This window comes from Bos indicus, chromosome 8, assembly GCF_029378745.1.
Source record: "Bos indicus isolate NIAB-ARS_2022 breed Sahiwal x Tharparkar chromosome 8, NIAB-ARS_B.indTharparkar_mat_pri_1.0, whole genome shotgun sequence".
Taxonomy (NCBI): Eukaryota; Metazoa; Chordata; class Mammalia; order Artiodactyla; family Bovidae; genus Bos; species Bos indicus.
This window is the reverse complement of record NC_091767.1, coordinates 86,858,922-86,925,202: the sequence shown is the minus strand read 5'-3', so window position 1 is coordinate 86,925,202 and position 66,281 is coordinate 86,858,922. Positions and strand designations below refer to the sequence as shown.

The window sequence follows — 66,281 nt, the reverse complement described above, 5'->3', positions numbered from 1 at the left end:
TGACCACTGGGACAACCAGCACGCACAGGGCTTTAAAATCGATTTTTAAAAAATCAAGCAAAGTATGAATGCCCAGAACATCGCTCACACACACCTGGTTCAGCTTGCTTTGGTAGACTAGCAAATGTGTGTGGTGTCATTTTTGAGCACTCTGTAATAGAAGCTTCATTTGCATAATGTAGCTTGCAAAGCCTTTTGAGGTACATCTTCTATTTTTAGTCTAAAAACAATCAACTTTTGAGATGATTATGATCACTGATTCCTCATTTTACAAATGGGAAGTTCCTGACTCAGAAAAGAGCTGCCCAAAAGAGGCCAACCCAGATGTCTTCATCCAATACCACTGGGTCCTAGGCCTGACTGCACAGTAGAGTCAGCTGGAACCTTAAAAATGCTGGTGTCCAGGCTGCATTCTCTACAGCGTTCCCACAGCAATACTCCACTCATCTGGAGTGGAGCTTCAGGGGCCAAGGCATGGATAATACTTAACAGAGCAACCCATCCCCTTTGTGTGGCCCATCACTGGTGCTCCTCTGTATCAGGGCTCTAACTTGGGCGACTTGGAACCATTTGGCGCCCTGGGACAGGAAGTTCAAGTCAGAGCCCCACCTGAGTTCCAGGAGGTTGGGCTTCTTCAATGAAGGCCAAGTGGCATTGACCAACGTTCTCTATGATGGGTCATTGAACACCCACCAGGACAGTTCTCTAAGGGGCCCCGGCAATTGCAAAGCATCTCATTGAAAAGCGAAGGTCTTGAATTCCCTTGACTGATAGAAATCTGACTTGGTGGTTTTGACTGTTAAACCTCATCACTTCCCTGTGATTTGGGTTCCAACTTTTCACAAAAGAACTGAGAAATCTGTGGCATGAAGAAGTAAGTGTCATGATCAGCTTGTCGGTGTTGGCCAGCAAATTGGCAAACAGCCTAGGAACTGAACTGCCTCCTTCACTGCCTCTCTGTCTGCAGAGTCTCACAAATAGGACGATAGGGTGTCAGGGGGCCTGAGAAGGTGTCAGGAGCTGTCATCAATCAGCAGAGGGTGACTTGGAGGAAACTGTGAGGTTCAGGCCTCATCCAGGAAAAGAATCTGGGGACCTCACCCTCAAAAGCACAGGCAGCACCTGTGTCCCAGATGAGTTGCAGGATGCCCAGCAATGAGCAAAATCCATGGTGATGTCAGTCTGAGCCATTCCCGTACACACATCCTGGTGGAGACCCGCAACCTGGAAGGCTTGGCTGAATAACTCCCTCAAACAGGGGGACTAAATATCTTTTATGTTTATCCTGGAGGGTGTAGATGGTGTAAGTGGGGGTGGATGGACAGTGCCTGAAAAGAGGAGAGAAGTCACCTTCCAGGACCACACTCTGAGTTCTGCCTGGATGCTTACCACCTGCTCTGCACCCCCAACCTGGGTCCCCTGGAGCTCAGCCCTTTCGGGACATCATCAGGGTCCCCCTGGCCCCCACATTCTCTGCTTCCTTTTCCCAAGATCACACCATCTGTGGATGAAACCAAGGCTAGATTCATAAAGAAGATGGAAACGTCCTGATCCCCGGCATCTGTGAATGCCCCCACCTTACTGCTGAGCATCCTGGGATCTCACGTGTAGCTCCAACAGACTTTGTGATCCCTGGCAGGGCAGCCTGCCCTGAATCCAAATCCCTGAAACCAAGGCCCAGCAGGACTGTTCCTGGCCCATGTCTCACGGGACAAGAACAAAGTCAGGTTCTTCAGACTATGCCTGCTGCATCTGCCTGCACACCTAGGTGTATGTCTGGAGCTGCGTGTGGCCATCAGGCCCTTCCCCAAAAAGCATGTTTTACATGCTCTTCCCTGTGCCCAACCATTGTCTGAAGCCAGCAGCTTAGAGTCCTCCCCAGGTCAGCATCCCTGGGTGCGGCAGTGTCCCAGAGCTGCCATAACAAAGCACCAAACACAGGGCAACTTATATAGCAGACATCTCTCGCCTCACAGTCCTAGAGGCTGGAAGGTCAAGGTCAAGGCATCAGCAGGGTTGGTTTCTCCTGAGGCCTCTCTCTTTGGCTTGCAGACAGCTGTTTTCTCCCTGAAAAACGTGTTAGTCCTTCTGTGAACATCTGTCTTTGAGACCAAATTTTCCCTTCTTTAGGATTTTAACATGGATTTGGGGAACATGACTCAGCCTATAACACTGTGCAGATGGACTCTTCTGTCACTGTGCTCACTGGTTCATCTCAAGAGCCTGGAAATAGCTGGGTCCCCACTGGAGTCCAACCAGAACCTCACTCCCAGCACAGAGAGATTCTAGTTGACTGACCCCATAGTTCAGAGATGGGCCCCAAGCCCATGCCGTGTCTTTCTGAAGATGACAGGGGCAGCCGAAGCCAGGCTGGGCCTTCTAAGGGACTTGCTGTGTTTCCTTTGGCTGAGGGTGGCTCTAGCCAGTTAGGAGGAGGCTGCAGCACCGACCTCGCCCTGAGACACTCTTGGAAAGATGTGGTTGAGCTGTGTCCCCAACAAGATGCTGAAATACTAGCCCAGTACCTGTGAGCACAATCTTACTGACAGATGAGGGTCTTTGCACATGATTTAGGTAAGATGCAGCTTTCCTGGTGGCTCAGACAGTAAAGAATCCACCTGCAATGCAGAATACCAGAGATCGATTCCTGGGTCAGGAAGACCCTCCAGAGAAGAGAATGGCTTACTCCAGTATTCTTGCTTGGAGAATCCCATGGAACAGAGGAGCCTGGCGGGCTCTCTGAGTCAAAGAGTCAGACACAACTGAGCAACTTTCACTTTACTTTCCACTTTCAGGTAAGATGAGGTCATGTGGGTGGGCCCTGGTCCAACATTACTTTGTCCTTATAAAACAGGAAATTGGACAGAGAGACATGCACACCAGGAGATGACTTGTGAACCTGAAGACAGTCTTTTCCAGGCCAAGGAGAGAGGCCTGGAGCAGATCCTTCCCTCACAGTCTTAGAATGAACCATCCCGGCCCATGGTTTGATCTTGAACTTCCAGCCACCAGGGCTGTGAGGCAGTATGTTTCTGTTGTTTAAGGTGCTCAGTCCGCAGTGCTTTGTACAACGGTTCCAGGAAACGACCACGAGCATCCTCAAGGAAACCCAGGGTCCGGCGGCCCTGCCCGCACTAGGCGCCCTGTCTCTCTGTGGAGCGGAATGAGTGCCAGGGAGACCCGAGAGGGGACCAAATGGCTCCCAGTCACCCTTCTCAGTGCCTTCCCGGGCTCATGGATCACACAGATCTGGTTGAAAAGCAGATTCTGAAGCAATGGGACTGGGAAAGCACACTTCATGCCTCCCAGCTCCCAGGTGAGGCTCATGGGGCCCCATGCAGAGTAACAAGGGGCCCGGGCTCTGGTGGTTGACTTGCTGCCCTCCAGACTTGCCTGCAGGGGTATGCGGTGCTCGTCTCCTTGGGTCTGGGCTGTGGCCTGGGTGTTGACAATGTTTAAAGGCCGGTGGGTAAGTCTGATGTGTGGTCTCCAGGAGGAACAGGCTCCCAAGGTGTTTGGGGCGGGGCGGGGGGAGCAGAAGCACTTCTAGTTCTGTGGGGCCTGAATCCGGTGCAGCCTGGGAACCGCTTGTAAGAATAGACAAGTATGGATACACTGGGAAGGCCCAGAAGGGAGACCACAGTCTCAGGCACTGGGGTCAAATTGTGTCACTTTCACTTCCCCGGTGGCTCAGACAGTAAAGAATCTGCCCGCAATGCGGGAGACCCAGCTTCAATCCCTGGATTGGGAAGATCCCCTGGAGAAGGAAATGGCAACCCATCTCAGTACTCTTGCCTGGAGAATTCCATGGACAGAGGAGCCTGGTGACCTATAGTCCATGGGGTCGCAGAGAGTCGGACATGACTGAGCGACTGACATGTTCACTTTCACTTCACTAGAACACAGGGTTACATGAGCAAGTCATTGAGGTGCCTCCCTGTCCTAGGGGGGCAGAGAGCGAGGCCCATCCTGACCATTTTCAGCTGTACAGTGACCCCCTCTCTGGTCACAAGTGGAGCCACAGGGAGGAGCTCCCAGGACTGAGCCTGAAGCTGTCCCAGAGGGAAGCCCAGGGCCTGGAGGTATATCTTGGGTTTCCAGGAGCCCCATTTCAGCCAGAGGGTCCACAAAGCTTCCTAGCACAGGCGGACATCCTGAGGGACGAGGGACATCACCTCGTCCAGGTGGGCTGTCCAGGTCTGTGCAGGTCTGGTGTCTGGCCCTCCTGGGACAGCTCTGCTGGGCCACACGAGCCCCGTGGGAAGGCGGCTGTGGCCCTACCTCTCTCCACTTCTGGTGTGGAACCCACGCTCTAGCTGATAAACACTTGCACTGACGTTTCCTTAGAGTCGGCTTCTCGGAGGACCACCTGCTTCCAGACTCTTTCCAAATAACCCAGTGCCCCCAGGACTCCGGTCCTGCGTGTCCTGTGCTGCCATGCGTGTGAACTGCTGGGGGTCAGAGGGCGCTGCACTTCACATGCTGACAGCTGTGGCCCGACTGTCTCCAGGACTCCACCACTTTCTCTGTGAGGGTACTTGGCCTGACCCCTTCTGCTCCCTGCAGCACTAGGCAGGTTCCTGATCCCTGAGCCAGAGGAGACCGGACTCTGTTCCCACAGAGTCCACAAGTCTGCAGGGGTCGGGGAAAGGGTCACAGGCAGGAGGGCAGTACCAGTCTACCAGGTCCTGCTCACCCTGGGTCCCAGCACCCAGACCAGCACAGGGTCAGAACACAGTGCTGTGTAACTGAGAACATCTGTGGGCAGGTAGCTGACCAGGACTGGTTGTCCCTGCCCTGAGGCTCTCCCTCTTTCTGTAACATGGGCTTGCCCACCTGCAACAGACCAGCCTCTGGCCATGTCACCCCAGCAAAAGCGCAGGGCCCTGAGAGTCCTTTGAGAAGCCAGCTGCCATCGCTGTGTACCCATGTGTCTGCTCCTGTGTCCCTGCAAGGCCCATGGGCTCAGAAATGCTGACCTTAGAGGAATATTCTCACTCAGAGAATCTGTGATCCAGCTGACTCGTGGCCCAGATAGCAAAGAGTTTGCCTGCAATGTGGGAGACCCAGGTTTGATCCCAGGGTCAGGAAGATCCCTTGGAGGAGGGCACAGCACCCCACTCCAGTATTCTTGCCTGGAGAATCCCATGGACAGAGAAGCCTGGCAGGCCGGAACCCATGGGGATAGCAAAGAGTTGGGCACGACTAAACTAACACTTTGTTTCAGACATGATTATATTTGCATAAAGAAATACTTTTACCACGGGTCCATGCCTCCAATAGCCTGGCTGGGCACTGCTACCCCCAACCTAGGCCCCCCCTGCTTCCAGATCAGGCAGAGAAATGGGAACCATCTGAGGCACCCCACTATGATCTCTGAACGGCTGTGTTTAACAGCCTAGAGACTTCACCCATGTTCATGGCCACAGATTCTTTCTCTGGCCCCAGCCTTCACCCCAATTCTGGCCAGTCAGAACAGTGGGCATGGCGGTGGTGGTGGTGGGGAGACAGCTATCAGAAGTCGTCTGGACAAGAGGGAGCTCTGCTAGAATCCAGGTTTCCTTCCCCCCTGCTCCCCTATGTCCAGCCCATCCCATACGGCCCCAACAACTTTTCATATACAGGGCCAGCCACAGGGAGACACAGAATTGCTGGGAGCTGGGGGAGGTCAGGCTTACCTGGAGAAAGTGCCCAGGCATTGATAGTCGGTGTTAAACAGCCACTGTGTTTACCTGGTGCCGGGCATGGGCCACCCAGGTGGGCAGCAGGCAGGTAAAGACACTGAAAGAGGTTTCCCAAGACCCTCACCCACCTGGAAAAGGGAACTGTGACACGGTAGACAGGCAGGTCTGCCCAGGGCCATGTCCCCACAAGCTGCGGCTTCCTGGCTCTCATCAGGGCCTCTCGGTGGGGGTTTGTTCAGCCAGATCTGAGGAGGGATTGTGCCCAGTCCAGCCCCTGTGTTCTGGCTTTGCCCTATGACCCCACAGAGCCTTGACATCACAACCCCAAGGTCATCAGTTCTAACCCGGAACTGTAGGGCCTCAGGGTGGAGCCCCTCCACTCTCCAGCCCCCTCCCAAGTGAAAGAGCTCAAGAACTTTGGAGGTCAAAGGCAAGTGTCACCCTCCCACCCACTGTCATCCGGAGGGACAGAGAAGCACTGGAGAGTTGAGATTACATGTGGAAGACAAAGAGAGAGTGATTAAAAAGCTGAAGGGAGAAGAAAAAGCCCACGGGTTTTCTACAGCCCAGAGTAGCCCCAGAGCTATTACCTGAGGAAACATCCCAGGCAGCATTTTGCTCTAGTAAAGGTGAATTCCAACCTCCCAGGTAGTCGTGGTTTAGTTGCTAAGTCACGTCCAACTATTGCGACCCCATGGACTGCAGCCCACCAGGATCCTCTGTCCATGGGATTCTTCAGGTAAGAGTACTGGAGTGGTTTGCCATTTCCTTCTCCAGGGATCTTCCCGACCCAGGGATCAAACCCGGGTCTCCTGCATTGAACCTCCTAGGGAAGGACCATTGTGGAAGAGGAACCCAGAGCCTGTTTGTGAGATTGGACCAGGCCCCAGTTCCCTCTGCCTCTCTCACAGGAGAGAGGAGAAAGCCTGGAGAAAGCCACCTCCGCCCTGGTGCTGCTTTAGCTGCTAAACCAGTGATAATCATCCCACCTCTACAGAGGGCTTCTTGGGGAGGAGCTGATGGGAAGTCTCTGATCAGGGCAGGAGGCAGGAAGGGAACCGGGTGTGGGACCCTGGGTTCCTGCCACCCGGAGTCCACCACCCCTTGGGCCCACAAGCCTGTCTGAGGCCTGTTTCTCAAGCCGTCCGAGAAGCCCACAGGCACCAGCTCCGGGCCCTCCCAGGAGGGGGATAGCATCTCTGTGCAGTTCATATTCGGGGAGACACCCACATCCCACAAGCGTGAGCCACTCTGAAGCCACCAAGTGACAACCTGGAGAGGTCGTTCTGGGCTGCTCGGCACCCTGTTACAATGACCTAGTGAACCAGGGGTGCCAGGGCAGAACCAAGATCCCCAAGTAAGCCATAATCCTGAAACTGAAGATTAGGGGTCTGGTCCTCCTGAATCTAATGGTGTCATCCTAACCTGCTGGGGCTCAGTCAACCTGTGCCAGGGCCAAATCCAGGGTGATTTCTGAGACTTAGAAGCCTCCTCTCCAAGCAAAAACCTTGCCATGTGCTGCAAGGGGGTGTGGGTGGGGGGTTATTTCATTGGATTGAACCCCTTTTAAGAGATGGGAGGTGAGGAAAAGAAGGGAAAGACAAAGATGGGAGGGATGACCATCCCATCGAGTCAACATAGGCAGTCTGACCAGACCATGCCAGGAAGGCAGTAGGCTCCTTGGCTCCCCTCCAGGAGCATGGCTGACAGGGGAGCCCTTGGCTGCCGGACAAACACCCTTCGGGGCCGCTCCCCAAGCGGCCACTAGGTGGCAGCGCAACACCTGGGAGAGAGTTTACCAGTCCTGGAGGCAGCAATTTGCATGCCTGCGGGCGAAGTGACTTCAGTCCAGTCTTGACTCTCTGCGACGCTGTGGACTGCAGCCTGCCAGGCTCCTCTGTCCATGGGATTCTCCAGGCAAGAATACTGGAGTGGGTTGCGGTGCTTTCCTCCAGGGGATTTGCCTGACCCAGGGATAGAACCCGTTTCTCTTAGCCCTACTGGGTTCTTTACCACTAGCGCTACCTGGGAAGCCCCGGGGGCAGTGGTTTAGGTTCCGCCTATTTCCACAAAAGCCTGAAAGTCAACAACAGGTTGCAGCATTGGAAATCACATTTTGGCCGGTAAAAAGATGTAGTGAGTGATTTACTTCAAATGTAAGTGGTTGGCAGCTGGCTACTCTATTCAGGGAAGCAATTTCTAATCTTTGCCATTAGGTATTGACCAGTAGCAGAGAAGGCGATGGCACCCCACTCCAGTACTCTCGCCTGGAAAATCCCATGGACGGAGGAGCCTGGTAGGCTGTAGTCCATGGGGTCGCCAAGAGTCGGACAGGACTGAGCGACTTCACTTTCACTTTTCACTTTCATGCATTGGATAAGGAAATGGCAACCAAATCCAGTGTTCTTGCCTGGAGAACCCCAGGGATGGAAGAGCCTGGTGGGCTGCCGTCTATGGGGTCTCACAGAGTCGGACACGACTGAAGTGACTTAGCAGCAGTAGCAGCAGCATTGACCAGTAGAGGGGATTTGAAAGGCTTCTTTATGCCCTCTTGTTAAAGATCTGCCTGGTGCATGTTCATTCCTGCTGGCCTTACCTTGAGATAGGCTCATTTTGAGGTGGGAAGCTGAATGGTTGAGGTGGAAGGGCCCCTCATTCAAGCCTGTGCTTCCCCAGTCTAGAATCTTTGGGAACTAAAGGACTCACCACATATTCCTGGAGAAGGCCACTCAGACTTCAGAAATACTCAGATTGCTTAATTCAGGCTTGTATAGTCCAAGCCTTTGATTAAAAGAAATCTATAAACAATGTGTTTGCTATGTAGTCAGCATGGTTTGAATGCAGGTTCTAAGGGGGTAACACAAAGGGTCCCAGGTCTAACCCACCCCGTTTTACAAGGGGAGCAACTAAGTCCCCAAGATGGGTGTGGTTAGAATCCGTGGAGTTCATAAATACTTACTTGAAGCTCTTTCTATTCCACCCAGGTCACCGATCATCAGCAAGTGGAGGAACTCCCACTGCAGGGCTGAAGTGTCGTTTCCCGATTCCCAGCATGGAGCAAAGCCAAGGATGACCCGCCTCCTTGACACACCCCCAAATATCTGAGAAATGTCAAGAGTGACAGATCACTCTTCTAGGTTGGTGTTTCTACATTTTCTCTTACTTCCTTCTAGTTAACTGACTCCTGATCTGCGGATAACACTCACACAGAGGGCAGGGATTTAGACCCTAAACAGATGTGCTTTGTGGTCCAGTTTCCCCTGCACTTGGGCACACCACCATGAAGAATTTCAAGTGAGCCACTCGGGAGCTGCGTCCCAGCCCTCCCAGCACAGCACCTCCAGGCAGAGTCCTGGTCCACACATGGGGAGATTCAGCTCGAGAAATAAGCTCCAACCTGTGCATCACGCCTTATCACATTTTTCTGTAGCATGAGAGGGTGAGGCTAGAATTAGAACTTATGTGCATGCTGAGGAATGGATTAGAGAAAGAAGGACAGGCTTTGAGGGCAGTGGGGGGTTGTTGTTGTTGTTCAGGCACTAAGTCATGTCCAACTTTTTGTGACCCTGTGGACTGCAGCACTCCAGGGTTTCCTGTCCTTCATTATCTCACAATTTGCTCACACTCATGTCCATTGAGTCAGTGATGACATCCAACCATCTCATCCTCTTCTCCTTTTGCCTTCAATCTTTCCCAGAATCAGGGTCTTTTCTAATGAGTTGGCTCTTTACATCAGGTAGCCAAAAATTGGAGCTTCAGCTTCAGCATCAGTCCTTCTAATGAATAATCAGAGTTGATCTCTTTGCTGCTGCTGCTGCTGCTGCTGCTAAGTCACTTCAGTCATGTCCGACTCTGTGCGACCCCATAGATGGCAGCCCACTAGGCTCCCCCGTCCCTGGGATTCTCTAGGCAAGAACACTGGAGTGGGTTGCCATTTCCTTCTCCAATGCATGAAAGTGAAAAGTGGAAGGGAAGTTGCTGAGTCGTGTCCGACTCCCAGTGACCCCATGGACTGCAGGCTCCTCTGTCCATGGGATTTTCCAGGCAAGAATACTGGAGTGGGGTGCCATTGCCTTCTCCATCTCTTTAGGATAGACTAATTTGATCTCCTTGCTGTCCAAGAGGCTCTCAAGGGTCTTCTCCAGTACCACAGTTCAAAAGCATGAATTCTCTGGCAGCAGTTGGGGGGGGTCTCCCTAAACTTTGCCTCCCGGGCATCTACAGAGCCTGGCCTTACACAAGGAGTCCAAGAGGTCCTCAGCACCCAGGGGGCAAGTCTGGGACCAGATGCCAAAGCTGGACACATAAGAGCAAGGGCAGCCACCACATGGTCTTCTTTTGTCCAGACTTGCCAGGATCAAGGGCCAAAGGCCTCTCTGTTCGCAAGTAGACCCTAAGGCTGGAGGGTTCTTTATGCCTGGGAGGTACTGCTAAAACCCAGGGCCAAACTTGGACTTGGCACCCTTGGATGGTCCAGAGTGAGTCTCCAGGCCTCAGCCACAGCACGGAGTCTGCTTCTACAGTGTAGATGCTACCAGACCTGCATCACCCACTCCCACAGGAATCCCCATTATCAATATACACTTGTCTCTGTTTATAAATGACTGGACTTGAAAATTTCTCTGTGCACTTTCTCTTTCCAACCACAGAGAGAACAATCAACTACGACCCATTCCCTCACCTCTTATTCAGCCCCTCAACCCAGGGTCAGTCCTTTTTAGCCAACAGCAACTTTCCAGCTCCACATGCCGTTGATCTAGCAGACTGGATTAACTCCGCTGGGCATTAGAGTCAGGACCCACTTGTCCTATCTTCCAGCTACACCTGTCACCTCCTCATAACCCTCACAGCCTCCACCATCTGCTCACATCAGGATTTACAGGCTGCATCCTGCTGAGCAAAATAGAGTCTGTGGTTGAATTCTTACAGAAACCTGTCTAGATAATAGCCCTCTATCAGAGATCCAGAAAGCACATTTAAAATGCACAGAACTAAGTGGATGAACCTAGAGCACGTTACACAGAGTGAAGTAAGTCAAAAAGAGAAAAACAAGTATCGTATATTAACAATATATGTTCTTATATTAAACTAGTATCAGATATTCCACATATATATGGAATATAGAAAGTGGTACTGATGAACCTATTTGCAGGGCAGGAATAGAGACTCAGACAGAGAACAGACTGTAGACACAGCAGGGGAAGGAGAGGGTGAGACGAATCGAGAGAATAGCCTTGAAATATACACATTACCATATGTAAAATACATAGCTAGTGAAAAGCTGCTGTATAACACAGGGAGCTCAGCCTGGTGCCCTGTGATGACTTAGAGGGGTGAGATGGGGAGGCAAGTGGGAAGGAGGTTCAAGAGGAAGGGGACATGTGTATACCTACGGCTGATTCATATTGATGTATGGCAGAAACCAACACAAGTTTGTAAAGCAATTATCTTCCAATATAAAATAAACTTTTAGAAAAGGCATAGAACTCCTGCAGCATAAGAACCTGTTAACATGACTCCATATGTCCCTGGGGTCCTTGGCCAGAAGTTTCCCTTCACGCCAGCCCAGTGAGGGTGCCTGTGTGCCTACCCTGGCCTCACTCTCTGGCCTGAGCCCTTCCAACCAAAGAAGTTAGCCCATGCCCCTTTCCCCATAAATCTCCCCCTCCTTCCACTGCCAAGCACCCACTCCCTTGCATCCCCTCACTCTCATAGTCCCTGAAACACAATGTACCATCCAACTTGAGATGTATGTTTTATGGACATCCAGCTATAAGTCCTTTGAAGTAGAAGCTGTATTTTGTTCCTTTCTGAGCCTGGACCAGCCCAGCAAGGATGGGAATGAGTGCTCACCTAGGGGATTTCCAACACCCCAGCCAACTGGGCTTTTTTGCCCTGTATCGCTTCTCCTGGATGGTTTGGCTGCATTTGTTCATTACGGCCTCTACCAAGGGATGAAGGGGAAGGGATGAAAGAGAAACCCAACTCCCTGTATAGTTCACCAGCTCCTAACATTGCCCAGGAGTTTGCTTGGCCAAAGTGAATTGTTTGTATATTTCCTTCCCTGGTTTCTGTATTTAAAGAGCCAAAGGAGAAATTTTCATCCTGTGTGTGTGTGTGTGTGTGTGTGTGTGTGTGTAGATGTCTCTGTGTGTGTCTGCATATGTGCATGTCTGTGTGTATTCTTAAGTATATGTCTGCATGTGTCCATGAGTTTGTGTGTGTGTGTATATATATATCTGTGGAATGTATTTTAGTATTTGTGTGTTGTGTGTGTCTAGGTGTGTGTGTGTGTGTATGTCTGTAAATGTGTGTGTCTCTGTCTGTCTGTCTGCAGATGTTTACGTGTGTCTGTTTGTAGTTGTGTGTGCGTGTGTCTATCAGTGCGTGAACTTAGGGCACGGACTCAGAGTTAGTCCTGGCCATCCTGACGTGGGTCACAGCAGTGCCCCAGGTGACTCAAATGTCCTCCAGTGCTGGCCGCGTCTGTCGCAGCCTCCCCCACCCACGCCATCCTCCTGGGCTTTCTGCTGGGCCCCAGTGTCCAGGTGCCAGAGAAGTGGGCGCTTTGTTCCAACCTGTCCTGAACCACAGCCCAGCCTACAGCCCCGCGGGGACAGCCCAGCAGGCTGCGTCTCTGCACGTCCGGGAACCTGGCCCGGATCCAGAGCCAGCCCTGCCGGTTCTGCGAGGAGACGGCCCTGGGGATTTCACAACCAGCCACCTTACTGCCCTGGGACGCTGGCTTCTCCACCTCCTTTGCTTTCTAGACCAGATGAAGACAAGGTCCAGCCTGGGCCACCCAACTGTTGAGAGGCCGTGGGCCTTGCCGCACGGCCTCACCGAGTAGGGAGCCCTGAGGGGCAGCCACAGTGCTCACATCCAAAGTGGCACCATCTTGATCAGCGACGACATCCTTACCCAGCTCAGCCTTCACTTGTCCTGGTCACTCTCATTTCTTGTCATTGAACTCTCTTTCTGTCTCTGAAAAGCTCAAAAAATGCCCCTTTACCTTTGAATTTCCAAAAGAAACATGTTTAAAGTATATTCTGCTGTGAATCTATCAGGCCTTTTAAAGAGGGCCTGTTACCTCATTCACAGCACCCCGTGAAAAATGTAAATGCGGGCCCCTGTAAGACAGCATACTTACAGACACCATAGTATAAAGCGTTCCTTTCCTTCACGGACTCTCTTGACTTGAATGGTGTTTTGGTGTTTTTTTTTTTTTTTTTTTTTTTGGATGTAAAATAATTCATTTATATGTTTCCCTTAAGGACATTCTAATATTTTCCCATACTTGTGCCAGTATTTCCATTTCATTACATTTTTTAAACTCTTTATTTTGTCTCACAGCACAGTTGATTAACAAACAATGTTGTGATAATTTCAGGTGAACAGTGAAGGGACCCAGCCATATAAATACATGTATCTCCTCCCCCAAACTCCCTTCCCATTCAGGCTGCCACACATAGAGAGCAGAGTTCCATGTGCTATACAGTAGATACTTGTTGGTTATCCTTTTAAAATATAGCAGTGTGTACATGTCCATCCCAAACTGCCTGTCTTTCCCCCTATCCTTCCCTCTAGCAACCATAAGTTTGTTCTCTAAAGCTGTGAGTTTGTTTCCATTTTGTAAGTTCATTTATATCATTTTGTTTCAGATTCCACATACAAGGGATGTCAAATGACATTTCTCCTTCTCTGTCTGACTTGCTTCACTCAGTATGACAATCTCTAGATCCATCCATGGTGCTGCAAATGGCATTATTTCATTCTTTTAAATGGCTGACTAATATTCCACTGTGCGTGGTGTTTTTAATGTTGTTCCGAATAAAAGTTAAAATGTTTCATTATTAGCATACATTTTAGCATTCACCTTCATCCTATGCAATGTCACTTTAAATGTAAATGCAAGAGCATCTGAGCCACGTGAAGAACCATTGAAATTGCATAGTTTATTTGTGTAATTCATGCAGGTGTATTTCTTTCTTTAAAGAGAAAAATTATTTGGCTGTGCTGGGTCTTAATTGCAGCATACAGGACCTTTGTTGCCATATCGGAGAACTAGTTCCCTGACCAGGAATCAAACCTGGGTCCCCTGCATCGGGAGCACAGAATCGTAACCACTGGACCCCTAGGGAAGTCCCCATGCAGGTGTATTTCATTCTTACCCAAACAATGGAAATACTGCACAGAACTAACTCAAGCATTTTTAATTCACTTACTGACACTTTGGCCTGATGAAAGAAGGAAGAACTAGATAAGAATGTGCTTCCCTTTCCTGCTGTGTTAGCGCTTTAGAGTAGTAGTTGGCTGATACACAGATGTAAATGGGTAAGGGAGGCTAGGCCAGGGTGCCTTGGTGCCATGTTGCTGAGACGGCCACTGCCTTCCCTGTGCATCTGAAGCAAGTTCTGGTCCAAGTAGAGGGTGGCTTCGCAGAGCTGTCACCACCCCTTCACTTGGCTGTAAAGCTACACACTTACCTGTACTCACTCTGAGTCTTGCTGAATGAACTCCATGCATCCTGGTGCACAATTACTCTGTTTATGGGGCACTGTGAATTTGAATCAGGCAACAGGAGACCAGCAGACCCCAGTTCTGCACAATGTCTCCTCTGTCACATGTATGCTCCATTATTCCCTTGTGACATAAATTCAAAGCTTAAATTATTAACAATTTCAAGTCAATGACAGCAAGGTATTAAGTCAAGTCGACAGCCTTTCAAGCGGAGGGCCCCATAGACTGAAAAGGTCACACAGCAGTAAGGCTAGTCCCGCTTAGAACTGAAAATATCTGGTAAAGATTCTTCTGTTTTCCTCCCTGGATTCTGTCTGTTCTCCTCTAACTCTAGGAAAATAAGTGATGAGGCTTCTGACTCTCCCCTTTATGTGTTCACTATTCTCTCCTATTCTGATTTTCTTGTCCTCAGGAATATTCTGCAAGAAATGACTGGTCTTTTAGTTCACTAAATCATTCTTCAATCATGTCATTTGCTACTGAACCTACTTATTGAGGGTCTTTTTTTTTTAAGCAAGCATTTTTTTTTTTAATTTCCAAGTTTCCTAGTTCTTTTCCATAACAAACTCTTCTTGTTTTATGAATAGTTTACATTCTCTAATCTCCTTGACTATATTGTGATTACCTTTAAGACTTTGCCAAATGGGTTCCTTCCATATGTTGAATTGTTGCCTTTTCATAATGTTCAATTTTCTCTGATGTTTGAGAGTTCTCAGTTATCTGCTAATCTTTCTGTTTGGGAATCCTTGATCAGCGTGTTTCTCTGTGCCTGGTTTTTCTGTTTGTAAAATAAAGGCCACAAGTAACTGAGTGGTTTTCAACTCTTTTTAACTTTGGTAAGTGTTGTCAAATGAAATCTTAGCACAGTTCGTAAATGGAGGTGGTGTGGCAATACTCACAGCAGGTTCCAACCCTGGAGGCACTGACTTGGAACTCCCTCTGGCAGCCCCGCCTCAAGATAGGCTTTGATGGGACTCCTGGACCTGATGATCCAGATGGTCGTTTCAAACTCAAATGTTGTGGGATTCCTTGTGTGTGTGTGTGTGTGTGTGTGTGGCTCACAGCAATATTTATTATCTCACTTTTGGTGGCTCAGGAATCTAAGTCACTGCTAAGCTGGGTCTTCTAATTCTGGTCACTCACAAGGCTGCCTTCTAGGTGCCAGCTGAACCAGCATTGTCTGAAGACTACAAGTAAAAGAGTACTCCCAGGCTCACTCCTGTCTGGAGGATTCAGTTCTTTGCACACTATTGGCCAGACTTCTCCCTTTACTCCTCACTATGTGGGCATCTTCCTAGAAGACTCACACAGGGCCACTAGATTCATGAGACTGAGCAAATGAAAAGACAAAAGAGAGCAAGATGGAAATCACAATCTTTTGCAACATAGTATGGGAAATAACATCTCATAACTTTTCCCACTATATATTTATTAGAAACAAGTCACTAGTCCCTGCTTAGATTCAAATGGAGGGTAGTACAGAACAATATAAATATCAGTGGGTGGGGACGATTGGGACCCATTTCAGAAGTTGCCTACCACAGAAATTACAAATGAGAAGGTGGCTTTCCCAATGTCTACACTCTCCATACAATTTTCCAAACTTCATGTAAAAGTGACTTTATTTTAAAAATTGACGTTCTAAGTACTTCATCTGTTTCTTGATACATTTTCTTTTTTTATATTTTAACTTTTTAAAAATTTATTTATTTTAATTGGAGACTAGTTGCTTTACAATATTGTAGTGGTTTTTGCCATACATTGACATGAATCAGCCATGGGCATACATGTTTTCCCCATCCTGAACCCCCCACCTTCTCCATCCCATCCCTCAGGGTCATCCCAGTGCACCAGCCCTGAGCACCCTGTCTCATGCATCAAACCTGGACTGGCGATCTGTTTCACATATTTTAATATAGATGTTTCAATGCTATTCTCTCAAATCATCCCACCCTCGCCTTCTCCCACAGAGTCCAAAAGATATTCTATACATCTGTGTCTCTTTTGCTGTCTCGCATATAGGGTCACCATTACAATCTTTCTAAATTCCATATATATGCATTAATATACTGTATTGGTGTTTTTCTTTCTGACTTACTTCACTCTGTATAATAGGCTCCAGTTTCATCCACCTCATTAGAACTGATTCAAATGTATTCTTTTTAATGGCAGAGTAATATTCTATTGTGTATATGTACCACAGCTTTCTTACCCATTTGTCTGCAGATGGGCATCTAGGTTGCTTCCATGTCCTGGATATTATAAACAGTGCTGCGATGAACAATGGGGTACACGTGTCTCTTTCAATTCTGGTTTCCTCAGTGTGTATGCCCAGCAGTGGGATTGCTGGGTCGTATGGCAGTTCTATTGCCAGTTTTTTAAGGAATCTCCACACTGTTCCCCATAGTGGCTGTACTAGTCTGCATTCAAAAGTTGTGGGATTCCTTATGGAGAACACTCACACTTGGAATCTGTGAAATCCCTTCCTACATATTCATTCAGGCATGGTTCTAGAAATAGAAGCAACCCTCTGGCAGGTACACTTGCAGTGACTTGAATCCCACCATACTTCGGATGGGAACAAACCTCCCACGAGAAGCTTCCAGATAAAGTCTTGACAAGGAAAGCTGCACATAACAGCAGTGACGTAAGTTACCAGGGAACAAGCAATTCTGTTTCTTTTCTTTAAGTGGCCCTCCTGATTCAAAGGAATCATTTCCAGAAAAGACTAGGCTCCAATCCTGACCTCTGTGTGTCATATCACAGTAGATGCTAAAAGCAGTACATTCTTGCATTCGATCATGAAAAAGACAAAACTGCCTTTCTGGCTTGACCCCACGCTGCTCTTTCCCATGCCCCGTGAAGAGCAAACGCCAGGTGGGACAGGACTCTGTGACAGGACCTGCAATCCAGTTTCTGGTCTAGAAATAAGTCAAAGCACCAATGTGGAAATACCTGCTGTTCTTAAAATAGAACTGGGTATCTCAGTGTTTTGTTTTTTCCTTAAGTTCCCTTGAGATTCAACAAAAGAAATGAGGAAGTGAAAGTTTTGAATTGGTTTGTCCTCTTTTATCTCAAAGAGGATGGTTCTGTTTTTAAGGGTTTCTGAGAGGAAAACTGAATTTATTCCTCTTAAGAGGTCAGTTTTACATGAATCAAACAAATAACAGCAACAACAATAATAATAAATCCTGGATTATACTTACAAAAGAAGTTTCCCACTGGAAACCCATTTCCTTGGCTCTGGGAGGTTTTCAGCTCTCATCCTCTCCCAGGCTTCTTCTCCTAGAGCTCTAGGACCAAGAGCTGCCCCTCACACCTTTGCTTCTTCTTGTATTTTTATCTGTTTCTCCTTCTGCATACATTCTGGAAGAAACCTGGATCTTCAACTTCAATTATCAAAATGCTCTTTAGTGTTTTCACTGTTCTGGATAACCTGGAGTCTTAATGTTAAAAGCGGCAATAACAATTCATATATTTATTTATTTTCACTTTTGTCAGCCACCTCAAAGCCATGATCACACAGTGGGTGACACTGGGGGATCCCACTTCAGTCTGTACTGGCCATCGCCTACTATAACCCCAGCTTGTCATTCACATCCCCCGGAGAGGAAGCATAGACCAGAACACCAAGCAGGAGGGAAGTGCCATGGACGAGGAGAGTGGTATCTGTGGGCCTCTCCTTCCCAGAGACCCACATGGACCTTCTGAACTCCCCACTCCACACAGATGTGGCCCTTGAATTTTTTTTACTTTTAAATGTGAGATACACATACATACACACACACACACACACAGCACATTTCATAAGTGCGTGATTTATTGAAGTCTCACTAACTGCTCAACCCACACGTCCAGCCCCAGAACAAGAGCAAATGTCAGCAGCCCCAAGGAAGGACCACCTGGTTAGAGTGGGACTGTTACCCTAACTTCCATCAGCAGAGCTTAGTTTCCTGATTAGATGGGAATACCAGACCATCTTATCTGTCTCCTGAAAAACCTCTATGTGGGTCAAGAAGCAACAGTTAGAACAAGACATGGAACAACAGACTAGTTCAAAATAGGGAAAGGAGTATGACAAAGCCGTATCACTCGGTTTATTTAACTTCTATACAGAGTACATCATGTGAAATTTCAGGCTGGATGAACCACAAGCTGAAAGTAATATTGCCAGAAGAAATAGCAACAACCTCAGATAAGCAGATGATACCCCTCTCATGGCAGAAAGCAAAGAGGAACTAAAGAGCCTCTTGATGAAAGAAGAGAGTGAAAAATCTGGCTTGAAACTCATTGAAATCTAAGATCATGTAATCTGGTCCTATTACTTCATGGCATATAGATGAGGAAAAAGTAGAAGCAGTGACAGATTTTATTTACTTGTGCTCCAAAATGACTGAGGTGACTACAGCCATGAAATTAAAAGATGCTCGCTCCTTAGAAGAAAAGCTATGACAAAACTAGTCAACATGTTAAAAAGCAAAGACACCACTTTGTCAACAAAGCTCTGTTTAGTAAAAGCTATGATTTTTCCAGTAGTCATGTATAGATATGAGAGTTGGACCATAAAGAAAACTGAGGGCGAAAGAATTGATCCCTGGAAATTGTGGTGCTGGAGGAAATTCTTGAAAGTCCCTTGGACTGCAAGGAGATCACACTAGTCAATCCTAAAGAAAATCAACCCTGAAAATTCATGAAAGGGACTGATGCTGAAACTGAAACTCTAATATTTTGGCTACCTGATGTGAACGCCAAGGCTGTATATTATCACCCTGCTTATTTAACATCATGCAAAATGCCGGGCTAGATGAAGCACAAGCTGGAATCAAGATTGCCAGGAGGAATGTCAATAACCTCAGATACACAGATGACACCACCCTCATGGCAGAAAGAGAAGAAGAACTAAAGAGCCTCTTGATGAAAGTGAAAGAGAAGAGTGAAAAAGTTGGCTTAAAACTCAACATTCAGAAAACTAAGATCATGGCATCTGGTCCCATCACTTCATGGCAAATAGATGGGGAAGCAATGGAAACAGTGACAGACTTTATTTTGGGGGGCTCCAAAATCACTTCAAATGGTGACTGTAGCCATGAAATTAAAAGGCACTTGCTCCTTGGAAGAAAAGCTATGACCAACATAGACAGCATATTAAAAAACAGAGACATTACTTTACCAACAAAGTCTGTCTGGTCTGTCTAATCAAAGCTATGGTTTTTCCAATAGTCATGTTTGGATGTGAGAGTTGGACTACAAAGAAAGCTGAGCACCAAAGAATTGATGCTTTTGAACTGTGGTGTTGCAGAAGACTCTTGAGAGTCCCTTGGATTGCAAGGAGATCCAACCAGTCCATCCTAAAGGAAATCAGTCCTAAATATTCATTGGAAGGACTGACGTTGAAGCTGAAACTCCAATAATTTGGCCACTTGATGCAAAGAACTGACTCCTTGGAAAAGACCCTGATGCTGGGAAAGATTGAAGGTAAAAGGAGAAGAGGGTGGCAGAGAATGACATAGTTGGATGGCATCACCAACATGATAGACATGAGTTTGAGTAGGCTCCAGGAATTGGTGATGGACAGGGAAGCCTGGCATGCTACAGTCCATGGGGTCCCAAAGAGTCAGACATGACTGAGCGACTGAACTGACTGATGTGAAGAGTCACATTATTGGAAAAGACCCTGATGCTGGGAAAGATTGAAGGCAAAAGGAGAAGAGGGTGGTAGAGAATGAGATGATTAGATAGCATCACTAACTCAATGGACATGACTTTGAGCAAACTCAGGGAGATAGTGAAGAACAGGGAAGCTTGGTGTGATGTAGTCCATGGGGGTCACAAAGAGTCAAACACAACTTAGTGACTGAACAACAAACAGCACAAATGGAATCACAGTTTGTACTTTCCTGTTCAGCTTCTTTGGCTCATGTTACATTTGCAAGCTCCTCCCCTGTGTTGTCTCATGAGCTTGTAGGTCACTGTGTCCCAGTTCCAGTGGCGTTCCCTCTCTGGAAAGAGTGGGGTGTCAGGAGATGCATTCACGCATTTCTTTGCTGATGGGCACTTGTGCGCGTACTCGCATTTGCTTGGATGAGGGGCCAGCGCATTCAAGAGTATTTTCAGGTAGAAACAGCCACTATTGTCTAAAGAATTGAGAAATAAACCAATCCAAGTCCCACTAAATGTACAATTCTATCTGTACATAAATGTGTGGGGGAGGGGTGGAAGAAGTTACTTCTAGACCCCTGGATCACTGCCTCTTTCCTGCATTCTCTGGGACAGGCAGTGTTGACTAAGCTTATAAAGATCTTAGATAGCTGGTGAAACCTGGGAAGCTGCTCACCAATCCCACCCTTGGTCCACTGGAAGATCTCATCAGAGAAGGAAAGATGAGTGAGTAGGAGAGGAAAGAAAGGAGGAGCAGGTGACTTCTTTCAAGGGGAACATCTTTTTAGAAACAGCTGTATGCTGGACTCCAAAGATGTCTTCAGTCTTGCAGGTTTTGTGAAAAACACAACCACTTTATATGTCCCACTAAGAAGAAAGTACAGTCGCAAAGGGTCAGACATGACTTGGTGACTGAACAACAGCAACAACTTCTAACTGTGCCCAGGATTTGAACTTATCAAGGAGACAAAATAAATAAGGGGAAAGAGGAGGCAGAGGACTGACTGCACATTTGAGAACCCCTCCCTTTCCTTTCCTTTGCCTGTTAGATGTGTTTTCAAGGAGGGTGAATGTTGTGGAAGGAATTTATCAAAGAAAGAGCCCCACATACAACGTTTAGCCTCTAACAGAGGCTGTCTCTATTGAGACCATAGTATCAAAAGGCAAACCTTCCAATCTGCAAGAGAAAAGTATTTTGATGCTCAAAAAATAATTATTTAAAAGGATTTAAAAACTCAAAGACTGGTGGGCAGGGCATCATATTATCCATGAATAATAGATTGAATATGTAACTGGCCTATCCAAGGCTGGGGAAAGGTAGGAGGAAGGAGGATCACCCAGGGTTGTGGTCACAGCATCAGAGGGAGGAGGCCGTTGGCCCTGGGGGACATGAAAGGACAAGGTTGAAGTAGCCAAGGTAGGGCCACTGGCCTTGAGGAAGAGGAGCTCATGCCTGCCAACCTCCCTCTGGTCCAATGAGCCTGGAGCACGTATTCCATGGAGAGGACTGACATTAGCAGCCTCCTGGCTGTTGACCAGCATCACACCCCTCAGCTGTACCCCTCAGGTTGGCTGTCCCACAAGAGTGACTCTCAGGTTTGCCTAAGGACAAGTCTCAGTTTTTCTCAATAATTCCATGTGTCCCAGATGCTTCTGAGTTCCCCCACACACACAACAGTGGTGGGTCCCAAGGCACCCAGACATCATAACTATGCACAGAAAGGTTAATTTTATGTGTCACTTAGGCTGGGCCATGGGGTGCCCAGGCATCAGCTTCAATGTGATTCTGATTGTGTCTGTGAGTATAATTCTGGATGAAATTCACATCTGAATTGGTGGACTGAATGAAGCAGATTGCCCTCCTCAATGTGGTGGGCCCCACCCAATCAGTTGATGGTCAGCATAGAACCAAAAAAAAAAAAAAAGCGGAGAAAGGGAGAATTTGTTACCTGTGCCTATCTTGAAGTTGTGGCATAGTCTTATTCTGCCCTTGGAATGTGGCCCTCAGCATCCCTGGTTCTCAGGCTTTTAGACTTAGACTGTACTAGTCTATCAACTCTCCACCCTTTCAGAGAGTAGAGAGTATAACTTCTCAGTCTCCATTATTATATGGACCAATTCCTCATAAGAAATTCCTTTATATGAATATCTATCTACCTGTCTCCTCCTATTGGTTTTTCTCCTCTGGAGAACCCTGATGAAGAGAGCCTCTATTTTTTGTCTACTGATTGAAAAAAAGAAGATATGATTTAACTGCCTCTTTAAAGAGAACAATGAGTTTTCTCATCTCTCCCCATTCCCCCATCCTTTTGCTCCCCTGGAGAGAAGGTGCAGAAAGGAATTATAGCAGAGGAATACTACTAGGCTCATTGTCATGGGGGGTTAAGTTCTTTAGGATCAGGGTTATTGTTTTTGTTTAATTGCTAAGTGCTGTCCAAATTTTTGTGACCCCCATGAACTGTAGCATACCAGGATTCCCTGTCCTTCACTGTCTTCTGGTATTTGCTCAAACTCATGTTCATGGAATCAGTAATGCTATCCAACCATCTCATTCTCTACCACCCCTTTCTCCTCCTGCCCTCACTCTTTCCCAATATCAGGGTCTTTTCCAGTGAGTTGACTCTTCACACCAGGTGGCCAAAGGATTGGAGCTTCAGCTTCAGCAACAATCCTTCTACTCAGGGCTGGTTTCCTTTAGGATTGACTGGGTGGATGTCCTTAAGTCAAGAGACTCAAGGGACAAGGGTCAGGATAGCCAAGCTTAAGCCTTCACTCTGGAGTCCCATCCAGAAGCTACCAAAGGGGCCCAGAGACCCCTCTAAGAAAAAAGGGGCCAAGAAAGTAAACCCAGAAGGCTGAGTGACTAGAGTATTTGGTGCATGGCACTACTTGCTACTGGGGCCAAGATGAGGGCCCATGCATGAATGTGGGGAAGAGAGCACAGGCCAGAGGGCTGACCAATGCAAGATGGGGGTCTGGAGAGGTGAGTGGTGTCATACACACAATAGAGGTCCCCAAACACCCTGATTTGTGCAGAGGCAGTACTTTGGGGAACATCCTCAGGATCAGTACCTGTGGGTGTAAGGGAGCAGGACCAGACAGAGGGAGAATTTTAAGTCTGGAGGCAGCACCAATGAAGGGTATCATCCCAGCCCTTCAGTCTTGCCCAAGTGGAGGAAATGGAGCTGGGCATCAGGGATCCCCAAAAGCATGGGGGCAACCTCAGGGCATGGCTGTCTCTCATGGGGACAGCTCCTCCTGGCTGAGTACTGGGGAGGCTTCAGCCAGAGGCCTGCAGCAATGTGGGGATCTGTGTGGGGGTCCATGCAGAACCACAGGGTCTAGCACTGGTGGGAACAGCCAGAGTCCTTGATTGGCAGTGACTGGAGGTCCTTGAGCAGTAATTCTCATATAAGTCTAGAAACACAGGGGCAGAAAATCCCAATAGTGCCAACTGGCAACGTTTGTGTGGATATTAACCAGGATCTGGGCTTGCAAATAAAGACATGTGGTGTGAGAGTTCAATAACACAGTGACAGTTGCAACTTAATAGAAAAAGCAGCAGTTTGTGTAATATACATATATATTTCAGGTTTAGGCCAACCACATGCAGAAAAATCAATAAGGGCTTGGATGTCTGCTGGGAGCCGGCGACAGACATTCCACTTGTGACAAAGGGGCAGATGTCCACCCCAGTCAAGGTCCAGTGGAACAGGCCTGGTACCTTTACATCCAAGACAGATCCTTGTTAACACTCATTTCTTAGTGAGATGAAACTATTGCCTATGATAATCATGAAGCAAAATGTAGTCCACATAGGAACCAAAATCTGAACTTACCAAACAAAAATATTGCACTCAGTTCTAACTTACATCCCTGCATGGAATTTTATACACAAACAAAAATGCAAACTGGTCACTTTGAGGAACTCAGTTCTATTTCTTCATCATTTCTTCCATTACTGAGGAGTATGGTGCATTTCATCAGCTGTTTTGATGCAGGAACTCCCCAGAACTGGAGACCCCAAATATGCCTGAAGTGAGTTTGAATGGTCAGAGCCCTTAAGAGCATGCTCTCACAGCCAGAGGGTAGCTGTATCTGAGTGTCCAGGACCAAGAGCTGCCCAGAGTCCTCTGACCATGTATTAAAGGGTCAGAAATGACCACACGCTCGTCTGCAGCTGACACCACATCACCAAGGCTCCGGGAACTGCAGCAACGTTTCCAGACCTGCACTGACACAGATTTTGGGGGGAAAGGGTGTGTCATCACTGACCTTGTTTAGAATTCTTAGTGCATGGTGACCATAAATTGTTTTGAGAATCTCTGCAGTCAATGACCACCTCCAAAAGTCAGCAGCAGGGTAATCATCCCCTGCATACACCGTGCCCTTGGTACACTGCTGCCACGATGCTTTTCCCACATAGAATGCCAACATTCTATGTAAGGTTTCTGGCAACCTTACAAGTTTTTGCCCCAGAGTTTTGCTAAACATGGACCTAACCTCTCCAAAACAGAGCAACATGTCTCAGGAATGAAAGCTGAAATGATTTAGAATCATACCACTGTGAACCCAAAATTTCCTTCCCAGTGTCTAGTGAGGGGTGTGTGGGTGTGTGTGTGTGTGTGTGTGTGTGTATGTTAGGTGTCACTGGAGAACCGAGACTGTGAAAGAGGAGGTCAGAAGGAAGAGCTGTTGTGGGAAATGTGAATTCAATAAGCATCTGGAGACCTTGCTTCGTCTTTTATTAAATGGGGACCATAATTGCACCAGAAAGGCAAGAGGCAGAAGAGTGAAATAAGGTAACCCTCCTGAAGGAACGTGCTTAGGAACTGCTAGCCCTGTAACTCCAAGACCCAAGACATCTCTATGTCTCTGTGCTGGGAACAAAGCCGTGGAGGCAGCTAATGGAGAACCCTCCTCGTTGTCCCATGTCCAAGGCCTTGCTGCTGAGCATGCCTGGGATGTGCTGTTGTCACGCTGCCCCTGCACTGACACAGGTCTGGTGAGGTGACTCATGACCCAGATGGTTCATACAAGCAGAGTGAGGTTTCTCTGATCTTGAAGAGCTGAGAATTAGACAGGTACACACGCAATTTAACCATGAAATCAGTCCATAAATCAGGTCATTACATTTCTATGGATTTTTTTTTTAACTCTGATTTAGGAAACTAACCCTACTATAATTCAGTGACATAAGGCATTTCTAGAAGGCAAGGATACAATAACAATAAGCTGACATGAGTTGAATGTTCACTGTGTGCCTTCTCAAGACCCCACCAAGGGCCCGTCTTAGTTCAGTTGCCCCTGCAAGCAGATGCTGAGACAGGGACTAGAGAGCTGGCAGTTTATCTCGGAGGTGGTCTAAAAGGCCCCCTGAGGGAGACAGAATGTGATGGAGGTGGAAAGAAAGCCATTGAGGGTGCACCAATGAACAGACACTGCTTAGCAACTGGGCTCAGTGCCCCAAGGGCCCCCCAAGTCACAACCTTGACCATGCTTCTAAATCATTCTACCATGGGATAGGGACACTGGGAGCCATATACTTACTCCTTCTCCTGTTGGCTAGGGTTAATTCCTTGGGAAGTTAAATAGCCAGCACTCTGGTTGCTCTACACTGCTCTGAGCAAGCCCCTGGGGCACCAGGGAAGGCCCTCGGACACTGAGGCAGAGCAGGCTCCAAGTGAGATGTTGTAGGATAAGGGACTACCATCTATCTTGACTCCCTGTTATCTCAGGTGGATTATGGTAGATTAAACCAGACCACACATTTTTCTCTACTTCTTCACTGATACACAGAATCTGGGTACCTACCTTCCTGAATTCCTTGACCCATAGAATATGATAGAAGTGATGTTCTGGGACTTCAGAAACTTCTTATGCAGGTTTACAACTCCTACCCAGGCCTCTTGGAATACCCACTCCTGGAGCCTTGAGTAGTGATGGATAAGTTTGACTAACCTAGGTCTGCCATGCAGAAGCCCAAGATTAACAATTAGAAAGGTATGTGATAACAGAGACAGAGGTGCCCAGTCTGCATTCTCCCAGCTGATATCCCAGACATATGGACCAGAAATGAGCCAGCCCAGCTCCACCACATCTACATTTCTGACCCACAGAATCAAGAGATATAATAATAACAAATTGCTGTTTTGGAGGAATTTGTTGGTAGCAGTGGATAAATAGACACGGGCTGAGGGAATATGAAAGAGGACATGAAACAGTGCTTGCTGTAGCTTGGGGCTGGAGAGACCATCACAGACCCTCAAACCCAACTGCATTATTTTACAGGAGCAATATTTTATATTATTTTTATGAAAGCCCACCAACACTAGCCTGGGGCTCTTTTGCTGCCCTGTGGGATTTTCTGGGGCACCAATCAGGAGGGTGGCACCCAGAGCTTGCTTGGCTACGAGCTTCAAGCAGGGTGTGTAGAAGGATCTGTGTTCAGGAGTGGGAGGAACCCGAGAAAAACCAGAACCCAGTGACAGAATGGGAGAGGCTTCTGGTACCATTCCAACTGGGGGGCAAGGAAAGGGCAGCAACCTGAGGGATTTTTCATCCAGTGGTTCTCCAGGTGTGATCTCAACCACAGCATCTGCATCCCCGGAAAGTTGGCTAAAAATGAAGTTTCAGGCCTCCCTTTAGACCAGCTGACTCAGGAACTCTGGAGCAGGGGATCTCATAAGCCCCCCAAACTCTAGGATTCTAGTGCTTGCCAAGCCCGGGCAGCTTAGCTGTGAAAGACAGACACACAAAGGAAAATGTGGCTCTGTAGACAGCCTGACCAGAGCTCCCTCACAGACATGCCGCAGGAAGACCCAGGCCCTGAGACTATGCCACGGCATTTGTCTCTGAGGAAATAACTTCCCACACCTGCTGGAACTCATGTCCACCCACAACGCCAGAAAATGGGGCTAGATGAACAGACAGCTAGCTCAGGTATTCTATACCCTAGAGTCCAGGTCATCCTAGGTCAAGTGGCCTGGGGGCACTTCTATAAGCTGAGCCTTCCCTAGGATGGGAAGATCCCCTGGAGAAGGAAATGGCAACCCACTCCAGTACTCTTGCCTGGAAAATTTCATGGACGGAAGAGCCTGGTAGGCTACAGTCCATGGGGTCGCAGAGGGTTGGACATGACTGAGTGACTTCGCTTTCACTTCAGGCAGCAGGCTCCCTGAGGGGCACCTGGGGAAGGTGACGAGAGAAGGAGCTGGCTGGGAACCCTGCAGCCTCACAGATAGGAAGGTCCCGCCTCCCTGGGTCAGCTCTTTTCCCTGGTGATAGTACTTGGGGAGCAAGGGTGAGGGAATGGCTCTGCTCTGATCAGACATAGCCTTGGTGTCCCCTTCCCACCAACAACCCACAAGTCATAGTAGAGGTACCTGAAGCACCAGCAGGGCCCTTTCCATGCTAGGGAGAGGCAGGAGGCCTGGGTCACCTCTGACTTGTGGAGCCTTGGCACGACTCTCTGTTTCCTTAGCTGTATGTAAGGGCCTGTTGTCCTGGGTCCCTCCAGAGTCCCCTGCATGTCTAATACTCCCTAACACCCCAGGAAGTCAGCCTGTCAGAAAGGACAGTATAAATGCAATGAGTTCACTTGACTTGTTTCAAAGTCCAGCTCAGTGCGTTAGCAAAAACCCTACAAAGAAAAGTGTAACCCCGGCCACTGATGCTCAGTGGTGATGACATTTACATGGACACCACCAGCTTCATCACTGGCAGGAGCAGCATATATTGTTTTTAGCTTAACAGCCTTCTTGTCAAATTAGAAAAGGCAGTAACCACTTCTGACTAAGCCCCTCAAGAGCTAGTAAGCAATAGAGTATTCTGAATAATTTTGTGACTGATATTTGCTGCTATTGGAGATAAATCAGTAGATGTGAGATTTCCCCCAAAAATCTTATCTTAAGCAAATATGGAACTGAGTAGACATCTGAGGGAAAGCATTGAGTAGGATTCACTCTGTGTTCCTTCCATTGTGGGGTATGGAAACCACAAATCTCCCAGCTCAGGTCACAGACACTGGAGAAGTGAAAACGAAGCTTACTATCAGCCAGGGCTGAATTAAGTTCCACCTTGTAAGTAATTTATGGTCCAGGCCAATCACAATTGCCATTTTAGGCCAATGCCTAAAAATCACTCAGTGATAAGTATCTCTTAGGACTCATCTTTTTTTGTCTTCTCTGTCTAACGATGTGGCTTTTAATGATAAACCCAATGCCCCAAGGAGAAGAAAGAATATTTGCTGTCCATTGGCTAAGTCCCTCCTCACCGTGGCTACTCTGCTGGGTGTAGTTAGGACTATTGGCAGGGGTGGTATCAAGTATTGCTCAAACTAAAGCACCAGGAGCACCTGGGAACTTGCAAGAAATAAAAATTCCAGAGCCCTTCCAGATCTATTGACTCAGAAGCTCTGAGGTGAGCCCAGGACTCTGTGCTTTCACAAGTTTTCTGGTGATTCTTAGGATGGCTAGTGTTTGATGAGCAATGACCTACAGGATTGTCCTACTTTCTCCCAGGAGCATGCCTATCTCTGAGGTCTACAGGAGTCCTTCTCTACCTACCCCTGGGATAAAACAATCATAACACCCATCAGAAACCAAATCAGGTGGGGAGAATAATCTTACTATTTTTTAAAATAATATATCCTGAAAGTCATTCTCCATGGTTATCAAAATGGTGTTAGGCTGCATTAACCAGAGTATTAAGGGCTGAATTGTGTCCCTACCTCAAAAATCCGTAAGCTGAAGTCCTAATTCCCAGAACTTCAGAGTGTAATAGTATTTGGAGACAGGGTATTTAAAGAAGTCATTAAATGAAAATGAGGTCATCAGGATGTGCCTTAATCCAATATGATGGTGTCCTTATAAGAAGAGGAAATGCAGATAAGAACTAGCTTGTGAAGATACAAGGAGAAGATGACCATTTACAAGCCAGGGAGTGAGGCCTGGAACGGATTAACCCTTAGAGGAAACTAACCCTGCCAGTACCTCCATATCAAACTTCCAGTTTGCAGAACTGTGCAAGAACATGTTCCTGTTGTTTAAGCCACTTGGTCTGTGGTAGCATTCCTAGCAAATTACTACACAGACTGAACATCTACATGTCACAAAACATTGAAGCCCCATGTGCAAAATACTCTGGCTATCAAGAGGTAGCTTCTGAGTTAAACAATTTTTAAGGAAAAGAGGGAGCCTCATGTTACTGACTACTTTGTAAGATGAGGGCACCTGCTCATTGCAATGAAATGTTAGATCCACACAAAATGAGTCCACTTACTTCCCAATCCATGAGCAACATGAATCACTCCATGGCAACTTTCGCATAATTGGACCTGATTTGATGAGTTCAACTCTATAATTAAAGAAATTAAAAAGGCAAGTCCACTGGATCAGATACTTATCTTTAAACTCATGAATATATTTTACATGAATGTTCAGTCCTGATAAAGATGGTTTTATAGTGTTTTTGTCTGAAGCCATGTCTACCACAACCAATTCACTGTGGAATCTTGAGCACCTGTTAGACCTTGTCTGTCCTAAGCTGCAGTTAGGCTGAGAGTTGCGGGGGCCTGCAGGAAAGGGGGAGACAGAGAACAGCTGACTTCCTATAAGACTGGGTGACTTTTTGTCCACTCAAGAGTTCCATTTCATTGAAACTTACCCATTCTGGTGTTGTCAACTGGAGGAAGAGAATGTACTTTCCCCATCCCACCCTCAAAGGCCAAACCAAAGAGTGTGAAAAGTAACCCCTTGTATGAGGAGCCTTGTGAAGACATTGCTATAAATAAATGTATTCAATGACCACCTGATACAAGAAAGTAACAACTGACTGTGTGATCCTATACTGCCCAACAATTTGTAAAACACCTAAGACCAGGAGCATCAGTGGCTCCCAGCTTCTCAAACACATGCTGATCTTCAGAAAAATTAAAATCATTTAAACCAAGTTATATAACTGACATCTGATCTGAAAACCTGTGACAACTTGACAAAAACCAATGGCCTTGACCCTACAACCCTGTGCGTCACCATGAGGATCGGAATCCCCAGTGCATTGTAGGGTTGCTGCCCACAGGTCATGAGATGTCATCACATGCACCTGCCCGGATGGCTCTTCAGTGCACAGTGCAGGCCCTGCACAGAGAGCACAGCAAATAGATTGTGTGGGCTGACAAATGATGAACTGAAAGAGAGAAGGGCATTAATTTTTAAATGACAGATACCATGATTAGAGTGGTGGTCAGATGCCAGTTCAGCAAAATCACCCACACCTCTCATGTAAACATCCTCAGTTCAGTCGCTCAATCCTGTCTGACTCTTTGCGAACCCATAGACTGCCGCATGCCAGGCTTCCCTGTCCATCACCAACTCCCGGAGCCTGTTCAAATTCATGTCCATCACATTGGTGATGCCATCCAACCATCTCATCCTCTGTCATCCCCTTCTCCTCTTGCCTTCAATCTTTCCCAGCATTAGGGTCATTTCAAAAGAGTCAGTTCTTCACATCAGGTGGCCAAAGTATTGGAGTTTCAGCTTCAGCATCAGTCCTTCCAATGGATATTCAGGACTGATTTCCTTTAGGATGGACTGGTTGGATCTCCTTGCAGTCCAAGGGACTCTCAAGGCTCTTTTCCAATAACAGTTCAAAAGTATCAATTCTTCGCACTCCACTTTCTTTATAGTCCAACTCTCTCACATCCATACATGACTACTGGAAAAACCATAGCCTTTACTAGACAGACCTTTTTTGGCAAAGTAATGTCTCTGCTTTTTAATATGCTGTCTAGGTTGGTCATAACATTTCTTCCAAGGAGTAAACGTCTTTTAATTTCATGGCTGCAGTCACCATCTGCAGTTTTGGAATCCAAATAAATAAAATCTGCCAACATCCTCAGAAGACCCCTAAACAGTGCCCAGGCTTCATCTTTCAGTCTCCCAAAGGCAGTTCTCTACACAGAAGCTGAGGGTCTTTAATGTAGACCCAGTCCTAGGACTTACTCCCTGTTACATGGAGAATAGAATCCCCCACTGACCCCACCTGGCCCTGCTGCTCCCCCAGCTCAGGTCCTGCCTCTATGGCCTCAAGGTCTTTGCATGATCACCTTTCCTTTCTGGAACGTTCATTCAATTCATTCTTCCCCTGGATCTTCAGTTGGCTTCTTCCCTTCATTGGCTCTCATTTAATTGTCACCTTCTTTCCAAATCCCCCAGTGTGAAGTAGCCACCCAATCACCCCATCACTTCTTTCTGTACTTATCTTTTGCACAGCCTTTTCACTTTGGATACTTTCCTTTGCCTTATTCATGAGTTTACAGTTGGTATCCACATCCATGGATGTAGAACTTGTAGATACTATGTCATGTTATATGAGGAACTGGAGCATTCGTGGATTGCAGTATCTGAGGGGTTCCTGGAACTAATCCCCAACAGACACTGAAGGATGATGGTATTTGCCTCCCTTTCCTGCCATCTCAGCCTCCTCTGTGCCAACAACAGTGCCTGGAAAATAGTAGGTGACCAATAAACGCCAGTTAAGTGCATGAGTGTAGTGTGTGAACCTAGAGAGACCAAAGCAGACTGAGATATTAGTAACAACCAGCTCAAGCTTGTTCCTGTGTCAAGGAAGAGAGTGGGAGTGGTGGGAGGGTGATGGGGTGGGAGTGAATGCACTGTTTACATCTGTTTCCATCTTCTGTTTAGTCTCAATACTGATTAAAACTTGGGAAACCCAGCTCATTTTTGTGCGCTATTCATGATTCAGAGCACTCTAATGAGCACAGCTTCATCTGAACTTCACAATACTCTGTGAGATGGGGCAACAGCAATCAGCTATTATCTCATAGTAAGCCATTCCAAACTTCACTAGCCTCAAACAGCAAGCATTTTTTTAACTCTTGACTCAGTTACTCAGCAGCAAAGGCTGGAACAGCTAGGGAATTATGGCATTTGGGCCACGCTTCCTCAGGTCATTCCCTGGAAAATCGTGGGTCTCCAGGCATTGGGGGTGCTCATGGGATCCAGGGAGCTGTCAGCTTGGTTCACCTGATTCTCAGCTCATGGGGACACTTAGGTTTTCAACTTACTGTCTTTCCTCCCAGAAAGCCAGCCCAGGGTTGTTCCCAGGCAAAAGCAAAAGGGCAAGAACCAGGGCAGTGCGCTAGCCTCCAGGCAGCTCCCTGTCCAGCCCTGGGTCTTGTACTTAAGCAAGTCCAAAGGCAACCCAGTTGGGGCATGGGGAATTGGATTCTAAAAATGGGAAGGCCAAAAAAGGTACAACAGAAAGCATACAGATACAAGGGAGCCAGCGGAATTAGTGCCATTTTTTGGCCATCAATCCACCATAGTCACTTTTTACAGAAAAGAAAGGCTCAGAGAAAATTCAATAATTTATCTGAGGTCAAGTGGCTCAGAGAGCTGAATGTGGGTTTTCTGCTCCCAAACTCACTGGTCAGTTCTGGGTTCTAAGCACACTGGAAGTTCTCATAAATGATCCTCCTCTTTTCTTTCTTTATCAATCAGCTGATCAACAAGTATACTTCCCTGTACCTCCTAACCCAGGCTGACTGCTGTGATTATGGATCCATTCACATGTGGATTGATCATAAGCCAGAGGGGAAGATAGTGTCTCTTTTTGAGTAAAAACACCTGGCTGTGATTAACTATTGATGTTACACGAGCAGTACTGTGCTTCTGGCTCAAACATAATTCTCCATCACAGATGGTACAAGCGCTCTTCTTTGGTGACACTTGTTTGGCATCTTTGGTACATTAAGAACTGTGTGGGAGCTCAGGCCCTCAGAGACAATGAAACTGCAAGGCCATGTGGATATGAAGATAGTGGGTGACAAACAGGAAAGTCCACACTCTCCAGAGATCGTACAAATAGGAACAGAAAGAACTGTGAGCTTCTGACTCATCCACTGTGTAACTCCATTAGAAATTTCCAGCACAGTTACTTAGGCAGCAAATCAGTCTCAAAAGGCCAGATGCCTTATATGGTAAGAAGGAAGATTCCAGGCTGCCTCTCCCCTTTGTTGGCCAATTATGAAGCCATTAAAATGGAGTGGCAATTAACAATGTCATTAACAAGTGTTTAAATCAAATAGTAAGTTAAGATGAAAGGACAGTTAAAAAAAATTTTACATAATTCTTTTTTCCATGAGAAATAGCATTATTGATTTAGATCAGAAGTTGGTAAACTACAGCCTGTGGGCCAAATCTAAAGCTGCCTGTCTGCTAATTAAGTTTTGTGGGTGGACAGCCCCACCCACTCATTTATAATCTGTCAATGGCCCTTTTCATGCTACAGAGCAGGGTTGAATAGTTGGAATGTAGACCATGCAGCCTTCAAGGACTAAATTATTTACTCTCTGTCTCTTAGCAGGAAACATTTGCTGGGCCCTCTTCTGCACCCTCAAATACCAGTCTCTGAAGAAGGCCCTGGGATGTGGCAGACAGGTTTCTGTGACTTATTAACCTCTAGGTCACCAGGTCACTCCTGGGGTGTGTTGACTTAACCAAACGGAATAAAATATAGACCAAACTGATCTCTGGGTTGGAAAGCATGTACATGATGACTTTTCTTGGTCCAGTCAACTAGAGTCTCAAAGAACCAGTTCAACCCAAGTCTGCCCCCAACTCCAAATAAGGCAAAGCCACAGCCTATGTCTCTCCATTTGTGTTAAGGCACCTCTGAACCAGAATTACCATCTGAACCTCATGCTCCCAAGATGGAGACTCCATCATGCTTGGGGAGGGCCCAGACTAGCTAGAGGACCAAAGGATGAGTCAGTCAACACCTCAGGAAGCTCAGCCAGCCCCCAAAGCCACACTCAGAAAGGGCCAGACCTCGAGTCAGGCATGAGTGGTTGCCTGAGTTCAATCATATGAGTGCTGTTGGGGTTTCCATCATCTCCAATGGATGGTTGCATCTGAAAAGGCCAAGAATGATGAGGGTCCCACTCATGCTTGGCTTTTTCCAAGGTTCACATCAGTCTGAGCGGTCCTGAGCCTGCAGTATTGGCAGTTCATAGTCGTTTAGTAGCTCAGTCATGTCTAACTCTTTGCAACCTCATGGACTGCAGCACTCCAGGCTTCCCTGTCTTTCCCCATCTCCCAAGGCCTTGTCAAACCCATTGAGTCAGTGATGCCATCCCACCATATCATCCTCTGTTGTCCCCTTTTTCTCCTGTAGTCCATTATTGAGATATTATTCCCTCACGGGACACCCGTTATTTTTGTTCAACATGAACCAATCCTATGACCCTCCAAAGCCTCTAGGTCTGCAAACTGGGAGTAGGGTTGACTTACCTGTGTGAGGAGGTTGGCGGTTCAGCCCCAGAACCCTGTAGACTGGCCTGATGGAGCTTTCCAGGTGATGAAAGTAGGGAAGGGAAGAGAGGAAAGGCTAAGAATGCTTTTCCTAGAAGTCAAGCAACTATGCTGCCCCCACCTCTGGCTCAGTGGCTGTCCTCACTCCTTTCCCTTTTGTTGCCTTTCTTCCTCCATCTCCCTTCTCACCTTCCCATCCCTTCCCGATATCAATGTCCCTATGCTGGCTTGGACTTTATTAACAGACCTGTGTGGCCATAAGCCTCTTTTCTCTCCTCTCCTCCCATGCATTATGTAAATGCACTCTTACTGTGCCCTCCTGACTCCCACTTCCCAGAAGCCCACAGCATCTCTATGTGGGGTGCTGGTGGGCACATCCCTGTTCCAAAGGATGAGTCCACCAATCATGTTGGTACCACCCTGCTTCTGGTGGTTAGATCAGGCATGGACAGTCCAGACCACTGGGACTGAAGAAACAGGAGAAGAAGTCTTCAGGAGGTTTCTGGGGAAGGTTGTCCTAGCTGTTGAGAAAAGACACCAAGAGGAGTGTGGGAAAGAGTGGTACTTCCCATCTCACTGTCACTGATGTCACTAGATGTGGAGCCAGGACAGGGTAGCCAACTTGTGAGGAGGAAGATGCTGAGGAAGATGGAGAGAATCCATGTTCTTAATGATGGTCCAGGTGGTGAATTCATCAACTCAGGAACCACCTTGACTACAGAATTTGCAATATGTAAGAAAATACACTTCCTTTGTCATTTAAGCCATTCTGAATTTATTTGCATGGTTCTTGCAGCTAAAGTCACCTACTGCTTGTGTCTGTCACCTCACAAAATGCCCTTCCATGAACTTGAGGCCTTCCCTTCCCTAGACATGACCTCTAGCCCGTAGAGTTTCCTGGGGGGGCATTTATGTTGCCCCATGAAGCCTACACATCCCCTAAGCCCGTACAAGGCATCACTGGACCTTTGAGGCCTTGATGTCCACCTGCCTTGTCCTCCCCGCTTCTCCTGCCATTCTCGAAGATATTGTATACATTAATTAAAACAGAATCACCAAATTTTTGCTTCTAGTAATGATAAATTAGTTCATTTGAAATAAAACTCTGACTGGGGTCAAGATAAGAGCCAAATACAATATGAAAACATGAGTTTGAAAACATCAGAGAACTACAAGTAAAGTTGAGGATTACTGAGCTGGATCAGAGTCAAGAGAGCTCAGTTGGCACTGCTTTCTCCTGAGGTGGGTGTTGGGGGGTGGGGAGGTGGGGGAGAGGTGGGGGGGAGGTGGGGGGTTGGGGAGGAGGTAGGGGGGTGGGGGGCGGGGTTCCAGTTTTTAAGAAGACAGATGAGGTAAGGTAACACATTTAACAGACTCAAAGAGTAGTAAGTAAAGGCAAAGTATGGACACACTATAAAGCCAAGGAAACACTAGCCTGGGTGAAAGGAAATTATTTTTACTACATGGCACTGCGTCAGTTGGAGATGCACATAGAAGCAGAAGGAAATCAGTGTTACCGCACACCATGCACATATTTGCAGCTCTAAATTTGAAAGGCAACACAACAAATGTTTCAGAAACAAATATATTTTCTTGAGCATACGATAGAGAAAGAGAAATAAAACAAGACACAAAAGAGAACCATAAAGAGAAAGATTTGATCAACTGTACTACAATAATCCTAAAACCTTGTATCAAAAAAAAAAAAAAACCACGAGTAGGAAGGGAACAGATCAACCATAAAAGAGTAAGGAGACCTCTGCAGTGAATTGACCTTACAAAGGGCTCTTTCCCAGTGTGTATAAGGATTTCTACATTGATTAAGAAAATGACAGTCAGAAAATTGAGCAAGAGATTTTAAATGGATAAATCTATGAGCAGGTACTTAAGTTTATTAATAATCAATAAAAATTGAAATCACAATGCAATGGCCCCATACACACCAGAATGGCCAAGATGAAAAAGACAGACAGCACCATAGCTCTGGTGTGATGTGAAGGTCCAGAGGTCTCACACACCATGCTAAGGGTGTCCATTACCACCACTTTGGAAGACAGCTTGGCATCATTAATTAAAGTCAAGGACACTAATAAAGTAGGATCCAACTGATGTATGTACGTAAGTTCCCAACAGATAGCATAGATATGTACACCCAAAGATTTATGCAATAATACTCATTGTAGCAGTATTTATTACAGCCCCAAACTGAAAGTAACTCAAATGTATTTCAAGGATGCAAATATATTTACTAGGTGCTGTGCTAGACAGGAATGAAAGGAAAAATCTGTAGCAAGCCAGATACGAAAGAATACTTCCTGTGTGCTTTCATTAAGATAAAAATCAAAACCAGCAAAACCAAACCATAGTATTCAGTTGCTAAAGAAAGCAAGGAAGTGATTTCCATCAAAGGATAATTGTTACTTTTAGGGACAGAGGCAAATGGAAGGTCCTCCGGGAGAAGCAATGTTATCATTCTTGACCTGGGTATTTGCTATGCAAGTATTTACTTAGCGATAAATTATCTTGATTCTGTGACAATTTTCTGGTTGTGTTTTGTATTTCACAATAAAAGGGAGATGAAAGGAAAAATTGCATCAACATCATTCAACAAAGCCACAAGGAATAAGTTGCCTGGCTTCTTCCTCTCCAGGCCTTTGTATTATTCCTATGCCTTTGTATTTATGATTTATTATTATAATGTGCATTTACTCATATCTGTGGCCCATGATGAGCCACTTGATGCTCTCACTGAGTATCACATCTCAGTGTTTCCTCATAGACAAACAGTCCGGCAGGCTGCTGTGGTTTTCCCACTGGATACTGTCAACCTCATAACGGGTCAGTCTCCTCATCTGGTTTCAGTGCAGGAAGTTTAGGACACCCGCAATCATTCAGGATGCAATTGCAAGCTTTTCTGTGAGTCGATCGTACTTAGGGCTTTATTATTTTTTTTACTCCTAATCTTCCTGTGTAACTTCCTCAGTGGGTCTTTTGATCCTTTTTTATTGTGTGTATTTTGATAAATAATTTTATCTTTCTCAATCTTCTAGTACTTTTTACAAGTAGTACTGTCTCAACTGTCTATTACTGAGCTACCAACAGCACTAAAATTTAATGAGCTAAAACAATGGTTATTCTTCATGACTCACGCATGACTCAGCTACCTGAGCTGGAACATCCAAGGTGGTTTCTTCAGTCGGCTGAGCACTTTTTCCCTCCACATGGTTTTCCCAGTAGGATAGTTGCATCTCTACGTGGGACTGAGGGCACCAAGAGACAATGTCCCGAGAAGAGCTCAGCATGCAAGCTCTTACCAAGCCTCTTGGTCATGCTTACTGATGTTGCATTGGTCAGAGCAAGACATACGAATAAGTTCCCTGGGAGGGGACAACATGAGAGTGTGAAGATCAGGGCTCATCAGGGGCCACCAATGTGAATACATTCACATCATAATAATAAATCATAAATATATCATAAATACAAAGGCATAGGAATAATCAAATACTCACATTCAAGAATATATGGTACAGCAATAAAAAGACTTCAAAATATTTGTCCATTTCTCTGCACATTTTCTCTGTACATATTTGATGATCGGACCAACAGTTCACAAGGTCATAAGGTAAATTGGTTACACACTCTCCATTCATAGCATAGCTTACTAGAAAGCGTTCCAAGAGTAGGCATGTTTATGAAGACTGCAACACATACACCTCAGAAGTGGGAGGTCCAAGTGGGAAGTATCAGGTTCCATGTACGTGGCGTTAAAAGGCACAGCCACACTGAACACTGTACTGTAAGCTGAGGAATTTGGGGCCTGGGATTTGTGGGCTCCTGCCGCCTTCCTGAATTCTGTCTATGACTCAGCACTGATCCTGAACTTCTCAGAGCATCCTTCCTGATCAAGCTGTCCCACTACTGGAAATCACTGCCTTGTTGTTTGACAGTGTCAACCCCAGAAGTGTAGGAATTACTGAAACTGTTCACCTGAGCAAAATAAGAACATGAAAAAGTCGAATAATAAGGCATTATCCTCAGATAGGAGAACAGTGTAGCTGTAGAAAAGTAGCTGAGTTTGTCAAAACTTTGAATTGTTAATATGTGATCACCCAGGGGCTGCTTGCTGGAAAGCCTCTGGAGTCGTCCCTTCCTACCTCACCTTCCCTCCTAAGCAGAACTGAATCCAGTGTTTGTGAACACAGGTAACCAGGAGAGAGCTCCAGGCTGCATTCTATTTACACTGCTGAACAGTTCAGGCTGCTGAGTTATTCTTCTTGTTGGAATTTTCATAGAGCTGCCAACAGACACTCATCATCAGCTCCACTCCTCTTCCTGCCTGCCTAAGGTGTGTGCCATCACCTCCCCGAGGTACAGTGGTCCCCACACAAGATGCTGCCAAAGGCATCTTTCTCTGTGCTCTGTATAAGGATATGCTTCATAAATGATGCTGGCAGCACTGTTTAAACAACCAATAAGTATATTTTAAAAGTCCTTTCATTTGGCCAAAGTCAAGGAATCAACCATCTGTGAGGATTTACTATACACCAGATGCTTTATCACCTGTCTTAACCTTCACAATGTTTGAGAGATATCACTGTGCCCGTATTCACAGCCCTGCAAACTGAGGTGCAGGAAGGTTAAGTCACTTGGCCAAGGTCTCAAAGCTAATGAGAAGAGGAAGGAGGACTAAATCTGCCTCTCTTTAAATAGGAGCCTAATTCTTTCTTCTCATTTACCATCCTCCTAGGCACTGTACCTAGCCCAGAATTCAGAAACGAGCCTGGGCTAGTGTTTAGATCAGTTCTACCCCATAAAAATATAATGCAGTCACAGATGTGAGCCCCATTAGATATTCTGAATTTTCTAGTAGACACACAGAAAAATTAAAACAAAGTAAAATGAATTTCAATATATAAGGAAATATTCTCATCATGCAGTCAATGTGAAACATTACCAGTGAGAATTTCACTTTCCTTTTGTACCATAGGGCTTCCCTGGTGCCTCAAATGGTAAAGAATCTGCTTGCAACACAGGAGACCCAGGTTCAATCCCTGGGTAGGGAAGATTCCCTGGAGAAGGGAATGGCTATCTGCTCCAGTATTCTTGCCTGGAGAATCCCATGGACAGAAGAGCCTGGAGGGCTACAGTCCATGGGATCACCAAAGAGTCCATATGTAACCATCCCAACTTAGAGTAGCCACATTTCAAACAGTATTAGCCCTATGGGCTCCTGGCTGCCCTTTTGGGCAATGCAGGTCTTGGTGCTTTGAGATATCATAGTTTCTCAGGAAATGTTCAAACCAATGTTGACTATAAAGATGTATTTGTTCTCCAAAGCACATGGATGTGAGTGGATACAGGAAGAAAAAAAATAATCAGATACGATCGAAATCAACCAAAAGTAAACTACCATACCTCCTACAAGTTCACAAAGCTGAAAGTTTGAGATCCAGCCTGAGCTCCAGCCACCAGGGCTTCTTTTACCCAAAGACCCTAAAGTCCTGAGAGCTTTGGGAGAAACATACTGGAAAATGTTTCTGAGAAATATTCTGATCTGCCTAAAATATTTGAGCTATGTTGAAAGAAGAAAAATAAAACAACTCTACTGATCTGGAATCTAAGAAATTAATTTTTCTGCTCTTTTGTGTTTTAATGCTTAGGGCTCTTTTAGGAGAGAAAATCCATCAGATATTTGATATGGATTAGTAGTCCTTAGATAGAAACATAATCAGCATCAATAAATAAGACCAATAAGACTGATGAATGTCAACTTTGATTCTAATCAGGGACAAGTAGTCTCAGTGGCACTGATTAGGATGAATGTCCCTGCTATGTTTTCTCAGAGGATTTTCTTCCATTATCTGTGATGCAAGAAGGCAGAAGAGAATGAATGGAAACACTAAAGCACTATTAGCCATGACTTTTGCTGATTGCCCAACAATGAAAAACAGAATGGATGGGGGAAGCCCTCCTCCAATCTAATTAGAGAAGTCAAGGGAAAAAAAAGTTAGACTTGACTAACAAGCAGAAAATAGAAAAGTGGTGGCCATGTCTTTAGAACCAGCCTGGAGGTCACACAGCCTGGAGAGCAATACAATGTCAGTGCGGGAGGAGGGCTGCAAATCAAATGTGTTACAATGATGGCTAGAAGTCAAGTTACACTTATCTATTTAGCACCTCTTTGGTATGTGCCAGATTTTGTGTGCTAGAGACACAATGATGCTGACCTTAAAGGGTATACAATAAAATAAAGAATGTAACAGTGTTAAGTATTTGAAATACTGACAAATACTGAACGTCTGTTTAAGTGTATCTCAGGATACAACTATAACCATTTTACACTATTTTAATTATATATAAGTGGTAATTATGGTGGTGGTGGCGGCTTAGTCACTAAGTCATGCCCAACTCTTGCGACCCCATGGACTTCAGCCCGCCAGGCTCCTCTGTCCATGGGATTCTCTAGGCAAGAATACCGGAGGGGTTGCCATTTCCTTCTCCAAGGGATCTTCCTGACCCAGGAACTGGACCCAGGTCTCCTGAATCGCAGACAGATTCTTTACCGACTGAGTTACAGGGGAAGCCCCAAGTAAGTGGTAGCTTTCTAGAAAAAAAAAAAAAAAATCCTTTATTTTTTGGCTTTATTCACCTGTTTGTAATTTCTTGATAACATTTCCACTTTGGGTACATATAAACTTAGTAAATGCAATGGTTCTCCTAGAAGGAGCTACTTCAATGAAGGAGTGATGAGAGACATCGAGAAATACTCAATGTCTCATGATGTATTTGCAAAACGATTTCCCTTGAGAAATAGTGGCTTTAAACAAAGCTTATCAGAAAACATGCTTAGTCTCTATCTTCAGGCTATTTGTGAAGTACCAGGACAGATAAAGCAATCTACTAAAAAAGGAGAGTGGATACACTAAAATAAGTGATTCTAAATTTAGGCTCAACCTCACAAGATCTGACTATATCATAATGGCATAAAATCTTTGTTTCTCTGTTTCCTTCTGAGAGATCCAGCAACAACAAAGGATATGGGAAAGAGCAATTACATCTCCAATGACCCTAGAGATATTCGAAGATCCAAACTATAAAATAAAAAGAAGGGCTGTCCACAGCAGTTGTCAATCAGGGTGCTGGAAACATGGTAGGGAGGACATTGGAGAAGCTTTCTCAAAGTAAGCGATGTGCTTGAAATACCATCCACCAACCAATCCCCTTGTTTGCAGTAATGGGAATAGAAAAGCAGATGTGTCATGCTATACCACCCTCTGTGTAAGTACTTAAGAAGTTGGAAAGGCAGAGAAGCAAGCCATGTTTGCTGGAAGCAGTTTGCTGATGAAGAGGGCTGGAAAATAGAGATTTTCAGCTGTGGGCTGAAATCTCTGCAGGAGGAAAAAACAAAGGCTAAAATAACTCTATGACACACACAAGCCTTTTTGGTCACCCAAAGTGACCAAAAATATTTGAACCCAACCAGATGGTTGTTTAATTTAAGAAGCAAGAAGGAAAAACATTTTTCATACTTGTAATAGAGAAACTGCTAAAGGAGACACTTGAGTCAAAGACCAGATGAATGAGAAGTCATGGCAGAAAGTTGGCTGTGAGTATCGTTATGTTTTATTGTTGGACTAAGACTAAGGCAGGGTTGCCCTGGTGGTTCAGTGGGAAAGAATCTGCCTACCAATGCAGAAGATGTGGGTTCAATCCCTGGGTTGGGAAGATCCCCCAGAGAAGCAAATGGCAACCCACTCTAGTATTCTGTCTGGGAAGTCCCATGAACATAGGAGCCTGGCAGGCTACAGTCCACGGGGTTGCGAAAGAGTCAGACACAATTTAGTGACTGAACAACAGCAACAAAGACTAAAGCAAAACTAGGATTATGAATACATAACAGAATGCAACAGAAGTGTTATAATGTGGTAGGTGAAAGTGCTGGTCACTCAGTCATGTCCAACTCTTTGTGGAGTGATAATATAATCACTTTTTTCAAATGCCAATGATACATAAAAAATGACCATTTAATATGACATACAGAAAACCTCAATATAGCCCAGAAATTAAACATAAGCCTCAACATCATTCTCTGATCGTTGTTGTTATTTAGTCGTTAAGTTATGTCTGGCTCTTTTGCCACCCCATGGACTGTAGCCCTCCAGGCTCTTCTGTTCGTGGAATTTCCCAGGCAAGAATACTGGAATGTGTTGCCATTTCCTTCTCCAGGGATCTTCCTGACCCAGGAATCAAACCTGTGTCTCCTGCTTGCAGGAGAATTCTTTACCACTGAGCCACCTGGTAAATCCTCATTCTCTGATCAAACTGCAGTAAAACAAAAAAATTAATAACAGAAACAAGAAAAAAAATAACCATAAACAAACAACCCCTATGATCTGGAATTTTGTAACCCATCTCTTAACTGATTCTTAACTCAAAAGGGAAATTAAAACCAAATATCAAAATACCTAGACTGACGATAATAAAAGCTCAACATACCAGGACCTATTAATTACACATAAAGATGTACTCAGAAGAACTTTTATAGCTTTGAATAACACATTATATTCACTTATTTAGATCAATCAGAAAATATTGGGTGTCTACTCTATGTCAAGCATTATTCTAACAGTATATAGGACAAATAAAACCCCCTGTACTTATAAAGTATACTTTCCAGTGAGAACAGATAATAACAAAAAAATAAAAATGTATTTGCACTGAAGGTCATATGATGATAAATATTAGAGCAGAAAATCAGGAAAAGTTAGGAAAAGAGAATTAAAAACTGCTGAGAGCTATGGAAAATAGGTTGAAATTTTAAATAAGATGGTCAGGAAGGACTAGTTGAGAAGGTGGCATTTGAGTAAAGAGAGAGGTGAGTGATATGTGTCTCTGGGGAAAAAGAGTTCCCTTGCAGCAGGAACAGAATGTGCAAAGGTCCTGAGGCAGGAATAAGGAGGTCAAGATGCCCAGGAAGTACTCACTTCTAAACAAGAACTCTATATTCCTTTCTTCTCTAAGTATTATGAGAGTGCCTCTCACTAGTGGAATTTAACCAAAACCCTCTTGTCAAGAATTTTGGAAAATGTAGTTCCTAGGCATCCATCTCGTGTAAGACAGGGGAAAACAGAGACAATGTCCAGCACAGGGCTGTAGCTAGAGATAGATGTGAAGCCAAAAGATTTCTGTTGTGGTTGCTGTTTTTCTTTTAAATGATAAAATTACTGTGCATTGTTATACTGATGGTAATGACCCACTACTGTGGGAAATGCTTAGTATGAAAGAAGAAGGGAGAATTTCTAGAGTAATGTGCTAGGGGCATAGCATCTCATGAACAAGTGGAGAAGTTTTTCTAGATGGTAGAATCGACAGTTCAAACTGGCAGGAGGGAAAACGGAATATATTGTCAGATGTGTCAGTATGTTGATTTCCGTGGTGGTGGATTGTCCTTGCTGTCTTTTTTCCCCAGTTAAATAGGAAGCAAGGTGATCAGCTGAGAAGAGGATGCAGAAGAAGTTTGGGAGATGTGGGGAAAGAAAGACTGAATGATCATCCAGGGCATGAGAAGAAATAGACCAGAAAATGTAAAGTGACAGCTGAAAACTTGTAGGTCCCCTTCAATGTTATGAAATTAAAGTGAAGCCAGTCAACATGTTGGAGGGTATTTTTCCGGCCACCAGCAGCTGCACAGGTGCAGGCACATAAGTGATGAAAATTTCACCGATGAGCTTCAAAACATCTAACAGTCAACAAGGCACAGGCATCGATCAGTCAGGACACACCAGAGCCACAGTAATGAGAACCAGCCCAAGTGCCAGTCCTGGGGAAACTGGGTTTACCTAGTTTGGGACATTTTCCAAAAAAGATATGACAAACCTGAAGAGGAATATGTGAGTTAAGGATGTACATAGGGCATGATCATGATGATGGATTATTTAACTGAGATAAGGAAAGGCAGTGGATGGGAGTCCCAGTGCAGCTGAAGAGTTAATTATAGCACCAAACAGATGGGCGAAAGTGATCTGGGAGACAAGAGGAGGTGACCTGGCGAGCAAGATGCCTGAAATGATGACTGTGGCAGGATTGGAAGTGCAATCGCTGGTAATGACGTGTGTGTGTGTGCCAAGTCACTTCAGTTGTGCCCAGTCATTTGCAACACTATGGACTATCGCCTGCCAGGCTCCTCTGTCCTTGGGATTCTCCAGGCTAGAATACTGGAGTGGGTTGTCATGCCCTCCTCCAGGGGATCTTCCCAACCCAGGAACAGAACCCAAGTCTCTTACATCTCCTGAATTGGCAAGAGGGTTCTTTACTGCTAGCACCAGCTGGGAAGCCCCCAGTAATGACATAAGTAATGGTAATTACATTGTGACCCTGGAAGAGAGTGGCTAAGGAGGGTGGAGAGCAAAAGCCTGGGAGGGGAGGAAGGCTAGCATATTTAAAAGATCTTCTCTATGGCCATTGAAACTGGCAAGCATTCTGATAGGAGTGAAATTGGAAAGAATGACAGGAAGCTAAGAGATAAGTCTGATGATCCAATGGAGAGAGAGTAATACAAAAGGGGTGGAGATGACTGCAGAAGAAGAGAGAACGTGGTTGGATCTGCTGCCAAAATATTAGATCTGCTGAGGGAGGAATGGTTGGAGTGGGGGAAGATGGAAGAATGTCCAAGAAGCAAAAGTGGGGTACCCGAACTTGGATTCTATCACCATTTTAAGTAGGTCTACCCAGAACAACTCTGATATGTGAATATCCTTAAGTTTTAGCCAACACACAATAATTTCTGTTGTGCTAATGCTATGACTTATTTGTGGGTAATGGGGATGTTAAAATGTTAAAAATGGAACCATCTTGGTCCCAGTCTTACCTCATTCTAAAGGGATGGCAGATCCGAATGTTATATCAGAGCAGGCAGGTTCATCTGGGAAAAGTCTGGAGAATATGACCTTAGGGGCAGCTCTTCTTCTAAGGGCAGCACTGAGATTTACTCAAAAGTTCAATCCATTGTGTTAGGTTGCCTAATTTTGATCATGGGCTTCTTTTTTTTTTTTTTTAACCAAAAAAGGTACTGGGGAGAATGTGAACCATGAAATCCAAAATGCCCCATCTTCCTTGATGAGTCAGAGATTTTTAAATAGACGGAGGTGACTACAACATCATGCTGGTCCCAGCATGAGCTCTTCATTCATCCAAAGTGTATTTACGGAATTCCTGCTCTGCTTTTAGGGGTTGCACTTACAGACGAAAATAAGACAACATCCCTGGCTTTCTGGGGAGTCTGTTGCAATGAGGGGAAAGAACAACAAATAACCACCTTCAGGTGGTGATAAGAGGGGTCAAGGAAGTGGCACAGGTGGGACAAGAGTGACAGCATAGAGGGGACGCTATTTCAGATGGGACTGGCTGCAGAAGCTGCTCTTGGCAGAAAACGGGGGGCAGGTGGTCCAGACAGGATATGAGGAACCTGGATAGAGGCTGAGCAGGTGCCCCTGAACCAACCAGATGGCCAGTGTGGCCGAAACTGTGCAGAAAGGGAGGCTGGGTGAAGAGAGGTCCAACACGCAGGGGGCAAGTCAAGGGGTACCTACACTGCAATGAAGAATATAGATTTCTAAAAAGTTGACAATTTTTAAAGACTACTTTCCATTTACAATTATTATAAAATACTAGCCTCATTCTGATATTGTACAATACATCCTTGAGCTTATCTTATACCCAATAGTTTGTATCTCCCATTCCCCAGTCCTGTACTGTCCCTTCTCCCCTCCCTCTGGTAACGCCTAATTTGTTCTCTATATCTGTGAGTCTGCTTATTTCATGTTATGTTCACTAGTTAGTTGTATTATTTAGATTCCACCTGTAACTGGTATCATACAGCATTTGTCTTTTTCTGACTGGCTCATTTCACTTAGTATAATATCCTCCAAGTCCCTCTGGATTACCACAAATGACAAATTTTTGTTCTTTTTTATGGTTGAGTAATATACCATATGAGCTTCCCTGGTGGCTCAGTGGTAAAGAATCTGCCTGCAATGCAGGAGACCCAGGTTCAATCCCTGTGTTGGGAAGATCCCCTGGAGGAGGTCATGGCAACACACTCTAGTGTTCTTGCCTAGAGAATCCCATGGACAGAGGAGCCTGACAGGCTGCAGTCCATAGCGTCACGAAGAGTCGGACATGACTCAAGTGACTAAGCAGCAGCAGAATTCCATATATGTATATTTGGACCACATCTTTATCCAGCCATCTGTTAATGGACATTTAGGCTGCTTCCATATCTTGAGCAATTAGATATAATGCTGGTATGAACATCAGAGTGCATGGATCTTTTCAGATTAGTGTCTTTGTTTGTTTTTCAGATATATACCCAGGTGTGACATTACTGGGTCATATGTTAGTTCTATTTTTTTAATTTTTTGAGAAAACCCTATACTATTTTCCACAGTGGCTGCACTAATTTACAAGGAATTTGGATTTTAATTGTATGAAATGGGAAACCATTGGCGACTCTGCGGTTTTTAAACTCCACTCCACTTGTTGGATTAGAAATGGCCAGAGGCAAAGGAAAGAACTCGGGGGCAAGTTAGAGGTATGGAGACTTGAATATGGCTCTGATAGGAAGTGGAGATTCTGGAACTATTTCCTCAGTGAATGACAGAGTCTGAGGCTGGATTGGCTGGGGACCAGTAAGGAAATGAGAATGAACAGTGAGTCCTGTTTGGAGACAAGTGAACCAGCCAAGAATAGTGCGGTTCCCCAACCCAGGGACCAGTCTGATTGGTGCCTGTGATGTTTCAGCTTCTCTGTGGACACCCAGAGTCACTGTAAGGTGACCTGTGGGACACAAGATTTTTACAGGGAAGAGCCAATTTTGATTCCATGTTGGATCTGTTTCTTTATTACTTTAACTTTTGTTTTTTGGTGCTTCTGTTATTATAATCTTGCATAGTGGCCTGCCTCAGGGAACCCTGCTCCTCTCCCTTAATGTTAAACCAAAATACCTTCGTTCTAGACCGTGTCCACCTGCGGATAGCTACAGGAAGGAAGAAATGAACACATCCCCTCCTGAGACTGGCCATTCCAGGAGATATTGGCAAGCCTTTTTACTTTATTTCCCAACTTCTTTCCCCTCTCTGCTCTATAAAAGAACCTGGCATCCAGACCCTGACAATAAGATTAATTTGGAGACGTTAGTCTGCCATCTTCTTGGTCATCCAGCTTGCTGAATAAAGTCTTATTCTTTGCCTCAGACCAAATCCACATGTCTTGGATTTATTGACCTGGTGTGCATTGAGCACAGGGAACTTGGACTCAGTAACAATTTGAGGCATATGTCTGGGGGCCGTCAGCTGCAGGGGTCATTGACTCCAGGGGAGCAGACCTAGAGTGTTAGGAACCCCACGGGAACATGGACATTTCAGTGTCACCATGACAGGTGGGAAGTGGGATATGAGATGGCATGGACCCATTCTTCTGTGTGTGGACCCTTTACCTTGTGGCCCATCCTGACTCATCTTACAATTGCTCCAAACCAACCTCCCACAAATAACTTTTATTAAATTTTGTATTCTTCCACCTGGGAATTTGCCACAGAGGCGGTAAGAGTTTTCATTTTTGTCTTTCAATCTATGTGAAATAAAACAGGGATTTTGGGGGTGGAGGATAGCAAAATAAAATCTTTTGGAGTTTGGAACTCCCAAAGGGAAGATCCAAAATGTTTTAAAAGGTGAAGTAGGACATCCTGGGACCCACAAACTTCAGGCTAAAACTGAGGATTGTAGAAATTTATAGCTCCGCAGATTAGCCCATATTTTTGGCTTGCATTTTGCTGACTTGGGGCCAAACACACACTGCTCTGCACTCAAAATGTTGTCTTTTTTTTTAATGTGGACAACTTGCCTCTCCATTCTACACGTAAGGAAACTGAGAAAGGGAGAGGTTATGTAACTTGCCTTGATTTACCTGCTAGACAGAGGGACTGAGGGGCCAACATAACGCAGGCAACCTGTCTCCACACTCTGTACAGAGCCCCCGCCTTCTTATCATCCGGAGCTGGTATGCCTGGTGAAAGAGCCTTCAGACCCCAGGGAGGAGTCGTGGCCTGCTCCTTCCACCCTGAAATACAACAAAATGCCTTCACCAGCAGTGCAACAAGCCCTTCTGATGCACACACAAACAATTCAGAGACTGTAAGTCAGGGGTTGCTCATATCTGATGCCTATGTGGGAGATGGGGCTGGGCCACAAACACAGTCAAGTTTTCAGTCCAAAGAGAGGTTGGGTGGCATCACAGAATCCTGACCTGGTAGGAATTTTTGTCCCTCCAGCTTGGACAGTGAGGATAGAGTTCAGAGGATCCTAGATGAGATTCGTGTTTTCACAGTCAGCAGTTGACTCTCCCACAGGGAGCAGTCTCCTCTCCTTCTGGCTCTCAGCTAATGCCCACAGGCAATTTTCAGCGCTTACTTGGGCAGGGATGACATTGATGCAGGACTTGCCTGAAACCTGTTAGCAGTTGCAGGGGGCCCTGAACTAGCAATGGCCCCACAGTGGCTTGCAAGACACAGAAGCAAGCAACACACACACCAGCCTAGGGGAAGGTAAGCACTGAGAGAGGGTGAGTGGGGAGACTCAGTGCCTGTGAAATTCTTAGGTGGCACAAAAATTCCCATAGACCTGCCTGCAGGTTACCAATGATGCTCATGTGTCACCGGCATGAGAATTCACCGTGGGGACGGTTTCTCCCCTCTGGAGCCACGCAGCATGGATGAGGTTGAAATGGAACATTCTCCTATCCATTTCATAATTTCTTAAAAACCTGATACTTTCAGTCCTGTTGGGGAATAAGCAAACGGTCCTGGAATGGACCCTTGGGTCAGTAAGACCCTGTTTCTCCTGGGAATAAGTGTCATAGGAACACATTAAAATGTGTACCCTAAGTAAAAAAAAAAAAAAAAAAATATATATATATATATATATATATATACATTTATATGTATGGGCTTTCTAGATGGTGCTAGTGGTAAAGAACCAGACTGCCAATGCAGGAGACATAAGAAATGTGGGTTTGATCCTTGGGTCAGGAAGATCCCCTGAAGGAGGACGTGGCAGCCCACTCCAGTTATTCTTGCCCAGAGAATTCCATGGACAGAGGAGCCCGGCTGAATACAGTCCATAAGTTTGCAAAGAGCTGGAAACTGCTGAAGCAATTTAGTATGTACACATAGGTATGTATATATATAAATTTTTTCATGCAATTTGCTGAAACAGATCTGCTCCTTATATTAAAGTAGGATTTTCCAAAATGTGACATAGCTGTCTATTTATTTTGGAGCATATTATTTAAAAAAAAAAAAAAAAAAACATAACTGGTACATCAAACTTTTGGCTTTAGTAGCAGTGAAAGTTTTCTTTATATGTTTATACAGAAAGAATAATTTTCAGGCAAAATGTGAAATAATAACCAAGTTGGTATGTTGCCATGGCAAATGGTGGGGACCTGGAACTAACAGTGTGTGGAGATAAAATGCCTCTCAGGGGTCAGAGGCAGGGCCTGCCTACCATGGATCAAAATAGCTCCCTTTTAAAAAGAGGCACTGGGTTTTAGGTATGAATGGCACCCTACTCTAGTACTCTTGCCTGGAAAATCCCATGGATGGAGGCACCTGGTAGGCTGCAGTCCAAGGGGGTGCTAAGAGTCTGATACAACTAAGAGACTTCACTTTCACTTTTCACTTTCCTGCATTGGAGAAGGAAATGGCAATCCACTCCAGTGTTCTAGCCTGGAGAATCCCAGGGATGGGGGAGCCTGGTGGGCTGCTGTCTATGGGGTCGCCAGAGTCAGACACGACTGAAGTGACTTAGCAGCAGCCAATCTGAACCAATTACAGTGAACCAATCCAGTGTTCTTAAGCATCCATTCAGAAGCTGGAGGGAAAAGACAGGATTAATGACTATTTGGATACAAATTAGTGGTGATGTTTAGTCACTAAGTTGTGTCTGACTGTGACCCCATGGACTGTTGCCTGCCAGGCTCCTCTGTCCATGGGATTTCCCAGGCAAGAATATTAGAGCTGGTAACCATTCCCTTCTCCAGGGGATCTTCCCAACCCAGAGATTTAACCCAGATCTCCTGCGTTGCAGGCAACTTCTTTACCAACTGAGCCACCAGGGAATCCAGAGATACAAGTCAAATCCTCACAATGTTTTAGATCCCTGGGGTGGGCTTTTTTCTCCACTTTATCACCAGGAATTTGCTCCTGGTCTATTGCTTATAGAAGGTCTTCAGGAAGCAAGGGGACTCTGGGCTCAAAGGGGCTGAAGAGAGCACTCTGTGCTCAGTAAACACACAGGAGGCAGCAGGAGGAAGAGCATGGTCATGAGCATGGCAGGCTGGTCACCCATCCAAGGGCTTACAGATCCCTAGAACACAACAGAGAAAATCCCACAGAGCACCAGGCTGGGTGCAGATATTTGAAACTTTTTTCTGAGCACAGAAAATCTGCATCCTTTATACTCAAAACTATGGAAAGGGTGTTTTGGTGTTTGAGGTGTGCAACAACTGAATCCAGCTGTACTGAACTGAAGGAGGTACAGCCTGGGGATGCTGGCAGAAAGCCCATTCCAGGATCCAAGTCCATCTGTAACGTGTGGTCAGGATTCTAAGGCACCTGCCTCTCCTCCCTTTGAACACACAAGGGACCGACCTGAGATGCAATAGGACGAGACTGAAGTCATGTCTGACTCTATGACCCATGGACTCCTGCACAGCCAGACTTCCCTGTCCTTCACTAGCTCCCAGAGTTTGCTCAAACTCATGTCCATTCAGTCAGTAATGCCATCTAACCATCTCATCCGCCTCTTCCCCCTTGTCCTCCTGCCCTCAATCTTTCCCAGCATCAGGGTCTTTTCCAATGAGTTGGCTCTTCACATCAGGTGGCCAAAGCATTGGAGTTTCAGCTTCAACATCAGTTCTTCCATTGAATATTCAGGGTTGATTTACTTTAAGATTGATTGGTTTGATCTCCCTGTGGTGGGATATCATTCCTGTAATTATTGTATCTTGTGTGGCTGGGTCCCACCTAATTTTATGATGCTTTTAAAGTGTTGAATTTTCCACAGCTAGTTGCAGAGGAAGAAGTAGGGAACAATATTCCACTCTGAGTGGAAAAAGAAGCAATAAGCCTGCTGAAAACTGCCTCTGGGCAGTTCTGGGAGCTGGGAGGGGTCTGGCTGACAGCTTCTGGGGAAGCAGAGACCTCAGTTCTACAGTCTTGCTGCCACCCAACTTCAGCCTCGGAGCTGCTGACGGTAGTCAGACTCTGGATGGACTTGCGAGATGATACCTCGGTGGTGTTTTGTGCCACTGAGCACTGAGTCTGTGATGTTTGTTAAGCAGCTAGAGAAGATGCCTGCGGGGACCAGGGTCTTTTCTTACTTGAAATGAGGCATCCGTGCATGGTCTGCAGCCGTTCAGTCCACTCCAGACACACAAGAGGAGAAGCCGTGTACACCTACATAAGGAAGTTTCAGTGAAAGGCACTCTTGTGTTTGCTTCCATAGCATGTCCACAGTCACAATAAAATCTCTTTATTCATTATTTCCTGAGCTAAGAACCAAACTGACTTTGGAGAAACAATTCTGTACTCCACCCACCTCAGCAGAAACCAATTTTCTTCATGTCTGGATTCTGCTAAGTAATGCAATTTTTTTATTGAAGTATAGCTGACTTGCAATTTTAGTTTCAGGTGTACAGCAAAGTAATTCAGTATTTGTGTGTGTTTGTGTGTGTGTGTGTGTGTGTGTTCAGTTCAATTCAGTTCAGTTGCTCAGTCATGTCTGACTCTTTGTGACCCCATGGATTGCAGCATGCCAGGCCTCCCTGTCCATTACCAACTCCTGGAGTTTACCCAAACTCACGTCCATTGAGTCGGTGATGCCATCCAACCATCTCATCCTCTGTCATCCCCTTCTCCTCCTGTCCTCAATATTTCCCAGCATCAGGGTCTTTTCAAATGAGTCAGCTCTTTGCATCAGGTGGCCAGAGTATTGTAGTTTCAGCTTCAATATCAGTCCTTCCAATGAACACCCAGGACTGATCTCCTTTAGGATGGGCTGATTGGATCTCCTTGCAGTCCAAGGGACTCTCAAGAGTCTTCTCCAACATCACAGTTCAAAAGCATCAATTCTTCGGTGCTCAGATTTCTTTACAGTCCAACTCTCACATCCATACATGACCACAGGAAAAACCATAGCCTTGACTAGATGGACCTTTGTTGGTAAAGTAATGTCTCTGCTTTTGAATATGCTGTCTAGATTGGTCATAACTTTCCTTCCAAGGAGTAAGCATCTTTTAATTTCATGGCTGCAGTCACCATCTGCAGTAATTTTGGAGCACAAAAAAATAAAGTCTGACACTGTTTCCACTGTTTCCCCATCTATTTCTCATGAAGTGATGGGACCAGATCCCATGATCTTAGTTTTCTGAATGTTGAGCTTTAAGCCAACTTTTTAACTCTCCTCTTTCACTTTCATCAAGAGGCTCTTTAGTTCTTCACTTTCTGCCGTAAGGGTGGTGTCATCTACATATCTGAAGTGATTGATATTTCTCCCAGCAATCTTGATTCCAGCTTGTGCTTCCCCCAGCCCAGCGTTTCTCATGATGTACTCTGCATATAAGTTAAATAAGCAGGGTGACAATATACAGCCTTGACGTACTCCTTTTCCTGTTTGGAACCAGTCTGTTGTTCCATGTCCAGTTCTAACTGTTGCTTCTTGACCTGCATACAGATTTTTCAAGAGGCAGGTCAGGTGTTCTGATATTCCCATCTCTTTCACGGCTGCTCCAGCAAAGTGCAGCCGTTGCTCCTTACCTTGGACGTGGGGCATCTCCTCTTGGCCACTAGCTGCTCCATCAAGAGTGTCTGTGTATACACATATATTTATATATATACGTAGTTTTTCAAATTCTTTTCCATTATAGGTTATTACAAGATATTGAATTTATTACAAGCAATTGAATATTGCTCCCTGTGCTATATAGTACGTACTTGTGGTTTCAGTAATGCAGCTTTTATGAAAGCCAAATTTGACAAGAATACACTTTGAGAAACAAGGGCAGATTTCACTGTGGAGCATCCTGGCACACCGAGGGCTTGCAGCTCTGCTCTGAAGGGTCTGTCTGTGAGGTGGGAATGGATGTTAGGGTTTTCGGGCCAAGCGCCATAGCCGAGCTGTCGTCCCAAGCACACAGCTGGTTGGAAGCCGGGTTGTGTGGTGTCATTACTGATAAGGCACAGGGCCACCCCCAGCACAAGGAAAGCAGGTGTGTGTTTGCTGAAAGGGGGCTGCTTTCTCGGCTATCTCACAACCCGAGAAAACCGGAACTTTCTTAGGATCTGCCTCTGCCCTCCTCCTCGGTCTGGATGGGCTGGACCCTGGTCCAGGGGGCTCCTGGGCAATAGACTCAGCGTTCAGCCCTCTGCTGTTCCACTTGCTTCTTAAATTATTGTCCTCTGCTCATGGTTCTGCAGACTATGAGATCTGACAGTCTCATTTCTCAGATTTTTCTTTACAGCCTTTGCCTCAAGCCAATGACTGTTTCAAGCATAAGAAAGGCCAGGAGGGCAGAGGTTATGGTACCCCTCTTACTCTTCTAGATGCCATCTCCCCTGGACCATGGCACTGCCCTTTTCTGGACCCACTCTCAGCAGCACTGCTCTCTCCCACCCGCCTCACAGCCCCAGAACAAAGTCACCAGGAAGGGGGGCAGAAGGATCAACCAGAGAAGGAGCATTTGGTCCCAATACCACCCCTCTGCCACCTACAGGTCAGGATGTCTGGATGCTCATCAGCGCACAGACATCACACTGCAGGCCCCCTCTGTATCCTCTGCGTGTCCCCCATCATCCCCATCCCAGAGCAGGGCCCAGCCTCTGAGGCAGCGACCTTGCTATCTTCCTCTCTGGTGCTCTGGGGAGGGTGTCCGGCAGATGGTTTTTCCCCTCCCCATTGCAGAGGCTGGGGGTGGGGAGTAGTGGTCAAGTCAAGAGTGTGATTCTCACTGTCCTGAGCACTGAGCAGAGACTACATTTCAGACATGTAGTCCTGGAAAAAGGCTGGGACTTATGCACAGGGGGGAAACCAGGCCTGTGGTCCCTCCTCTCTTGGGCTTGTTATGATCCAATGATGCTTCTGTAGGAAAAAGCTGAAGCCTCTGTTTCCTTTAAAAAAGGCCACTGTAGGTGTGCTCCTCTAATCTCACTCAGAAAACATCCCCCCAGTTTTGCTTGATCACACCTATTTTCACATCATCTCTGTAAATATCAATGTTTCTTTTACCTGCTTTCCTATGAAAAGCCACATGCTGCAGCTACCAGAGTGAGCACGGAATATTACAGTCTGTGCAAGCATGGTAAGAGATCTGGAGATGACTATCTCTGGAGAAAGACCCCTAGTAAATGTTAGTAAATGTTTCAGTGCAAACTCCTGAAGCATCACACAGCCGTCTGCAGCCAGATGTCCCTGCTTCTCCGTCTCTCAGCTTCACACTCACAGAGAATGCAGTCATTGCAGGAAAGAACAAAGCAATGGAGATTCTCCATCCTGGCCGGAGTAGCTCCACCCTAGACCAGCAAACTCACAGAGCTCATTCCATTGCTGTTGTCAGCTGGAAATCCATATTTGGTGAGACTGAAGTCTCCCCATTTTACTCAAACCCATGCCTTTCTGAGGGCTTCCCAGGTGGCACTAGTGGTAAAGAATCTGCCTTCCAATGCAGAAGTGCGCTGTCCAAAGTTTTCACTTTCGTCTCAGGTTCAAAGGATTTGTTAACAAAATAAGCCACTCATTATATACAAATAAATAATACAAATATTTATTAGAGAATTATCTAGCTTACTCTAAGTATACTAATATTAAAAGAAAAGAGAAATAGAAAAAGCAGGGGATACCTCATCAAATTGGGTTTTGACCAATATCCAGACCGAATCAGCACTGGGAAGTCTCATGTCACAGCACATCTGGAGTCCCAATTGGGAAAAGGTCCCAGGCAACACTGCTCCGTGGGATAGACTTCAAATATTGCAGTTCTGGGTTCCCATTTATAATCCCAGGAGGCAAACTGATATTGTCATCAATCTGTAACCAAATTGCGGCTCGGGTTTCATGTTAATGCTGTTAGTTTTGTTGTGTAAAACTTGGAATGTAGTTAAGCCTGCTGCTCGGTTGGCCAGGCCCCCTCCAAGGGTTCAGTTCAGCTCAGTTCAGTCGCTTAGTCAGTTTTGGACTCTTTGTGATCCCAAGGTCTGCAACACACCAGGCCTCCCTGTCCATCACCAACTGCCAGAGCATGCTTAAACTCATGTCCATCACATCGGTGATGCCATCCAACCATCTCATCCTCTATCATCCCCTTCTCCTCCCACCTTCAATCTTTCCCAGCATCAGGGTCTTTTCAAATGAGTCAGTACTTTACATCAGGTAGCCAAAGTATTGGAGTTTCAGCCTCAGCATCAGTCCTTCCAATGAATATTCAGGACTGATTTCCTTTAGGATGGATTGGTTGCTGACGGGTCATGGTAGAGAGTTCTGACAAAACGTGGTCCACTGGAAAAGGGAATGGCAAACCATTTCAGTATTCTTGCCTTGAGAACCCCACGAATAGGAGATCCAACCAGTCCATCCAAGGGCTCAACAATCTCAAAATTCTTCCCCATCTTATCTATGGTTCTGCAAGTCGTGCACTCACAGCAGGCAGCCACTCACAGTCACTCCCAGTCAGGGCAGTGTCCAGGCAGGTTAGAAACAAGGTCAGAGGTCTGCTCTGCTTTTCCTCTGAAGCCTAAACAAGACTATTTATTTAATTTCCCTAACAAGGAGATTTAAGAGATATGGGTTCAATCCCTGAGTCAAGAAGATTCCTTGGAGAAGGGAATGGCTCCCAGTATTCCTGCCTGAAGAGTCCCATGGACAGAGGAGCCTGGTGGCTACACTCCACGGGGCCATAACTCAGCCTCTGAGCACAGTGGCATAGCAGCATACAAGCTTGAATTTTACAATATCAAAAAATGCAGGCTATTTCTTGGCATGACTCAGTCTCATTCCTCATTTCATTCAAGAAGAGCAGTTCTCTAGATGCAAAAATTTTTGTGCTTAAAAAAATAGATAACATTTCTTAGAAATGTTTCTTAGAAATGGGTACTTAGAAATGGGGTAGACTTCCTTTTGAGGATTTTACTGACTTGAGTCACAATAATCCTGAGCCCAACAGAAGCATGGTTACCATTTTACAGACAAGGAAGCTGTCTTTACAAACTACCAGGAAAGAGAGGTGATGGGAGCCTTGTAAGGAGAAAAGCCCAGTGGGCCTTGGACTTTTCCAGAAGCTCACTTCCATCCCACCCGATGCACTCATCCTAGCTACAGCCCTGGGGACCCAGGACACACGTGAGTCACCCTCCCCTTCCACACAAGGCCACATGTGGAAGTGCAGGGGAGGAAGTGATGTCCCCGTGTTCTTATTAGGAGAGTGGAGACACAGATTTTATTTTCTTGGGCTCCAAAATCACTGAGGATGGTGACTGCCACCATGAAATTAAAAGATGCTTGTTCTTTGGAAGAAAAGCTATAACAAACCTAGACAGCATATTAAAAAGCAGAGACATTACTTTGCCAACAAAGGTCTGTCTAGTCAAAGCTATGGGTTTTCCAGTAGTCATGTATGGATGTGAGAGTTGGGCCATAAAAAAGGCTGAGTGCTGAAGAATTGATGCTTTTGAACTGTTGTGTTGGAGAAGACCCTGGAGAGTCCCTTGGACAGCTGGGAGATCAAACCAGTCAACACTAAAGGAAATCAACCCTGAACAGTCATTGGAAGGACTGATGCTGAAGCTGAAGCTCCAATGCTTTGGCTACCTAATGCGAAGAATCAATTTATTGGAAAGAAAGTGAAGTCACCCAGTCATGTCCGACTCTTTGTGGCCCCATGGACTCTTTGTAGCCCACCAGACTCCTCCATCCATGGAATTTTCCAGGCAAGAGTACTGGAGTGGGTTGCCATTTCCTTCTCCAGGGGATCTTCCTGACCCAGGGATCAACCTAGGTCTCCCGCCATGCAGGCAGGGAAGCCAATATTTGGAAAGATTGAAAGTAAAAGGAGAAAGGGAAAGCAGAGGATGAGATGGTTAGATAGCATCACTGACTCCATGGATATGAGTCTGAGAAACTCGGGGAGATAGTGAAGGATAGGGAAGCCTGGCATGCTGCAAGTCTACTGAGTTGCAAAGAATCAGACCTGAGTTAGCAACTGAGCAACAACAATAAGACACAGACTGAAAAGCCAAGGGATCATCACTGTGTGATGCGACTGGATTCAGAAGTAAAGGCTCCATCCTTTTCCCTTACTTCCCTTGCTGAGTCAGTTGAAAGTGAGTTACAGTCATGACAAGTCACCTCTAAATTCTTTATGCCTGCTCTATTGCTAGAGAACATCATACTAAGTGAAGTAAGCCAGACAGACAGATATCATACGATATTGCTTACATGTAGAATCTCAAAAAAAAGTACAAATGAACTTATCTACAAAACAGAAAGAGTCACAAACAGAAAACAAACTAATGGCTACCAAAGGGAAAGACAGTGGGGAGGGATGTTAGGAGTTTGGAATTAACATATACATGCTACTATATATAAAATAGATAAACAACAAGGACCTACCGTATGGACAAGGAACTATACTTAACATATTGTAATAAAGCATAATGGAAAATATGAACAAGAATATATATATATACATGCATATATAACTGAATCACTTTGCTGTACATATGAAACTAATACACCATTATAAATCAACTATGCTTCAACTACGCCTCAAAAAAGCCCTCACAGGTGATGCTAGTGGTAGAGAACATGCCTGCCAATGCAGAAGACTAAGAGATTCGGGTTCAGTCCCTGAATTGAGGAGATTCCCCTGGAGGAGGGCAAGGCAACCCACTCCAGTATTCTTGCCTGGAGAATCCCCATGGACGGAGCAGCCTGGCAGGCTACAGTCCATAGCGATGCAGAGTCAGACATGACTGAAGCAACTTAGCACACATATGCTTCAATAGTTTCTTTAAAAAAAAAAGAAAAATCTGGAAAATCTGGAAGGATTCACTCAAAGCTCGAGAAGATGGAGACCCGGACTGGAGCAGGGCATGAGACAGAGAAAAGTGAAGGAGGAAAATGGTTACTCAAGGCTTGATTGGACTTATGGGACATGGGAATGCACTACCTGTTAAATATATATATAATATATAAATATATATATGTATATATTTATATTAAATGAAGTATAATTCCTAGCTAAAAAATAAAATAAATGAAAACAAATCTTTTCATTGTGAGTCACTGGTCCAGAGATCTCTGCATACCTTCAATTTTAGTTTATCAAACAGAGGATTCACTCTTCCTCAAAGATTAGAATTCATCCTAAACAAAACAAAACAAAATTAGAAGTAAAAATGTACAAAATATTGCCAGTTGATATTTGCACTAATCTTTAGCAATACTAAGCAGAATACAGGAGTCCTTGAGCCAGTGACACTTAGCTTGTAAGTTCTGGTGAGTCCTCAGCCCTGAGCAGCAGCAGTATGGCAGTGGTGGGGGGAGGATGGCAGGAGTCTGCATGCACTGACCTGACCCTCTGGTCTATGCAGGTCTAAAACCACCCACATGCTTCATCTGTACCCTCAGAGCCAGCCCTTCTGGATCTCACAGCCTCGAAGTCAGTGAGAGCCCCCAGCATCTCCTGGGGAGACATTTGTGGAGTGTGACATCATGCTCACACTGACCCCACTTTGACCCCTTTACCCACCAGGCAGGTGGCCCTGACAAGGTAGGTGCCTGGAAGATAGCAGGAGGCATCACATGGAATTGCTGTGGGTGAGAACAAAGATATTTAAGGGAATATATATAAACTTTCAGTTCCCAAACTCTTAACACTCTGGGAGTCCTCATTCTAGGGTTCCCTGGCCTCAAGCCTGTCTTGTTGCTGCTAACCTTCGATAAAGACCAATGCTGGACTCATGAATGCAGGAAGGACCTTTCCCTGGGGTCCAGGGTACTGAATTTCTGTCTTCACCTAATGAGGCCCTCTCGGTATTACTACCCAATGAACTTTCTTCCAGCCACCAAGTATCTATGTGTGGGGTGATTTTTCCACCCTGATATTTTAACTAGGAAATTTCCAGATGACTAAGAACTCAGGGTATGTTTTTCAAGATGTGCTTTTCATTTCACTCTAAAACTGCACTTTGTGGGAAGGATATTAAATTCTTTTCATTATTACAGCAGCATGACAAACCACCTCCAATTCTGTGATATAAAATAACAACTCACGATCACAGATTCTGAGGGTCAGGGACAGGGCTAGGGGTGTGATGGAGGAAGATGCCTCTTCTCTGGGTTGTGTGGGGCTCAGCTGGGCTGACTCAGAGGCTGGGTTTGGAATCATCTAGCAGCCTCTCTGTGTGACCCAGAGGCTAGGCTTCCCTGAGCCTGTACTTCAGAGAGCCCTCAAGCAGCTTCTCCCATGGCTGGGTCTGCTCATGGTGTGACCCTTGCCAGGGCCTTTTTGAAGACTTAGTTTTCCATGCATTGTCACAACAACACACCATCAATCACCAGCTAGTTCCCACAAGTAGGTATAGTCCAGGGGAGAAATTGGGACCTCCAGCTCTTGATGGGAGGACACTGCAGACAAGCTTGTAGGATGGGAGCTGTCCTTGAAGCCATCTTTGAAAAATCCAAGCTGCCCCTGATCCGATCATGGTGAGGGGAGAGAGGACTAAGAACCTCTCTTCTTCCTTCTGCAAACATCGAGACCCTGAGCAGAAGCTGACCCCTGGGTGTCCAGACCTCCAGGTCTGCTTCTACCAGGCCACACACTCCCCATTTCGTTTGCTCTAAGCATGTTTTGTTCTGCCTTCTGAGTTCTGTGGCTCAAGTGAGGAAAGCCCATTAATTATTTACCCCTGTTATGTTCCAGATGAAACAATTTCTGCTCAGTTATCATTTAAGGCAAAAATGAGATAAAATGAGATAAAATGACTCTCATTGTATCTTTTAAATAACAGTTGAGTTGTCAAAGGAGTGGTCAGGATCATGCCTGTATAGCTTCTGTAACCCCTTAATCTCTTCCTTCAAGATGGCATTTAGCTGCATTAACTGAGGTATGGAAACGGGAGACCACACACAGGTTCAGACATGTGGAAGACAGCCAGTTAGTGTTTTAACTTTGGTGGGTAGTCGGGGGTGGAGGAGCCAGAGAGTAAGAGACAAAGACAGAGGAAGGAAGGAGTGGGAAATTCTTATACTAATGATTCATTTGAAATCGACCTTGACCTTTGGACTGCATGAGTTAGAATATAGACTGAACGCCTATAACAAAGACCTAAAAATATGGTGGCTGAAATCATTTTCTTTCTAACATAAGATGTCAAAGGCAAACAGCCCAAGCTGATGCCACTGCTCTGTCATTTTCAAAGCATGACTTCCATTTCTTGGGTGTGAACAGCTACTCCAGCTGTTACATTTTCCCAGCTGGAAGACAGGCCGGGGGCAGTAATGGACCCTCTCCTGTTTTTTTTAAGCAGCATCACTTCTTCTCCCATCTTACTTGCCCATACTTGGTCATGTGATCATATGTAGTGGCAAAGGAGACTGGGAAATGCAATCGCTTATCCATGTGCCCAGTTTAAAACTCTGAGGGATTCCATTACTAAAAGGAATAAAGGGAGAATGGATATCGAAGAGAATTGGGTGTCTCTGCCCTGCACTGGTATAGTTCCCTTCCCTATTTTCTATGAAGAAGTGAAGTTCATATCGCCATGGTGTTGGACAAAGGGAAATACTTGCTATTGACCACTGATACCAGTTATCTTGATAACCTCACGGAATGGCTAGAACTTCCCACAATGTCATGTCATATTTTTTTCTGTGACTTTTGCAAAAATGACTTCTCTGAACAAGCAAGTCTGTAAGAAAAACAAATCTGCTGTGGACCAAATATCCACTGTTTCTTGGTCATTGATTCTTTAATACATTGTTCAGATCAGATCAGTCGCTCAGTCGTGTCCGACTCTTTGTGACCCCATGAATCGCAGCACACCAGGCCTCCCTGTCCATCACCAAACTCCCGAAGTTCACTCAGACTCACATCCAACGAGTCAGTGATGCCATCCAGCCATCTCATCCTCTGTCGGCCCCTTCTCCTCTTGCCCCCAATCCCTCCAGCATCAGAGTCTTTTCCAATGAGTCAACTCTTCACATGAGGTGGCCAAAGTACTGGAGTTTCAGCTTTAGCATCATTCTTTCCACAGAAATCCCAGGGCTGATCTCCTTCAGAATGGACTGGTTGGATCTCCTTGCAGTCCAAGGGACTCTCCAGAGTCTTCTCCAACACCACAGTTCAAAAGCATCAATTCTTCAGCACTCAGCCTTCTTCACAGTCCAACTCTCACATCCATACATGACCACTGGAAAAACCATAGCCTTGACTAGACGAACCTTTGTTGGCAAAGTAATGTCTCTGCTTTTGAATATGCTATCTAGGTTGGTCATAACTTTCCTTCCAAGGAGTAAACGTCTTTTAATTTCATGGCTGCAGTCACCATCTGTAGTGATTTTGGAGCCCAGAAAAATAAAGTCTGACACTGTTTCCCCATCTATTTCCCGTGAAGTGGTGGGACCAGATGCCATGATCTTCATTTTCTGAATGTTGAGCTTTAAGCCGTCTTGATCTTTGTTTTTGTGTATGAATTTTGATTTGCAGATGAGAAACAAAAAACATGATTTACTAATACTTTTCCCCCCAAGTTCCTTGGATGAAAGTTAATGTGCACATGTAGAGCCCATTTTGGCAAGTTGTGTGCGTGTTGCAAGGTTGGGGGTGTAGAAGAAGAAGTTCGTCCTCTGGACCCCATCTCCTGCTTTGAGGGCCCCTTCTTTGCTTTTCCCTCTCCATATCTTGTCTCTGTCCTTATTTGCCCATACCCTCTCCCATCCAATGTGTCCAATTACCTTCCCCTGACATTGTATAAAGTTATGTTCTATGGATCACTGTTTTGTGAGATGCTAGAAGTGATTTAAGCAAGCTGCATCTACTCTCCTAGACATTCACAGTTCACTAGAGAAAATTAGAAGGTCTTTATGAAAAGAAGTCACATTATAGAAGCTTACAGCTAGTGTTTGCCACATTTATTTGAGGGGAAAACACGTATTGAAAAGCACCTCGTGGGGAAGGTCTACCCTCGTCTTGCTGCAGTAGAGTGCACAGACAAGGCCACGAGCTTTTGAGCCAGATACACCTGGGTCTAGATCCTGGTTCTGCCACCACCTCTCAGTTTCTTCATTGAAAATTGATCATCATATTAACTACCACCATGGGTTAGTGTGAGGGGTGGCGGAAGAATACAGAGAGAGAACACAGTGTCTGATATATAATGTAAACTAAAGAAAAGAGCCTCAGTTATTTTTACTGGACAGGACAACGACTAATAAGAGCCTAATGTGCCAGTCTGATAAATGGTTTGTGTCAGGCATGGTGAAGGATATCTCTAGAACCCTCTTCCATGCTGATTCTACTAGTGCTTCTTCATCTGACCCGTTGAAATGATTTGGGATGGACCAGGAAAATCTAATTAGCTTCATTCTGCCTGATTCTCACTTTTCCAGTGTTGTATTGTGTAAGCCCCAAGGACAGAATAGACCCACTTGGCTTTAGGGCCGAGCATCCTGGGAACACAGCCAATGCTCAGCATCTGGTTTCAGGGTGCAGTTAGACACAGAAATGAGCCAGGAGAGTTCATGGTTTCCCCTGCCTTGTGATTCAGGTGGAGTCTGTTATCCAGGCATTGTTATCCAGGTGCTCTGATATCTAGGCATTGGTTGAGACATGCTGTCTTTGTAGGAGTCTGAGACTTGCAGCCATGGTTTAGTCTGGGGGCCCTGGTTAGGCCTCTTATTTAAGATATCTTTTTGCCAGTTTAAGGGCATCAGCTCTGACGGTCTCCATGACAACCCTTGGAAGCCTAGCATGAGCAACCAGCAGGCATGCCAGCAGGGAGGCCCATCCCACTAATTGGATAATGCTTGTGGAGGAGACGATCCTACCTGGCACTCAAAGCAAAGGGTGGACTCAGCACACATGAATCACATAAGCCTTTTAAGTAGGTACAAGTGAGTTTGTTCCTGGCACAGCAGCAGTCCTGCTGGTAATTAACAATCATCCCTAATGTCTATCTAATGCCCATAATGTCCCCAGAGGAGCTTTGTCCTTTCTATTTTGTAAATAAGTGAGAGACGGGACTTGACCAGAAAAACAAAAAAAGGAGTGGAAGAAGGAGGGAAAGAAGAGAGAAGTAAGGGAAGAAGAAACCAGTTTGTATTAGTTCACAGATGTTAAAAAAAAAAAAAAAGACTGCCACTATTACCTAACTCCCCATCACATGTTCAGAATCTGAGACAAATAAGTATTTACTTAGAATGTCCTGAAGGACAGGTAGCAACTTTGATTGCCATCACCCCAGGGCCCCTATTTCTCTAATGTCCACTTAGATGGGTAACAACTTGAGTACGTCCCATGCAAGAAAATCACAGGAGGACAAAGCTGAATGTGCTACACTCACACAAGCCTCCTTTCCTGCTTCCTCACCTGCATCAGATGATGCCTAAAGGTTTTAAAATCAAGTCATTCATTTTGGGGGCCTTTTGAGCTACTACATATGGGTAAAGTATTAGCAATTATTAGCAAGATGCTGGACAGCATCACTGATGCAATGGACATGAACTTGGGCAAACTCCAGGAGATGGTGAGGAACAGGGAGACCTGGCATGCTACAGTCCGTGGGATCATGAAGAGTTGGATGTGACTGGGAGACTGAACAACAACAACAATTAACAGGGAACAGACCATAATATATATATATATATATATTTCATAGTGTTAGTTACTCAGTCATGTCCAACTCTTCATGACCCCATGGATTATAGCCTGCCATGCTCCTCCATCCATGGGGATTCTCCAGGCAAGGTACTGGAGTGGGTTGCCATGCCCTTCCCCAGTGGATCTTCCGAACCCAGGGATCTAATCTGGGCCTCCTGCATTGCAGGCAGACTCTTTACAGGCTTCCCTGGTAGCTCAGTTGGTAAAGAGTCTGCCTGCAATGAGGGAGACCCGGGTTTGATCTGAGTGAATTAGTACAATATATATATACATATATACGTATACATATTCATGTGTGTGTGTAGAAAAAAATAGCATATTTTAAAGCAAAAACAAATAATTTGCATGAGCACAAGTTAAATGTTTTTGTTTGGTTCACTCTAAAAATAGAAAAATAGAAAGTGATATCTGATGATTTATGGGTACAAAGGAAATAAGTCAGTCTTGGGCGAAACTATCTTTGGCAAAATGTGATGACTGACTCAGAAATTCTTAAAAGGCAGAGGGTGTTTATATGATGGAGATGATGTGGAGCTATTTGCTGTGCTGTTACATGTCAGCTCTGGTACGTGCCTGGTGAAATTCTAGAGGCAAACTTGGGAAGGGACCTGAAAAGCTGAGCTTCACGTTGAGAAACAAAACCGCACTTTATCCAGTGGGTAGTGTCTCACTCCTGCCTCATCAAGGCATGACACACTGGCTCTTCCGGCCCTGACTCACTGGGAGACGTCCGTGTGATGGCCTCAGAGCAAGTGGAGATGTGCCCATGGCTGGTGAATGGGCTTGCTGCCATCTGCTCTGCCCCCAGCCTCCGAGCTCATTGTTCTGTGCACACAAAGAATTGGCAAGTCTCAACCGGGTTTCGAAGTGACATCTCTTCCCTTACCAATATGAAGTCATTCTTCTCTTAGAGCTAAGTCCCACTGCTGCTTTGTACAAGTTAAGTAGTTATAACGGTAAATCCTAGGTAACTGAGTTATACTGAGACGCAGTTCCGACAGGTCTCCTGTTATTTATTTTACTATCCTCTGTGTTTCTCAGGGGCATGGTCCTGTGTTCCCTTAGAAGCAAGCAGAATAATAATGGATCCCATTTATTGAGCATTTGCTATGCGACAGGTGGCTTTTACACATTCCCCATTCAATCCTGTGGTTACTTTAATCACTAAAGATTAAAGCTGAGCATTCCAGTCTGTGTTTTACAGATGAGGATGCAGAAGCCCAAGGAAGGTGAATAATGAACAAAATCTCCCAGCTAATGAATGAGATTCAAGAACCAGCTATTTTGACCCTCAGACATCCTGCCAGGCACCCCACCTGCTGCCTTCCAGCCAGCAACAAAAGCAGCCAACCCCCTCCCAGCCAGGCAGCCTCTGCTCAAATTCTTGTCTCCTATAAGAAGTATTCAGCCTTAGAGCACGTCTCCAAAATTCTCCACTTTGTTCAAGAACAAAACATAGAGAGGGTAAGAACTTGTACCAAGAATGGTCAGAATATTCCCTCTGTAAGTGCAGAAAAAGTATTTCTAGAAGATTTTGAAGAAATGATCACATTCATTTTTGAAAACATTGACTGCAAACAAATATCCTGCTAAGTCAAATGACTTCAAAGACGGACCTAAATTAGGAGTGATGAATTTAAAAGGATGAACTGAGCTCCATCAGTGCTTCATTTGTATGTACGTGAATGTATCTAGATGGCAGTTTTCCCATCAGTGGTCATCCTATCTGATTCACGTCTTTGTATGTGGTTATTCACCTACAGTAATACTCACTTTCATAGAAACCTAGTTTCATAGGAACTTGGTGTCTCCTGAATTGACAAGTAGCACTGAAGACTAGCCATCAGAAAGCACAGTCTGTGTCACCATGACCCTAATTTGCCTCACTGCTCAGTGGGAAGGGAAATACAGAGAAAGTGGCACACCTGTCAGGAATAAGATGCCCGAGGGTCAAGGCAAAGGACTTTCCGGAGGTCAGCAGTTTCCATATCTGAAAACGTGATAGAGGAAGTCTTCAAGGAGCCCTCGAACTCCCAAAGCAGGGATCATCAGCACTGGGTGCAGGTGAGGGGCCTCAGGGCACCAGTCCTGCCAGCTG

General features: G+C 45.5%; 1 long non-coding RNA gene across 1 annotated transcript; it reads left to right on the top strand.

Moving 5' to 3' along the window:
* Positions 1–5,930: 5,930 nt before the first annotated feature.
* LOC139184465 (uncharacterized) lies at positions 5,931–33,394 on the top strand. Its single transcript, XR_011567964.1, has 3 exons — positions 5,931–6,114; positions 8,669–8,821; positions 33,252–33,394. It is a non-coding gene; the product is annotated as an uncharacterized lncRNA (long non-coding RNA).
* The last annotated feature ends 32,887 nt before the right edge of the window (positions 33,395–66,281 follow it).